The 72,089-nt window shown below is 40.2% G+C and overlaps 1 protein-coding gene across 1 annotated transcript; it reads right to left on the bottom strand.

Annotated features, from left to right (window-relative positions):
* Positions 1-19,354: 19,354 nt before the first annotated feature.
* Positions 19,355-46,424, bottom strand: LOC110202139 (ceramide synthase 4-like). The gene is made up of 10 exons (XM_020978191.1): positions 46,252-46,424; positions 44,773-44,890; positions 43,169-43,287; positions 42,868-42,925; positions 40,291-40,341; positions 27,116-27,208; positions 26,407-26,535; positions 22,573-22,679; positions 22,095-22,251; positions 19,355-19,643 (listed from the first exon to the last, which is right to left on the bottom strand). Exons 1-10 carry the CDS (start codon positions 46,422-46,424, stop codon positions 19,476-19,478), a joined length of 1,173 nt encoding a protein of 390 aa, XP_020833850.1. The 3' UTR covers positions 19,355-19,475.
* Positions 46,425-72,089: the final 25,665 nt, after the last annotated feature.

Genomic DNA, 72,089 nt, shown 5'->3' with positions numbered 1-72,089 from the left:
ATCAGCAGTGGGAAGCTATGATGTTACTCTGTTTTTAATGGTACAATCCAAGGCCTGAGGGATTTTTCCTGGAGCTCTTCTTCCTCAGTCTTTCATTTGGACTTCTTAGAGAGACCAACAATGGCTGCTCCAGACTCAGCTCTGTCTGGGGAAGAAGACTTCTTCCCTCCTTACCTCACCTCCTTCTCTTTGTGGGATCCAGCTTCTCTCCTGGAGCTGTCTTAGGAACTGACAGAGTTACATCATCATCTTGCTCATTCCCCTGTCCTGGCCACTCTCTGACCCTCCCTCCATCTTCTCAGCTTCCTTTTGTATATTGCCTTCCCCCTAGTAGATGGTAAGCTCCTTGAGGGCAGGGGCTGTCTTCCTTTTTCTTATTGGTATCCCCAGTGCTTATCACTGGTAAGCTGCTACGTAGTAGGTGCTTAATGGATGTTTATCATCTCATAGTGACAGTACTCTGAGCAGCCTCCATCTTCTAGAATCTCACATTGATACCACAGTATTCTTTTTAACTTGCTGGGACCAGTAGAGCATCATTCTGAGCTCAGATATTAGCTACAACCTTGCTTAGGTCCTGGGGTTTTGGAGATGCCACCTCCACAAGCATCCCAGACCTTGTAATTTAACAACAACAAAAACAATAACAGCAAAAGTAATATTTCTAAAGCACTTACTGTACTAAGCACTCTACAATTATCTCATTTGATCCTTACAACACTGGGAAATCAGTGCTATTATCATCATCTCCATTTTACAGATAATGAAACTGAGGCAAACAGTGATTAAGTGACTTGCCCAGTGTCAGACAGTAAGTGTCGAAGGACAGATTTAGACTCAGGTCTTCCCGACTCCAGAGCTGGTGCTCTATGCATGGAGACATATCCCTAATTTGGGGGCTCATAGGGAATTTTTCTGCAGTGCTTTGCACAGTGCCTGACCACACATAGTAGGTACTTAACAAGTGCCTACTGACTAAGTGACTTCTCATGTGTCTTCACCAAAAGCAGCATTTCCATCAAAATCTCAATTTCTGTCTCTAGCTGTTGCCTGGTCATGTGGGTGTCATCAGCGATCTTCCTGAAGCCATGGATATCACTTTCTACACACTGTCTCATGGATAGGTCTGCCTCATACTTGGCTCTGAACTTAGTAACAGCCAGACAGGCATTACCAATTTGTAGGATAATTCTGGCATTGCCTACTAAGTCCTCATTTCAGTTATCTTGAAACAGTATCCCTCTGGTCTAAAATTCCTTCCTGTCCATATACTCATGATTTTCTCTTCCAGCATGTGATTCTTTGTCTCCAGGCTGTACATGAGATGGAGGCCAAAATGGAGATGCCATTGAGGTCTAGCATGGTTTCTTTCTTCCCTTGGACATTGAAGTGAAATGAGAGAATAATAGTCAAATATTTCTATAGAGTTGGATCATAGAATTAGAACTGGAAAGGACCTGAGAGTTAATTAGTCCTATACCCTCATTTTTACAGATGAAGAAGATAAGACCAACGAAGATTAAGTGAATCTTAAACATTGCAAATTGCAGGTTCTGCCAAAAGGTGGTGATATTTGTCTTTCAGCAGGAAGAAGAAACTGAGTAGCTTGGAGTAGCCTGGAGATGAGGAAGTTGGGTTGCCCAAGGTAACAACAGGAAGCCAATAGTAGAACTGGGATTTGACTCTCAACCAGTATTCTTCACAATTGTACCAAGGCATTTAGAGTTGGTTTATAAAGTCCTTTCCTCATGAATGAGAGGGTGGCATATGAATGAAATGGAATAAATGAAATGGAATATCATGGCACCATTAGAAATGAAAGAAAGCCATATCTCATAACTTCCCTCCATGCACTCTACATTCCAGCTAAACTGAATGACATTCTGTCCTCTGAACACTATTTCCCTCAATCTTCATTCCATGACTGTATTCCCTATGCCTAGAATGTTGTCCTTCCCTTTTTTTTGCCTGTTGAATTATTATTTTTTTAATCTTTTTAGGCAACTGGGGTTGTGACTTGCCCAGGGTCACCCAGCTAGTAAGCGTCAAGTGTTTGGTCTGAGGCTGGATTTGAACTCAGGTCCTCCTGACTTTAGGGCCATTGCTCTATCCACTGCACCACCTAGCTGCCCCATGTTGAATTATTTTGAACTTTTAAAATCCGACCCCAAAGCCACCTCTCAAGGGAGCCTTCCCTGAACACTCTCTCTCCCTTCTCCTATTGTATGAAATTCCTATTTGGCAGGTACACTTTCTTTTCAATACTTATTTGTATTTATGCACTGTGGATTATAGATGTATATTACAGATACAAGAGGCAGCATGGCATAAGATAGAGGATGGGACAGAGGGCTATCCTTAGCGTCAGAAAGACTTAGGCCCACCCAAGTCCTGTGTCTGACACATACTGGCTATTTAACTCCAGGCAAGTCTTTTAACCTTTCACTGTTCTAGGTAACTTTTTAAAGCTACAAACTGAGGAGATGCTCCTTTGTTAAACGGAGTTTCCAATTCAGGAGTTCCCTGTATGAAGTCACAGGTTCAGTCTTTCCCTATATTGCGGCAATAGTTAATGTCTTATCTGGAGCTTGTAGTTTATATTGGTTATGTCTATAGATATTTACTGTATTATAAATTTAAACTGATAACATTTTAAAGTATTTATTTTAAATTCATTTAAAAATAACAATAATAAACTCATTACACATGAACATAAATAACATTTTAATGAAAAATAACTATTTTTCAAAACAAAAAGAATGAGAGAAAAGAGTGGCACTGTTGGATATTTTTGCAAGTATAAATTGTTATTGCGCTGTCAGGACAAGTGTCAACACAGTTGCTTCAGGATGAACTATGACAGTAAAGAAGCTATTCCTCACCTTGACTATTTCACCATCACATGTTTATTGCCAAGTATTTATGTAAAAGATGTCACTTGATGTTTAACTGGTGCTGTCAGGATAGATACAGACAAGGTGACAAGACCAGTCATTGGTAGATTTAGCCTTTCATCAGGGAAAAGTACAATTCTGCAGATGAGATATTAATCCAGTCTTCATATTTGGGTCTAGATCTTTATTGCACAGGCCATGTAGCTTCTGGAAAACCCCACTGTACACTCATGGGAGAATAAGAGTGAAAAAGACAAATAATATCTTTGTATTATTATTAAAATAGTTTTGACATTGAGGAACCCCCTGACTGGGTCTTTGAGGGCCTTTTGGATAACACCTCAAGAACTGTTGGTATAACAGGAGGGCTGGCCAAAGAAAGCCTAGTCCTTAGAGCAGTCATATGTTCCCCCTTCCTGCTGAGTAGTTATACATAGTATGTGCAGTAGTCTCTGTCTACTGCCAGCACAATATGTGGAACTTGAAGAAGGCAACTTCTGGCTATGAATGACTGAGGGGCTATTACTTGGTGACAAAGAAGCTTCTGATTTGCTGAGAAACTGGAACTGAGTATGAATTCAAAAGGTTTGAACAGATGATCCTTGGTGGCTTTGGAGTGAGGGAAATTGCTATGAGCCACTGGGTGGGTGGGCAGCAGGCCATCTCCTACCCAGCAGCTGTATGTCTGTGAACACATGGTGCTTTTGTTTTTGTTTTTTTTTGTCTTTTTCTCTTTTAAAGGTGGCAACACTTTATTTCTTGGAGGGTCCTGGCTGTGGAAATAGGGACTACTGGAAAGAAATATATGAGGTTAAATGTTTCAAAGCTGTAATTAAAGTGGGTCCAGTACAGATATACCTCAGAATCACATTAAGATAAAGCATGAAGTGACCTAATAAACAATCTGATCTCCTTCATTTTACAGTTGAGAAAACCAATGTCCAGAGAGGAGAGTTAAGAGGAGGAGTGGGTGTAGGGGAAAAGACAATGTGTTTGGATTGGAAAATATTGAATTCAAGATTCCTACAGGATATCCAGGTGGGAATGTCAGCAGAAAGTGCAATTTCAGAGCTAGGAGGAACTCTATCAAGCAGCAACTATCCAGCCTCCTCATTTTACAGATGAGAAAACTGAGGCCCAGAGAGGGGAGGTGACAAGGCCAGCAAGTTAGTGGTAGTGTTGGGACTAGAATACAGGTCTTGAGGAGTTCCAGTCCTCTTTAATATCAGAGATTGGTAGATTTGGGTGATCAGGTTAATCATAATCAGCCCTAGGGAAAAGAACAACACAGAGAGCCTGTTTGGCAAACAACCCATTCTTCTCCCTAACTTCCTATTTTGTAACCACTGAACAGCAAGGACTGCCCATTGGGAAATAGAATGAAGCATATGGGACTCACTCCACCCTTGATTTCCCTAATGGCACCCAAATCTGGGATAGCTCATTTCTTTGGAATCCTGACTGTGGGTCAGAAAAAGGACTCCAAGGTAGGAGTGGGGACAGCCTTTAAAAAAGTTTTTTTTAATTCATTTTAAACTTAAATATAAATTAAGAAATGGGTAAACCATTGGTTAATATGATTAAAAAAGAGAGAAGAAAATCACAGTATCAAAAATGAAAAGGGTGAATATGCCCCTAATGAAGATGAAATTAAAGAAATTATCATGAGTTATTTTGCCCAATTATGTGCTGATAAATTTAACAATTTAAGTGAAATGGAAGAATGTTTACAAAAATAGAAAATGTTCAGGTTAACAAGAGGAAATAAAATGTCTTGATAAACTTATTTTAGAAAAAGAAATTGAACCAGCCATTAATGAAATTCCTAAGGAAAAAGCATCAGGACCAGTTGGATTTACAAGTGAATTCTACCAAATATTTAAAAATCAACTACATCCAATATTAAATAAATTATATGGAATAATAGGCAGAAGGAGTCTTAACCAAACTCCTTTTTATGAAATAAATACGGTGCTGATATCTAAACCAGAGAAAGAAAATGATAGACCAATTTCGTGAATGAATATTGATGCAAAAATCCTAAATAAAGTACTGATTAGGAGACTACAACAATATATCACAAAAATTATACATTGTGACCAAGTGGGATTTATGGGGACAAGCTAGAAGCCTTTCCAATAAGATCAGGAGTGAAGCAAGAATGCCCATTATCACCATTATTATTCAATATTGTACTAGAAATGTTAGAAATAGCAACAAGAGAAGAAAAAGAAATAGAAGGAATTAGAATCGGCAGTCAGGAAATGAAACTATCACTCTTTGTGGCTGATATGATGATATATTTGGAAAATCCTAGAAATTAAACTAAAAATTAGTTGAAACAATGAATGATTTTAGCAAAGTTGGAGAACATAAAATAAACCCACCACAAATCATCAGCATTTCTATATATTACCAACAAAGCTCTGCAAGAAGAGAGAGATTAAAATAACTTAAAATAACCATAGACAATGCAAAACACTTGGGAGTATGCCTGCTAAGACAAACCTAGAAACTATATGAACAAAGTTATAAAATGATTTTTATACAAAGTTATAAAATAATTTTTATACAAATAAGGTCAGATTTAAATAATCACAGAAATATTGTTTATGGGTGGGCTGGGCCAATATAACAAAAATGACAATTTTACATAAACTAATAGGCTTATTCAGTGCAATCCCAGTTAAATTATCAAAAGTTATTTTATTGAGCTAGAAAAACTAATAACAAAATTCATTTGGAAGAGCAAAAAGAATATTGAAGGAATTAATAAAAAAAAAGTAAACAAAGGAGGACCAGGTTTGAAACTGTACTATAAGGGGGTAGTTATTAAAACTATCTGGTTTTGCTAAGAAATAGAATGGTGGATCAGTGGAATAGAGTAAGTATGCAACACACATCAGTAAATGATTATAGTAATCTAGTGTTTGATAAATGCAAAGATCTAAACTTTGGGGACAAGAACTCACTGTTTGATAAAAACTGCTGGGAAAAAAGGATAGCAGTCTGGCAAACACTAAGTATGGAGCAATATCTTACATCGTTTACCAAGATAAGGTCAAAATAATACAAGACCTAGTGTGGTGGATAATTAATAATAACTGAGGAAACAACCCAAGCTATATGATTTACTAGCAAAAAAAAAAAGGCATAATAAAAGGGTCAATGGGCTCCCCAGTCAGTCCAAAGCCTCTGAATACAGAATGAGACAGATTTTTAAGTATTAAAAGCAATTGATCAAATAAGAACAATTAATTAAAAGAAAACAATAGGATACAAACCAGGATACAAAATTAGGTAAGCTGATTTCTAATTGGAGGAAAGATTAGGGGCTTTCCAAGTTGGGAGGAGGAAAGAGTGAGTTCTTGTTGTTTGGGGAAGACAGTGAGTAGGTTTTGGGGTCTTTCTTGTCTTAGAATTGAGACGTGCTGATTAATTGCATCCATTTGCATTTATGAGACAATAAATAGCTTATAGCATCTAGTTTCCCCATCAATGATTTGCAGAAAAACAAGAAGGATAATACAAGTGGTAGCACAAGATGAAATCAGTGTTCATGAGGTAGAATCTAATTGGTCTTCTCAAGACCCACAACAAACCAACTCCATTTTGTAACTGGTTTTCACTCCATTTTGTCAGCACAGAGAGGGCCAGTCTGAAGTGCCAGACACTGTTATCGTTGCCCTGACAACACCCAGTGTCTACATGGCATTGGTAGAGAGGCCGAAAAGAAAAGAGGGGCCAGAGGTTGGAAACCAAAACAGAGAACTCTTCCCATGGATCACAAAATAACAACAAAACCTCCATCCCATTTCCCTATTCAGTACCCTTCCTGGAACTGTCTTCCACCATTATCAAATGAGATAACATTTGTAAAGTGCTTATCACAGTGCCCAGCACCTACTAGGTGCTTAAAAATGCTTGTTCTTCCTTTTCCTCCCTCCTATCTATTATAATAAAATCCAGAGAGGCAATAGTTATAACAAATGATAAAAGAGAAAGAGGAAAAGGTAGTTTAGCAAAAACTAATGAACATAGCCATCATTTCTGACAGTGCATGTGATATTCCACTCCCATAGACCACTATCTCTCTGCAAAGAAAGCAAAAGAGTACATTTTCTTCCTCTTTTTTTGTGACGTGGCTTGATCATTAATCACAAAGTCATCAATTTAATTTCTTTTCTTTCCATTTCCAGGGCAGTCATGTTATATAATACTTTCCTGCTTCTGTTTGTAAGAAAGATTTTAGAGGGTGAGGCTTCCACAGCAGTATAAGAAATTCCAAGATATTGTGGATAGTCCCTCAACCAATCAGAAAGTACTCCAAAAACAACTAGTTCTTAAGAAAGAGCCCTAGAGGCTAAACCAGTTGCAACCAGCCGAGTTCAAGGATGGGCTTTGACCTGGCAAAAGCTTTTCTCCACTGCTTGCTTAATAAGCTTATTGAATATAAACTGACACACCCCAAGGGTGGAGATAGCTGCCATTTTTTTAAACATGGGACCCATGAAGTGGGTGGAGTTAATAGAATGTGGATGAACATGTAATGGGCTGTCCAGGAAGGGTGTAACTCAGATGAACTAGACCGATAGGAGCCCTGATGGGTGGAAGATGAATCTTACTAATGGTTTAAAAGTGATTCTACCACTGAACCAGTGCCCATGTGCTACTAAAGTGTGTCGTGCGAGGCGGAGCCAAGATGGCAGAGTGGAAGAAGTGACTTGCTTGAGCTCTCCCCCCAAACCCCTCCAAATACCTGTAAAAAATGGCTCTAAACAAATTCTAGAGCAGCAGAACCCGCAAAAAGACAGTGAAACAAATTTCCAGCCCAAGACAACCTGGATGGTTGATCAGAAAGGAATATTGTGCAGGGCTGGAAGAGGAGCACAGCTTGACTTGGGCTCACAGGCTGCAACAAACCTGGAGCAGGCCTCAGAGGACTGTATCGGGGGCAGCTGTGGTGGTTTCCAGACTTCTCAACCCACGAATGCTGAAGACAACTTAGAAGGTCAGTGGGAAAAGTCTGTTTCTACAGTGAGAGAGAGAAGCTAGATCCTAGCCTCAAGTCCTGAGTGTGGCCTGGGACGGTGGCTGCTTCCTGAGCTTCTGGCCTAGACTAAGGGGGAATCAGGTGGTTGATCAGAGGGGGATTGCAGGGATCTCTTTGCCAGTGCAGAGGCAGGAATCTCTTGCTTTGCCCGTGCTTGGATCTGGGTCACAGTTCTAGGTGGTGGTCCTGAGGTAAGGAGGAGTGCTGGCGTGGTGGAGCTTGTAGTGGTGGTAGAGAGAAAATCCGCCTCATAGTTCCAAGACAGAAAAGAGTGCTGGTGGTCACTCATAGAGCAGAGAACAGACCAGGAAAGGAGTAAACCCATCATCCCTTATCATATCACCTCGGAAGAACTGAAAATTTACAGGTTCCTAGAAGTATCTGAAAACAGCTGTACTGAAGCTTGGGACAGAACATTCTTCGCATTGGAAGCAGACTCTTTCCTTAACAAAGAGTTTAAAACTCAAATAATTGGCTGTGATCATGAGCAAACCTCACAAAAAGAGTCAGACTATAGTATCTTACTTTGGTGACAAAGAAGATCAAAACATAGACCCAGAAGAAGACAACAAAGTCGAAGTTCCTACATCCAAAGCCTCCAAGAAAAATATAATCAGTCCCAGGCCTTGGAAGAGCTGAAAAGGGATTTTAGAAGCAAGTAAGAGAAGCAGAGAAAAACTGAGAAGAGAAATGAGAGTGATGCAAGAAAATCATGAAAAACAAATCAACGGCTTGCTAAAGGAGACCCAAAAAATACTGAAGAAAATAACACCTTAAAAAATAGCCTAACCCAAATGGCAAAGAGGTCCAAAAAGCACTGAGGAGAGAATGCCCTAAAAAGCAAAATTGGCCAAATGGAAAAGGAAGTCCAAAAGATTACTGAAGAAAATACTTCCTTAAAAATTAGAATAGAGTAATTGGAAGCTAGTGACTTTATGAGAAATCAAGACATGTAAAACAAATCCAAAGAATGAAAAATTAGAAAACTGAAATATCTCATTGGAAAATCAACTGACCTGGAAAATAGATCCAGGAGAGAGAATTTAAAAATTATTGGACTATCTGAAAGCCATGATCAAAAAAGAGTCTAGACATCATCTTTCAAGAAATTATCAAGGAAAACTGCCCTGATATTTTAGAACCAGAGGGCAAAATAGAAATGGAAAGAATCCACTGATCTCCTCCTGAAAGAGATCCCCAAAGGAAAACTCCTAGGAATATTGTAGTCAAATTCCAGAGTTCCCAGGTCAAGGAGAAAATATTACAAGCTGCCAGAAGGAAACAGTTCAAGTATTGTGGAAACACAATTAGGATAACACAAGATTTAGCAGCTTCTACATTAAGGGACTGGAAGGCATGGAATATAATATTCTAGAGGGCAAAGGAGATAGGATTACAGCCAAGAATCACCTACGCAGCAAAAGTGAGTATAATTCTTCAGGGGAAAAAATATTAATTCAGTGAAATAGAGGACTTTCAAGCATTCTTGATGAAAAGACCAGAGCTGAATAGAAAATTTGACTTTCAAATACAAGACTTAAGTGGAACATGAAGAGGTAAACAGGAAAGAGAAATCATAAGGGACTTATTAAGGTTGAATTGTTTACATTCCTGAATGGAAAGATGATATTTATAACTCATGAGACCTTTGTCTGTGGATGTTTTCTGTCTGCCAGAAAAATTTTTGGGTAACTTTTGAGGTCTGAGATTGCAGAAGGAACAGTGGGAAGGAGCTCCCATCTCAGGCTTTCAGCAGGAGATAGAGATTAGAATCAAAAAAGGCAGAGAGAGAATCTCTTAGAAGGTAGTGGAAGGTGCAGCAAGCAGCCTTTACTGGTAAAGATTTGGAGCATGCCACCCAAGATGACTAGGGCCGAGAGAAAAAGAAAAAAAAAGGGCTGAGAAGAATTTGAATTCAGGTTTAATAGGATCCTAAGGCTAGGAGTTTGAATTTCTGTCTTAGTATCCCTCCTGCCAATATATGTAATATAGGGGCAATGTGTTTAGAGTTGGAAAAAAAATAAGGGTTTTTCTGTCTTTTAATATGATAAGATTTCAGTGACTTGTTTAGAATGCATAGTAAAGTTGTAAAAGCAGTTTGGGAAGAATAAGATGGTTCTTATCTCCCTTTGGATTTCAGAACTGCAAAGCAAAGCTGACTAGACTTGGTGAGTGTAATCTGAGTGGGGATAGGGTGTTTTGATGGTTGTTCCAGATAGCTTTAGATGGTAAGTTGAGAAGGTGTGAGGAAGTTTGGGGTCTGTTTTAAGTAAAAGGATTGAAAAATGAAAATTTTGTAGCTTGATTTGAAAACCAATAAAGTCATAGAAGGTTAAAAAAGGCCATCCACCTCTCAGGATAAACCTATAGGAGGACTTTAAGCTGGATGGGAACACCTGACTGTTTAAATTGCTGAAGCCTGAGATTTTCAGGAGAGTGGCTCTATTTGATAAGTCTCTGAGAAGCAGAGGGGACTTTTTCTTTGTTCCCTTAAAGAAGTAGGAGAGAAAAGGAGAGGGAATGAGAGCAGGAACTGTTACCACGCATCTTTTTAAGGGAACATATAAATTTGTGGAGAATATTTCCTTTTACAGGGCCAAGAGTATTGGATTTAAAACAAAAATGTTTTTAAATGTTTATCATTAGCTATTATAAATTCAGATCTGATTGGATTTAAGTTCACTGTTCTATAAAAGGAAAAAAATAATGGTTGTTATGAAAAAAAATGTGTGATTGTAAAATGCTTAATACAATGGCATGTGTTAAAAGTGGAAAAGTACTAAGACTAATAAGAGTGATAATTTCTATATATGATAATCTGGAAATGCAATTGATGTTATCTGAAGTTTACTGCTTGTGTTACAAAAGTTATTACTGTATTTCTAAATTGTATTGTATTTCTAAAACTCTTAGATTATAAAATTTGAGGGACCATTGTGAGGTAGAAATGGTGTTAAGGTAACTCTTGACCTGGAATGGGTCTTTTGGTGATAAAAATGAGATTATTTGAAACTATTAAATGACTAATGAGGTATATTTGGTTATAAGATGATAGCAGATTTTCATTTAAAATCTTGACTATTACAAAAATATATGGTGGTTTAAAGTTATAGTTTTAACATAGTAATGATGAGATTAATGATTCTCTGTGCAAAGTGATTTGGGAGTACATTCATCTAAATTGATAATGGGTTGTTTAAAAGTTTATTACAATTGTGGAAATAATTTTATAATGTATGCCCTGTGGTACAAACATGTTTTATTGTGAAAAACTTATTGATATGTATTGATTTGGAATTAATGAGATACTCTCTCATACATCAGGGCCTCAATTAAAAATTAAAAAATATTTTAACTCAGGCCTCCTTTAGGCTAAAAACTAGGTTTGTCGGGGCATGGGCTGTATGGGCCAGGCTCTTAAGGCAGTGACTAGCTTGTGTGGGAAATCTAGGCCACTATTTGGCTGAGGTCTTGACTGGGAATGTCAGCAAGGTTGTCCGAGGTTATCAGACCAATAAGAGACAATGAAGGGCTAGCATAGATAATAGATAATAAAGAAAAGCCAGTCTATTGGGGTGGGAGTGGCCCCAGGAGACTGTTGGATCTGGTGGAGGGGTTCAGAAAGAAAGAGTTTTTAAAAAACTTTCTGATAATTATTAATTGGATCTGTTTCAAGTTTTAATATACTGATTAAATATTTCTGAATTTTCTTATGTGATATAATCTAGTAAGCAATTGTATTAGTTATGTTGCTGGAAGGGCAATTTCTCTTATAATCTGGAATATTGTTAGATTAAGAAAGAGAAAAAGGAATGAATCGGGACTGTTGGGGTATTCTATATGGTCCTATTTTGTAACATTTCCTTTTAAGTACTGTAATTTAAGAAATAAGAACTTCCAAGTTTTGTCTATGTTTAAAGGGAAGTTTTAGCTGAGATTATCTGGCTCTCACTTATGAAGTTTAAAATTGTTAACTAAGCTATTTGGAGTTATTGTTTAAGTCAAGTACTGGTAGAAGTATTTTGTGTGTGTGTGAAAAAAAAACTTGGTAATTATGTGAAAAAGAGATTTTGTAAAATCTCATAATTCTTATACAGACACCTTTTGACTAGAGAATTTAGGTAACTAGGAATTTTGTGGTAATTAGGAAATTGTAAGCTGTTTTTAAGAGAGGGAGATACTTTTATGAAGAAAATATTTTGATGAAATCTTTGATATTCTTTTAGAGGGCCTACTAAATGTCTATTTGTAAGAAAATTGTGTCCACACCTACAATGAACTTAGAGTTTCATTCCTAGGTTTGTTGTGTCCTTGGATTGGACTTAGCTGGGTGCTTTTAGAGAAACAGTCCCAATGGAAGCAGCATCAGAGGTTTAAGGCTAGTGATTAATACTAAAGCATTTAACTTTCTGTAATAAGCTGTAAGTAGAAAAGATCTTACTATTTTGATCCGAATTCATTCCATGGGCTAGCAAGAGTTTAAATTACTGTTTGAACTTATCATATGTATAGTATTCAAGTCCTGAAAGTGTCTCATTCTTTTAGATTAAGAATGGTTAGAGAGGAATAAATAAGCCTGAGAAATAGAGAGGCAAATTTATTTAGAGTAGAAACTTATGATCTTAATGGAAATTTTATTTTACTCAGGATGTTATTAGGAACCAGAACATGTATAGGAAGTTATGCAAACTACTTAGAGCTCACTTTGGAGGTGTTCCCTAATTAATGTGAAACTATAGTCCCACCCGAAACATTGATAAAGAGAATTTGCTATTTAAGACTTTGGAGACTGTTAATGAGTCTATTATTCTGAGTCTAACTCCAGGTATAGTTAACAAGGAACTGATTGAGCTACTGACCCATGAAGTCAGCAACCTGCAAAGAGGTTTGTGAGCTGCACCTATGAGCTGCAAGAGGGTGTTCTCATGGGAAGGTTGGGAGAATAACTTTTCTGAATGGCTGAGGTAGGAGTCTCCTGACTCAATTTCCCCACTATGACACCTGGCAGACTTTAAGCCTGGCTCAATGCAGTTGGTCATTACATAGCTTCTGCCTGGAACTGACATGAATCTAGGAAAGCATTGTTCTCTTTCTTTAGTTATGTCCTTGCTCTTTCATAGCAAATTCCTATAAGCATAAATATCGAATCTATTAAATCATAGGTTGATGCGGGCACATCTGAGGATATTATAGTAAGATGCAAGTATAGGATTGAGTAATTTGGCTTAGAATTTCAGGATTAAGTATTCCATCTTGACATCTGTTACTAGAATATTCCTGTATAAGCCAGGACCCTTTAGTTTTTCATAATGGTTAAGATGAGGTCCAGAGGTTTGGGGGTGCTAGGATTCCAAGGTCACATCATGAGGGCCCTACCTGAAGGAGTTCAGCCCAGGTCTTTCAGCCAGGGGGGATGTTTGTTAGAGATAAACTATATAAGCCATTTGAGTAATTTAGTATAAGGGTTTTCTGGGGCCTGTAGACAAATGGGGCAAGGGGCAAAGGTCTGGGCTTGGGCCCATACCCCGTCATTAGGGGACAATTAGGTCAGTCAATTGTGGAACTAGGATGTTATTCGGTTACTTAGCTAATACTTAGTTAATGTTAAAGTTGTCTCAGTTTGTTACAAATTAATGTTAAAAGAAGAATAGCCTGTGACTTATCTTGTAAATGTCTTGAAAGAAGCACCCATTTTAATTAAGGATTATTTATTTGTACACGTTTAGAAGTTGGGATTGTTTTAGTATTTGATATGTATTGGTTTTAAATTAATTACTATTTATTGGAGTCTTATTATTTCCTTAGTGGAATCTCATCCTCCTGATGGGGGAATATTAATAAGAATGAATAATGAATTAATAATGCAAGGTATAAAACTAGAGGTAATGCAGACTGTAAGGCTAGGTTCTAATTTTTCTAATTTGAGTTTCTTAAAATATGACAATTGGACTAGGTTCCAATTTTGACCTTGTAATGGTGGAGATATATGAGTCGAGTTAATTTTCATTATTTGTCCTGGTTATTGGCAAGGTAATTTAAAATTGCGTTAAGATCAATCTTGTAGGAGAGTAGACACAAGAAGGAGGATGTCTACAAGGAGAGAGTCTGGTGGACACTGTTTGAATGGCACTTAAACCAGAGGACTTTGCCAGATTATGTCCAGAGTATCAGCTGTATGAGAAAAGACTTCTGAAGCTTTAAATGCACAATTTATTGTTACTTTTGGATCTCTGTATCTGACTTGATAAGGGGACTGCCCCCTTTTTAATTTGTCAGTGTGTCTGTCAATTTCTCCCTTCCTTCTCCCATATTGTTCCCCCAAATCCCCCGATGAAATGTTGCCCAGTAGCACAGTCCCAGACAGAACTGTCACTAAGGCATTGCGAAGTTTAACCACTTTAACTGAGGAGTTAGCAGAAAACTCTGGGATAGATAATTCATTAAAGGAATGGTTAGAATCCTGGTTTGACAAATGGAAAAGGAATGGCTTTATCCATTATTGCTAACCTAATTGTGGCTGAAATATTGTAGGATGTTGTAGAGTTCCATGCATTAGAGGACTGGTACAACAACTGTTAGAGATATCCCTCACTAAGATTATCCCAGTAGAACCCACAGTGGGAGCTCAGATGGCAAGCTCTGGCAATATCAGGATGATGATTGAAAGTACCAATGAGACCTTCCCCAGTGATGGAGAATGGGAAATCATGTTAAAGAGATTAGAGGATAAGGAAATTGGGAATGTGTGGAAGTCAAATCTTTACTAGAAAATAGAAGGAGGGAATTGTAAGAAAGATTTTAGGGGGTGAGGCTTCCACAGCAGGATAAGAAATTCCAAGATATTGTGGATAGTCCCTCAACCAATCAGAAAGTACTCCAAAAACAACTAGTTCTTAAGAAAGAGCCTTAGAGGCTAAACCAGTTGCAAGCAACTGGGTTCAACGATGGGGCTTCAACCAGACAAAGGCTTTTTGAATATGAACTGACACACCCCAAGGGTGGAGGTAGTTGCCATTTTTTAAAACATGGGATCCATGAAGTGTGTGGAGTTAATAGAACATGGAGGAACATGCGATGGACTGTCTAGGAAGGGTGTAACTCAGATGAACTAGACCAATAGGAGCCCTGATGGATGGAGTATGGATCTTACTAATGGTTTAAAAGTTGATTCTACCACTGAGCCAGTGCCCACATGCTACTAAAGTGCGTTGTGCCTGCTTTTCTCTTGAGAAGGGTAATAAATGATTCTTCACTCACTCTGAGCTTAGTTTTGTTTTTAAGTAGAAGGCTTTATTTCTCTAAGGTCTTATTTCTAACACGTTTACTTCATATGACATCAGTTTCCAAGTCATCTGATAATTTCTGTGTTCTTCATTTTTATGATTCCTTATGGGACAGTCTGTAAGCACATATTTCTGGACCCTGCTAAACTCAGACTCAGTCAAAGTCTGGTGGTCCAGGAGAGGAGAGCTCAGGGTCCAATCCCTTATTGTACTAAGGAAGAAATGTATCTAATAGAAATCTTTTTATTGCCACCTGCCTGTTCTTTCCTGCTTCACTGGAGGGCTGGCTCCCAGAGGATAGGGACAGATGTCCTTCCTCTCTTCCCCCCCCCCCCCCAGTTTAGCACATAAGAAAACTCAGTAAATGTTGGCTAGTGATAACTTATACAAAGCAATGGCCAGCTCTCTTCAAGCCCTGATTAGAGTCTGATTGTGTGGGGCTTTAAAAACTAAACAGAGTAATTTCCATTTTATTCTGGGGACAATAGCAAACCACCATATGGATTAAGTAGGAGAGTCACATGATTAAATCTTCCCTTAAGGAAAATTACTTTGGAAACAGTATACAGGATGATTGGAGTGAGGAAAGATTTGAGGCAGAGAAACCAATTAGGAGGTGAGAGGTAATGAGGGCCTGAACTAAATTGGTACCTATGAGTAGACATAAAGGACTGGATGTGAGATAGGAAAATGAAACCTATAAGATTTGGCAGTTGATTGGATATGAGAGGAGAGAGTGGAATTGAGGGAGAGACAGGAAGATTGGTGATGCCTTCTGTAAAAATAAGTGAATTTGGAAGAAGGGAGAAAGCAGGCCCCCTGAACAAGATAAGAGAGATGAACAGAAGGGCAGAGACAGTCTTCTATGAGGAGTTAAACTGTTGACAAGAAGGGCAGCTAGAGACCACAAGATGGGCTTCTGCATAAACTCTGTGGGCAAACCATGACCAGCAAACTTGCAGTACAAGGGTCTCGGTTCCCAAACCTTTCAAGCAGAAATGATAAGCATCTTACAGAATAGGTAATAGGTCCACAACGCACACAAAAGTAATAAAACAAGCAAAATTACAATAGGGTGAATAAAGAAACCAAATATAGTTGCAGCCTTAGGGACGTCAAGTCCTTTGGCATAGTCCATGATCTTCAGGAGTATGGTAAGCAACTCCTGTGTCTCTCAAACATCTGTGCAGGGATTAGGGGGTTTGTGGAGGTATTTCTGAGACCAGCTCCAGGTTCCAGGTCACTTGTGGAGATTCTGTAGGTATGCTAATTGGATTGGCCTTTCAGTAATTAGTTCACATGGCAAAAACCTGTTCAGACCTTATCAATCTAATCCTATTAACAACAGAGTTATAAGAAAGAAATTAGGAACCCCTAATTCACCTGAAGCTTCAAAGAATTTAAGTTTTCACATTGCGCTTTCTCTTTCTATCTTTATGCAGACCCAGTATTTGACATGGACAATGTCATCCACAGGCTGAGGGAAGAGAACCCGACTTGGAAAATGAACCATTCTGTCCCTTAATATTATCAGAGACTTCATAATAGGAAAAAAGACCATTTTAAAATCTTTACGATTATTAATGTAATCTTACATGTAAAATCTTCAATCCAGTTGTAGAATTTATTACTAGAACATACTCAAAACCTATATATACATTAGAAACATTTGGAAGACAATAATTTATACATATCCCAGAGCTTTGATTTCTAACAGTTTAATCTTATTGCTTTTCCAAAATTTACAACTTCAGTAAAATTTTAAAACACTTTGCATCTTTATCCTATTTCTCTTTTTGAGGATAAATATATTATTCTCATAACATCCTGGGGAATGAGATACTTCAAGGAAACAATCTTATACATGAATATACGACTATTAGCAAGGGATGTCAAGCCTAAGAACTCATTTTTCATTTATTTAGTTGATCAGCATATGGAATTGACTACAAATTAAGATTAAAAATAGTAAAGTCTTAGGGGCAGCTAGGTGGCACAGTGGATAGAGCACCAGCCCTGAAGTCAGGAGTACCTGAGTTCAGATCCGGCCTCAGACCAAACACTTGACACTTACTAGCTGTGTGACCCTGGGCAAGTCACTTAACCCCAATTGCCTAAAAAAAAAATAGTTAAAGTCTTTCACCCTTGCATCCTATACAGTAAATCAGGCATTTTAGTATTAATATGTTAATAAATAGATCTAGTATTGCAATGACAAAACTTCCACCATTTGTCTACACTAATAATAAAATTTGCCCTGAAGGGAAAAGGGAGAGCCATGGTTATGACATTATCAAGACTGTCCCTTCAAGGGCATAGACTGATCTTACATTAGCCATAACAGGAGAAACTATCCCTTATTTCTGTTTGATTCCAGGTAAGAATCATAGTCAACAGCAAATCACATAGCAAAATCCCACATTATTCACAGGGTACCAAATCCAGGCTCAGAATTAACCAAATGGAAGATTTCCTGTTCAGAAAGAAAATAGCACAATGGGGAAATTGAGTCAAGAAGATGCTACCTTGCCTAAACAAGATCATTCCCTCACTTTTCCCAGGCACGTTCAGCTGTAGCAGTTCTCAAACCATGCTCCCTTTTGGTAGTACATAGCATTCCCCTTGAATGGTAGACTCATGGCTTAATGTCAATTCAGATAATCATTGTCCGAAATAAAAGCTCAGAACAATGCCAAATTACTGTTCCAAAGAGAGTTTGCTTCAAGTAGCAAAATTTCACTAACATAGCTTAAGTCTAGGACATTATTATTATCTTTCTCATGTTGGAATAATGGTTAACAATGAGTGCATATAGTGACATTTCATTTATCCTCCATTTATAAATTAAGAATATCACACTCTAGAATTTTATACATAGATCAAATACATGATAATTTACTCAAAACCTCAGAAAAATGCTGATTGCAGTAATCCTCCAATCTGTATTGCCTCATTACCCCTAAGGCAAAATGAAATCTTTGAATCTAAGGTCTATTGTTACTAAGTTGATTTACAGATGTAACTTCAAAACATACTGTCCATTAATAGATAAAATTTCATAATTTTCATAAGTGATGGTCAAACATCTCAGATGAAACTCATTCTGTAGTATAAGCAAACTTATAAGTCCCCTCCACTTCAGATGGGAGTGGTCCTAGTTTCTTAAATTTTATTTTAACATTTTATAACATACTGTCAGGGCTGATAGGATCTTATGACCCTGTGTGAATAAAAAGTCCTAAAAACTTCACAGATAAGAACAACTTAAGATGTCTTTGCTACTCCCCCTCTCCAAAGCAAGTTAGTATTATCATCCATTTTAAAGCAAAATGTACCTAATTAAATCTTTACTTCCTTCTCTTTCTGAAGTTCCTTCTTTTTTAATTATTCCCTACAAAAGCAGTTTTTTAAGAGTGCCAGGGTCTTTCTGTTGTTGTTGTTGTTGTTGTTTTTGAGAAATCTGGATTATATGGACATGGTCATGACCAGCAGTCTTGGCTTGAAAGTGTTTCCTCATAGTACCAATAATCCATTTTTTTTTTAAGGCTCCAGTCCTTCAGGCCTGGTTTTTACCATGTTCAGCTGACAAAAATCAAAGGTCCCACATTTATCTGGTCAAATTTGCTTTCCACAATTATCTAAGTGCCAAGTCCAGTCACGTGCTTTGGACATTCTCAGTTGAACATGCAGTTTTATCTTATCCCAGCCTTTAAGAGTTTGAGATTTAGCCTATTCCGGTCCCATATTAACATTAGCATCACCTTGCCTTGTGGCAACCTAAAGTTAAGGAAGACCATCTACTCACCACTGTTCCATTTCCACAATCATGTAGTTCTTTTTCTTCAAGCACAAAAGATAAAGAATCAGTTTTGGGTTCTGGACCTATTTCTCCTTATCCTTCCTGAGTTTAAGGAATTTAATTCTCTAACCATTTCATGGCTAACTGCTGAGAGAGTTCATCTGTGATCAGACAAAAGTCTGAGTGTCAGCTGTGCAGGCAAAGTAGACTTCCTTAGTGACAATCATGCTAGCAAATGACCCATCCTGGCTGGCTCATCAAATTGCTAAAAGGAATTATTTTTTTTTGCTCAGTCTGTATGCTGTAATGGTGAAAACTCAGGAAATAAGACAAAAGGAGTTTAATGTACCATACCAAGGCAGCAGTGTTGGGTGTGGCCTGGACCTGAATTCAAACTGCTTCTCAGGAGACCATTTATCCAGGGATCTTCACTAAGCTCGTCTAGGTTATGCTACAGGGACAGCCTCTGTGAGCTGGCCAGTCCCTCGAACCCCCCGGGCCCGAATATCTGTGGCATCATTGAACTGGAGTCTTCCATTGCTTTGTTGTCTCACTGTCAACTGCTCATCACTCAGGTCTGGCTCCTCTAGGTCACTCCTTACATCACCCTTTACCTGAGAACCATAGGGACAATCAATCAATAAGCGTCTTTTAAACCCCTGCATGCACTAATTACCATACAAAGCAAAGGAGGAACCGAGACTAAAATGCAACAGGCCTTTCTATTGGGAGAAATAGCCTGCACTTATAAAATTATATGTAGAATACATGCAAAGTAAATAGACGAGGAAATTTTGAGATGGAGGGCAGTAGAAGGTGGGGGTAGGGAGGAAATCAGGAAATGCCTAATTTAGGTGATACTTGAGTTGAGTCTTAGAGGGAATAAGGAATTCTAAGAAGTAGACGTGAGGCAGGGATTACATTTTAGGCATGAGGAGACAGCACATGTAAAGACAGAAAAATGGGACATGGACCATCCTGGGTGAGGGATAGCAAGAAGGCCAGTTTGGCCAAACAGAGTTGTGAGTAAAGCAATGGGAGCAATGTATAGTGAGGCTAGAAAAGTAGACAAGGGCTCAATGGTGCAAGGTTTTAAACGATAAATTAAGTCTATACTTTCTTTTGGTGGTACCAGGGAGCTACTAGGTTGGTCACTGTTGCCTGGTCACTGATGCTACCTGCTGTTTCACCCTCTGGACTACCAGACCTTGCATTTGCCCTGGCAATGTGTGAACCCTAAAACCCCCTTTTGCTGATTTCCAGCTTTGAAATATGCGTCAACATTCCATTGCTACAGGAAATGGCATGTTGATAGATTATGACTCCCTTCATAATCCCAATGGATTCCCAAATGAGGTAATGTTTGTAAAGTGCTTTGCAAACCTTAAATCACTACATAAATGCTAGCTATTCTCAAACCAAAACAAACCTCTCTGGCCCACTGCCCTCTATGTATTGTCTGCTCTTTCTTAAGGGTACAGTCTCAATTTTTTTTTACTGGTATTTCTGGAGCTTAGTACAATGTTAAGGCTTTTAATAAGTGTTTTTTCATTCATTCATTCACTGGGGAGGAGAGTTTATTCTTTACTCAGTGAATGAATTTATCACCCAATCTATGTCCTAGTGGCTATTATCAATCAACCAGAGTATTCTCCTTCCTTCTTTCCTCAATGAGTTCTGTGTTTCTTACCCCCACTCAAAACTCCTACTCTCATACTAGGGGACTTCAATATACCTGCTGATACTCCCTTAAACACCTTAACTTTCTAACTCAACTACACAACTCCCATGAACTATCCCTTCTCTCCACCTCAGCCACACATAGAAATGATCATATCCATCAGTTTGCTATCGCTCACAAATATTCCACTTTCATGTACATAAACTCTGAGATTCTTATCTAATCATAATCTTTTATTATTCCATTCTTCTCTCTGCTTTACAATGACCAACCTTATTCTTCTTCACAGTGACCTCCAGTTCCCTCCTCCCCAAACCCCACTCCTTGGTTCCTTATGAGGTTATCACCCCTTGCACTGGCTACACTCTCCTTCTTTGCCTCTCTTGACCCCTTGGTGACTCAGTCCAACTGGATGGTATCGTCTCTATTTTAATCTCTTGCCTCCTTGTCCTAATAGCTATCATACTCTCGCAAACCCTAACCTTGGATTACTCCCAACATCCATCTCCGTTATTCTTATTCATCTGCTGCTGACTGGAGGTCAAGAAGAATCAAAGAGCCATAATAACTGAGCTCCCCTACAAATTTATGGTACACATTATCAACTGGGTTCTCCCTGAAGAAGAGAATCTGTTTACACTTTCCTAATTGATTTGTAGACTACTTAGCACAATGGAAATTTTAAACCTTTTATCCCTTAGGATTCTCATAGTACTCTTCCCTTTACTCTCTCAGCTGAGGACCTACTTCACTGAAACAATTGAAGTCATGCAATGAGAGCTCCCTCATCTCCCCCTCTCTTCTTCTCACATCACTCAGGCATCTTCTCCTTCACCATTCTCTCACATAAAAATGGTGGTCTTCCTCCTTGCCAAGGCAAACTCCTTGATATACACCCTTGATCTCATCTCTTTCCATCTTCTTCGGCATACTGTTCTCTCTATCATCTCCTTTCTCTATGGTCTAACCTGTGGTTTGGGAAAACCACTTCTCAGTACTGTGAGGGATGATGGGTGTGTGAATGGAGAAGGGATTAGAAGGGTGAGATATTGTGGAAGTAGAAGTGATAATATTTGGCACCTGACTGAGTATGTAGGGTGAGACAGAGTGGAAAAGAAGGATGGACAGAGATGAGGTGATAGAAATGAGAGAGAGAGAGAGAGAGAGAGAGAGAGAGAGAGAGAGAGAGAGGGAGATTGAGATTGAGATTGGAAAGACAAGGGCATTGGGTAAGATGTCTTGCTGGTAGTATTTGGGTGCCTATTGGTACTAGGATACTAGGCCTGAGTTTCCATGCTCCACTTCCACCTCCAGTACTCCTCCTCTTTCCTCACCTTCTCCTTTGTTGATGGACAGGAGTTGGGGGGACAAGTTTTGTACTTACCTGGCCCTGTGATAAAAGCTTATAGAACATTTTGAGGATGAGGAAAAACCAGAAGAGATTAAGACTCTGTGCAATCATCAGGAGGGCATTGCAAAAATAATATCCAAAGAAGAATTGGTTGTTGTTCTGGAAAATACAGTAGGAATTGTAGATGACTCTGTAAGAGAGAGAGGAACTGGGGGTCACAATGTGGGAAGGGAGGAGGCAGGCTGCCAGGGCTCAGATGCCTTGGTCATCAGAAACAACTTGCTCTCCCCCCAAAAATGGCAGGGACAGAGTAAAAGCCACAGGGATCCTCAAAGGACCCCTGGCTTGACCTTATCTCATCTTTTTCCCACATAGAAGGACTTGTCAGGCAGGAGGCTCACTCCTCTTTCTAGGAGGCAGCTTTTGGCAGCAAAAGGTCCCTAGGACTCAAACTACTTTCCTCCTCCCTGCCCTCCCCCCACCCCACCCCACCTCCTAGAACCCAGCTTACTTGGTTGGGAAGAAAATGAGTCTGGTAACAAAGAACACCAGGCCAAAGAGGATGAACGTGACGTTCTGAGCTTGCTTCCACTTTGCGTAAGCTATCATCTTAGCAGCCTAGAAGGAGACAACAGAGGGAATTTTGGTAACACACAAACCCAGAGTTCAGAGGGAGCCCCAGAGGGTATCTAGTACAGCCTACACTTGTCCAAGAGCCCCCCTAGACAAGCCATCATTTCACCTGAAGGCCTACAATGATGGGGAGCTCATATCTTACAGATCATACGTTCTACTTCCAGAGAGCTTTGTACCTTAGGAAGCTTTTTCTTATATGCAGCCTAAAGATGCCCCTTGGAGGCTGGGCTGAGTTCCAGGGCATTGACCAGTGAGAAATAGCCCAACCCCATCCTTCTTATTTTGCAAAGGACAGAGCTAGTCACAGGATAAACCCACATGGATGGGTTGTAACATTTGTTGTAGATCTTATCCCCCTTAAATCCACCCTTCTCTGGAACTTCTCCATTTCTCTCAAAGGCACCACATCTCTAATCACTAGATTTGAAACCCTACTGTCGTCTTTTACTCCTCACTTTTGCCACCCCCCACCCCGCTCCATACACATATTCACAATATGTCTCATCTATATCTTTTTATCTCCAGTTACACAGCCACCAGAATTAAGGCTAGTTCCTCTTGCCTGGATTACCGTAAGCAGCCTCCTAATTGGACCCCCTGCCTCAAGTCTCTCTCCACTCCAGTCCCTTCTCCGCTCAGCTGCCAGAGTAATCTTCCTAAGGACAGGTCCACTGTCCATCAATCCACTGCTCAAAAATTCCAGTGGCTCCCTATAATCTCCAGGATCATATATAAATCCCCATGTTTGGCATTCAAAGCCCTTCATGACCTAGCCCCAACTTACCTTTCTAAACTTATTACTCACCTTCTTATACTCTATTCTCTAACCAAGTCTGGCCTATTTCCTGTTCCTCAAACTCATTCAAAAAATATAATTAATATATACAAACAACAATAATAGATAGCATGTATGTTTTGTTATTCTTTAGTTGTTTCAGTCATGTCTGATTCTCATTGACCCCATTTGGGGTTTTCTTGGCAAAGATACTGGAGTATAAGGATGAGGAAACTGAGGCAAACCACCTTAAGTGACTGGTATTTAGCAAGCACTTAATTGATGCTTGTTGATTGATTGATTCATGTCTGGATTAACTCTTACCTCTCCTGTTTTGGTGACTGGGTATTTCTGAATGCAGCCCAAACTGCATGAACTTTTATGGCTGACAGTGTCATCCCCTGAACTCCCATTGTATGTTTTATCCACTAACCCTGCAGGGCTTTTCCAAAGAAAGCATTGTTCAGACACACTTTGCTATTTTCTGCTTGCAAAGTTGATTTCTCCCTGCCCCATCTCAACTGTAGCCCTTTGCTCTGTGCATCCTTTCTCCTAGAGCAAGATCTTTTGAGACCCTGGTGGAATTCAACCTGTTGCTTCCAGCCTCTCTAACTTTCTGCCATGAGCACATTAGCAAAGCCACCATTGATTCTATTAGCCAAGTTATTCAGGGCCTCTGTGACCTGGGTAGGTCTATAGAGCTATGCTCAGCCTACCCAACTTTCCTGCTCTTTCAGCTCTATCCCCTGGCAAGACTTATATATCTTTTTCTCTCACCCTGCCTCCCCATGACTCCTGCCAAGATTTGACTATAGAGGGAAGAATCAAAGAATGCTGACCTGGAAAAGCCCACGCAAAGGTACCACCTGTCCCTATAGGAAGGCTAAGCAAGAGTCCTGATGACTGTACTGCTGTGTGAACCCCTCACAGGTAGAACTGGTGCCTGACAATTTTTTTTTTTTTACCGAGAGACATCGACTATGCCAGAATGATAGAGCAACTCCTGATTAGTCCTCATGACTGAGGTGTTGACTGTCCACAGAATCAGAAAGACAGACTTGGGATGGAACCTTGTTCCCTGAAGTGGGCCATGAAAATATCTGTGTCAACTCTCCTTTGGGACCCTTCACTGTCAGGTTCTTTGCTAACACTTTTGCTCCCTTGGACTTCTAGCAAGGTTGGGGAAAAGATTTCTCTACTATCCATCCCTCTGCAGGGCAGGTCATAGACCAGTGATCCCGAGAAATAGTTATTTCTATCCTTGGTGGTAACCTTATAGGAAAAGAGTTCCAGTGTTCTGAATTCAGATATCAACTTACCAGAAGGAGAAGAGTTTCTCAGAGAAGATAATCATTCCTATAACAGTCCTGTAGCTGAAGAACCAAAGTAATCCATGCCCTAGCTGATTAGGAGATCTGGATCTTGACAATGAAAGCCTGAGGTCAGTGTGAATTATCTGTCCCATCATTCCACAAAGTGCTTGTGCCTTTCAGGAGGAGTAAGATGAATGTAGAGAGCTAATGGTGGTGTTTTATGTTTCTGTATGGTCAATGCTGCTATAATGTGGCTTCTGAAAACAAGAATTTGTTCCAACATGATTGCTATATTAGGGAATTCTTTGAGCAGAACAGGAATTTCAAGTTTGCTTCTACTCAATTTTTTTCTGCAACGAACAGTGAAAGAGCTCAGAAAATGGCACCACTTCACAGTAACTGAGAAACTACAACCCAAGTTCTTGATATCTCCTCTGCTGCTGACCTTCAGGTCTTTGTCAAGGTAAAGTGTCATTGTGTATCTCCTAGTACAGCCAGAGCTAAGAGCAGAGAAAGGCTGGTCTACACCACTTCCTCCTTTGTCCCATTCCCTTCCGCTATGGCTACATGCCAGCTTGTTTGTGCACCTGGGGCCTCGATGGAGTAGTAACCCACAGCCAAGTGCACAGCCTCCATTTGTTGTACTATTTCTGCATTTCTTAACCACTTAATATGTGTAAAACTGTGTATGCTTTTTAAAAATTGGATTCCTACTTTTTTTTTCTGGTGTGTCACTGATAAAATTTTGAGTTTTGTGCCTTTAGCCTCATTATCCTCATAAACTCTGTGTTTTTTTGTTGGAGATTTTGAAAGGCACTGTGTTATTTGGGAATGCTTATGTCACATTGTCGTAGAATGACTGTATTTGCTAATGTACACTTGAGAGTCTTTTGCATCAGGCATTCCCTGTGGTAGGGGACATTAAGAGCTGTCTTACACCTAATACTCATATTGCATAATGAGAACTTTTTTTTAAAAGGGACCCAGTTAGTGTGCCTCCTCCCCTATTCTGGGGAGACACTAGATGTGAACCACAGCTAAGTTTTGTTTTTAGATATTTCCCTGGACTTTTACTCTCCAGTACGGCCAGAGCTGGGACAGCTAGGTGGTGCACTGAATAGACCACAGGGCCTGGAGTTAGGAAGATCTGAGGTCAAATCCAGCCTCAAATACCTACTAGCTGTGTGACCCTGGGCAAGTAACTTAACTTCTATTTGTCTCAGTTCTTCTTCTTCTATGAAATGTGTACACACTAGAGAAGGAAATGGCAAGCAACTCCAGTATCTTTGCCAAGAAAACCCCATGGACAAAGTCTATGGGGTGACATAGAGTCAGACGTCACTGAACAACAACCAACAGCAACAGAGGGACAGAGCTATGGAGACGACAAGTCTCATCTCTCTCTTTTGGGTCATCCCCCTCTCCCCAGGGAGGGCATCAGGTCCACATGAGCCTTGAGTCCCTTCTTCTGCTAGGGCCTCCTGACCCACTGGGAATAATGGAATATAATAATGGTGGGGGAATTTAGGGACAGCTCTGTTCCCTTCTCTGAGGCTGTGACGTCTGCACACATAAGGCTTCCAGGGACTCAGCTATATTCCTCCAGGCTGGACTCACTCACCTCCAGAAGGACATCTGACATATCATGTAACAGCATCACCAGAACACCAATGTATATGAAGTTCGCAGAATAAGAGTAGGAGATCAAACTGACAGCCATAAAATGGTGGATGATATACCCATAGAAGTCCTGGGAAGAGAAGGGTAGCCATGAAGACCTTGCTTACTTCCCAGAGGATGTAGCTCACTTTGCCCATATTCAGGGTTATACTCTGACCCACAGTCTAGGTATATGTTTCCTCCCACCTCTTCTGCCCTGATTATATTGACAGTCTTCTCAGGGAAAGTTCCAGTCTGTCAAGAGGATGAAAAGATTGAGGTGAGGTACAAGGAGAAGATGAATAAGGAGAGTCAAATGGCTGACAGTAAGTATGTTGGAGGGAGAGCTGGTGATTGGGTTGGAAGCTCCAGAGAAAGCACCTTGGCTATTGAATTGAACAGAATGGAATTGGCTCCTTAGCTTCTGGCCTCCTTACTCAGTCTTTAACAGAATCTACCAAGCTCAAGTGGAGTGGACCAGGTCTGCCCTTACGGCTTCTGTAGGACAAGGACTTGTGCTTGGCAGCAACTGGCCTTCAGGGCCAGGACCAAGCACGGCACTTTTCTCATGGGGGCAGACAGTAGAAGCCAGGCTTTTCTTCCCTCTACTCTTCTCCCTTAACTGGGAAGACAAGAGCTTTCCCCAAAACCTGGGCTCCTTCCAGACTCACCTTCCTCTTCACATCGTGGTTCAGAGTGAGCAGCAAAGAGAGGTAGAAGCTGAGCTCCAAGATATACCACCAGTATATGGCAGGCTGCAGAGGCTGAGGGTCAAAGCAGTCACTTGGTCATTGGTGTTGTCCATAGGTAGACACAGAGCTCAACAGGGAAAGAACTGTTTTGGAATTCCAGTAAGATGGGACCAAATACCCTGTCCCATCCTATTCTCCAGCCATGCTAGGCTGTGGTCTATGGTTAGAATACACCTGGGACCAGTCCTCCATAAATCAGGTCATGCCCGGCAATCAAGCAGTCAACAAGCATCTATTAAACTTACCTATATGTGCAGCGCTGGGGAATCAAAGACAAGAAACTTACATTCAATTAGGGGAAACAACATATACACGCACATATTCATACACATACATACATAATACATTCACAATGTGCCACATACATATACATATGCATGTATGTTTATAGTACATATATGTATATATATGTACATATATACATATATACACACACAATAAATAAAAGGTAAAAAAGAATTTGGGGGAAAGAAACTAGCAGTTGGGTAATCAAGGAAAACTTCATAAAGAAAGTGGCATTTGGACTGAATTTTGAAGAACTATAGAGATTTCAAGATGTGGTGGTGGGGAGGTAGTGCATTCCAAGCATGAGGGATGGGCACTGAGATGAGGAAGAATCATGTGTGAAAAGAGTAAGAAGTCCAATTTGGCTGTATCACAGTACACATGAGGAGGGGAGAAGTGTACAATAAAGCTGGAAAGGAGTTGGAGGTAAGGTCATTGGCTTTAAATATGAAATACAGTAGTTCATCTTTGACCTTTGAAGTATAAGGGAAACAATGGACTTTATTGAATTAGGATGTGATGCAGTTAGACCAATCTCTCTGGCAGCTGCATGTAGTAGGATTGGAATGGGGAAGAGACTTGAGGTCAATGAAAAGGCTAATATAATAATCTAGATGAGAGGTGAAGAGGGCCTGTGGCTATTTGAGTGGAGGGAAGGGGACAGAGGTGAAGGGTTTTGGGGAGGTGGAAGCAATAAGATGTAGGAACTGACTGGATATGAGGAAAGGAAAGGGAAGTGTTGAGAATGATGACCACATGAAATTGCAAACCTCATTTGGAAGGATAGAGCTGCTTTCAACAGAAGAGGAAGTTTGGAAAACAAATTGTTTTTTTTTTAAAATTTATTTTCTATTTAATTAATTATTTATTTTGACAAATTGGTTTCAGGGAAGGAGAATGAGTTGGGTTGTAGATATGTTGAGTCTGAGATGCCTGCAAGTCATCCAGCATGAAAAGTCCAAAAGGCAGTTGAGATGTGTGATTAAAGCTCAAGAAAGAGAGATTAGGGCTAAGTATAGCTATCTAGGAGTCATCAGCATAGAGATGATGATTAAATCCAGGCCTTGATGAAGTACACCAATATAATAATCAATAATAACTGACATTCACGCAATCTTTTCAGATTTGCAGAGCACTTTACATATGTTATCTCACTTAAGATTAATAACAGCCCTGGTTGGTAGGTGCTATGATTATCTGCATTTCTCCAGATGGAAACAGGGCTAAATGACTTGCCCAAGGTCACATAGCTAGGAAGTGTCTGAGTCAGGATTTGAACTTAGGTCTTCTTGACTCCCAAGTCCATCATGCTGTGCACTGCATCACTGATCCAGCAAGAGAGAATGTAGAGAGAGAAGAGAAGAGGGCCCAACATAGAACCTTACAGGTAAAGGGTGTGACATGGATGATAAGTGAAGAAAGAAACCTGAGGTGGAAGAACAAGACAGGCAGTATAAAAAACAAGGTAGTTTGATAGTGTAGTGGATAAAGTGTTGAACTTGGAGTTAGGAAGCCCTGGGTTCTAATCCTGCCTCAGCCCTTTGCAAATTTTGAAATATTGCATGAATGTTATTATTAAGAAAGTAATGTCACAAAAAAACCAGGAAGGAGAGCGCATCCAGGAAGAGAGGATGGTCAGCAATTTCAAATATTTCAGTCAAGAAAGGTGCAGATTTAAAAAAAAAGACCATTAGATTTGGCAATTTAGGGGCCACTGCTTACTTTGGACAGAGCTGAGTAATGATGTCAGATGCCAGACTGCAAATGACTGGAGAGAGTTACAAGTAGATTGAGGGGATGGTAGGGTCTAGGCACAGTTTCTCAATAAAGAAATGGACTTGCATATGTTTGTAGGGCGTGAGGAAAAAACCAGTAGGTAGAGAGAGAGTGTAGATTAGAGAAGGGATAATTAGGTGATAGTATTGAAGGAAAAAGGGATGAGATCAAGGGAACTTGTAGAAGGATTGGCCCTGCTGAGAAGGGCCATCTCTTTATTAGAGACTTATATAGAGGAGAGAATGGGGAATGATATGAAGGGGTTTTAAGATATGGACAAGGGAAGAAGAGGGAGCTCATGGGGATTGGCCTCTTTCCTCGGTAAATTGTGAGACAAAGCCCTCCTTTAAGTCAGGGTATGTAGAAGGGGTGACCTGGGCAGCTCAAAGAGAGAAGAAAATAATTGGGACAGTTGTTGTGGAGAATGCCCAAAACTATTGATTGCAAGGAGATTGCAGTGAGGGCATAATTGAAGTTACAGAACGTAACAATTAGCTTTTTTTTTTTTTCCTGAAAAGGTTACCAAACTGGAAAGTTAGGAAAATGCTATAGACAGTTGACCCAAAGGTTGGACAAGCATTTGACAAAATCTCTCAGGATATTCTTGTAGAAAAGAGAAGAGATGAACTTCTTTGGTTAGGTGGATTCAGAGATGGTTGAACGGCTAGAATTTTAGGAGTCATCATTTAATAATAGTTTCACATGGACTTGGAAGAAGCCTCCAGTGAGATATCCCAGGATTAATGGTTGGTCCTGTGCTGTCCAACATAACTTTTTTTTTTTTATCAATGAGTTGGATAAAGGCACAGATGACAGGCTAATAAAATTTCAGATGACACCAAGCTAGGACATAGCCAGCCAACTTGATGACAATTAGGATCCAGAGAAATCTTGACAGTCTAGGATGTCTAGATAAAACGAATAAGGTGAAATTTATGAAGTGTAAATATAGGAGGCAGAGCCAAGATGGTGGAAAAAAGGCAGGAACTTGCACGAGCTCTCCCAAGTTCTCCTCCAAACAACTTTAAACCATGCCTCAAAATGAATTCTGGAAAGGCAGAATCCACAAAAGGATAGAGTGAAACAATTTTCCAGCCCAAGACAATTTAGAAAGACTAAAGGAAAGGCTGTCTTATTTGGGTATAAGGGGAGCACAGCCCAGTGTAGGCAGTGTCCAGGCAAGCCAGTGGGAGGCCCCTAGCCCCACTACAGATCAGCAACTGAGGTCCTGTGTCCCCAGAACAGCAGATCAATGACAAAATGGGCTAGCCGTGAGGCTAGCATGTGAGGTGCCAGGCCTGGAGGTCCTAGTGCAACAGGTGAGCTGTCACAGCCTGGGAGGTCCCAATGCATCAGGCCAGTGGCCAGGCCCCTGGTATTCACATAAGAAGCTTGGGTTAGTCCCTTACACCCTAGGGGCAGAGCTCAACTTGAGCAAAAAAAAAAAAAAAAAACCCCAACCATAGACATCTACTATGCTGACAGGAAGATCAAAACACAAACTCAGGAGAGGACAGCAACATCAAAATGCCGACATGTGAAACCTCAAAGAGAAATGGGAATTGATCTCAGGCCCCAGAAGAACTCTTGGAAGAGCTCCAAAAAGGCGTCAAAAGTCAGTGGTAGAAGAAAAGTGGGGAAAAGAAACGAGAGTTATGCAAGAGAGTCATGAAAAAAGAGTCAACAGCTGGCACAGGAAGAGGCACAAAAACTCACTGAAGATAATGACTCCTTACAAAGTAGAATTGTCCAAATGGAAAAGGACGTACAAATTCCTTAAAATAATTTCTTAAAAAACTAGAATGGAGCAAATGGAAGCTAATGACTCTGTGGGAAAGCAAGACATGATAAAACAAGACCAAAAGAATGAAAAAATAGAAGACAATGGGAAATATCTTGGAAAAACAACTGACCTGGAAAGCAGATTCAGGAGAGGTCATTTTAAAGTTATGGGACTACCTGAAAGCCACAATCAAAAAAACGACCCTAGACATCCTCTTTCAAGAAATTATCAAGGAAAACTGGCCTGATATTCTAGAACCACAGGGTAAAATAGCAATTGAAAGAATCCACTGATCACCTCCTGAAAGAGATCCTAAAATGAAAATTCCCAAGAACATTATAGCCAAATCCAGAGTTCCCAGGTGAAGGAGAAAATACTGTAAGCAGTCAGAAAAAAATAATGCAAGTATTGTGGAACCACAATCAGGATAGCACAAGATTCAGCAGCTTCTACATTAAAGGATCAGATGACTTGGGATTTGATATTGCAGAGGGCAAACGACCTAGGATTAAAACTAATAATCCACCTGCCCAGCAAAACTGAGTATAATCTTTCAGGGGGAAAAATGGATAATCTTTTTTTTTTTTTTAGGCAATTGGGGTTAAGTGACTTGCCCAGGGTCATACGGCTAGTAAGTGTCAAGTGCTTGGTCTGAGGTCAGATTTGAACTCAGGTCCTCCTGACTTCAGGGCCAGCGCTCTATCCACTGTGCCACCTAGCTGCCCCCCCAAAATGGATAATCAATGAAATAGAGGACTTTCTCTTTCTTTCTTTCTTTCTTTCTTTCTTTCTTTCTTTCTTTCTCTTTTTTCTTTCTTTCTTTCTTTCTTTCTTTCTTTCTTTTTCTTTCTTTCTTTCTTTCTTTCTTTCTTTCTTTCTTTCTTTCTTTCTTTCTTTTTCTTTCTTTCCCAAGTTACTTTCCTCTTTCTTTAATTTCTTTTTTTTAGTTTTCAATATTCACTTCCACAAGATTTTCAGTTCCAAACTTTACCCCCATCTCATCCCTCCCCCACCCCAAGATGGCATGCATTCTTAATACCCCTTCCCCTAATCTGCCCTCCCTTCTATCTCCCCCTACTTCTCTTATCTCTATGTTAATATCACAGAACCAAAGTCAGGATTACACAGGACCTTGCAGCTTCTACATTAAAAGACTATAGGGGGGCAGGTAGGTGGCACTGTAGATAGAACTCTGGCCTTGGAGTCAGGAGGACCTGAGTTCAAATCCAGCCTCAGATACTTGACAATTACTAGCTGTGTGACCCTGAGCAAGTCATTTAACCCTGATTACCTCAAGGAAAACTACCCTAAACATATATTCACCACATGGTAAAGCATCCAAATTTTTAAAGGAGAAGTTAAATGAGTTATAAGAGGAAATAGTAAAACTATACTAGAGGGGGACCTCAACTTCCCACTCTCAGAGCTAGATAAATCTAACCACAAAATAAACAAGCAAGATGTTAAATAAGTGAACAGAATTTTAGAAAAGTTAGATATGATAGCTCTCTGGAGAAAACTGAATGGGGAAAGGATTATATTTTTTTCTCAGCAGTACATGGCTCCTACACAAAAATTGACCACATATTAGGGCATAAAAACCTCACAATCAAATGCAAAAAGGCAGAAATATTAAATGCATTCTTTTCAGATCATGATGCAAGAAAAATTACATGTAATGAAAGGCTATGGAAAGATAAAAATTACTTGGAAACTAAATAATCTAATCCTAAAGAATGAGTGGGTCAAAGAACAAATCATAGAAACAATCAATAATTTCATTAAAGACAATGACAACAGTAAAAGAACATACCAAAATTTATGGAATGCAACCAAAGTAGTACTTAGGTGAAAATTTATATTTTTAAACTCTTACATCAATAAAATAGAGAAAGAGCAAATCAATGAATTGGTATGCAACTAAAAGAAAACTTAGAAAAAGAACAAGTTAAAATCCCCAATTAAACACCAGATTGGAAATCCTGAAAATCAAGCGAGATTAATAAAAATGAAAGAAAAACTATTGAGCTAATAAATAAAACTAGGAGTGGATTTATGAAAAAAACCCAATAAAATAGATAAACCATTGGGAAATTTAATTTTGAAAAAAAGGAAAACCAAATTACCAGGATAAAAAATGAAAAGGGTGAATTCACCACCAATGAAGAGGAAATTAAAGTAATAATTAGGAACTACTGTGTCCAATTGTATCCCAATAATTTTATGACACCAGTATGGTGCTGGTACATCATGAAGAGCTAAAAAAGAGAAATAAAACTATGGATACATTTCCCCAATTAATATGGATGCAAAAATTTTAAATAAGATATTATCAAGGAGATAAAAGCAATATATCACAAAGATCACACAGCATGACCAGGTGGGATATGTACCAGGAATGATGGGCTGGTTCAATATTAGGAAAATTTTCAACATAATCGACCATATCAATAACAAAACCAACAGAAACTGTATGCTTATCTCAGTAGGTGCAGAAAAAGCTTTTGAAAAATACAGTACCCATTCCTTTAAAAATACTGGAGAGCATAGGAATAAATGAAGTCTTCATTAAAACCATTAGCAGTATCTATCTAAAACCATTAGCAAGCATTACGTATAATGAGGATAAGCTAGAAGCCTTCCCAATAAGATCAGGGGGAAAGGAAAAAGGCTCATTATCACCACCATTATTCAATATTATACTAGAAATGCTAGCTATAGCAATAAGAAGAAAAAGAAATCAAATGAATTAAAACAGACAATGATGAAACAAAACCATCACTCTGCAGATGATATGATGGTGTATTTAAAGAATCCTAGAGATCAACTAAAAAACTACTTGAAATAATTAACAACTTTAATGAAGTTGGAGGATATAAAATAAACCCACATAAACCATCAGCATTTCAATATATTACCAACAAAGTCCAACAGCGAGAGATAGAAAGAGAAATTCCATTTAAAATAACTGTAGACAATATAAAATACTTGGGAGACTACTTAACTAATACAAACCCAAGAACCATATGAACACAATTACAAAACACTTTTCATATAAATAAAGTCATATCTGAACAATTGGAAAAATATCAATTGCTCATGGGTAGGTTGAGCCAATATAATAAAAATGTCAATTCTACCTAAATTAATTTACTCATGCAGTGCCATATCAAACTACCAAAAATTATTTTATAGAGTTAAAAAAATAACAACAAAATTCATCAGGAAGAACAAAAGGTCAAGAATATCAAGGGAATTAACTAAAACAAATGTGAAGGAAGGTGACCTAGCCCTACCAGATCTCAAACTGTATTATAAAGTGGTAATTATCAAAACTATCTGGTATTGGAGTGGTGGATCAGTGGAAGAAAATAACTATACAAGATGCAGTAGTAAATGACTATAGTAATCTAGTGTTTCATAAACCCAAGGACCCCAGCTTTTGGGACAGCAAAAGCTGCTGGGAAAACCATAAAGCAGTTTGGCAGAAACTAGGTAGAGAGCAATGTCTTAGACAGTATATCAAGATAAGATCAAAATAGGTACATGTTTTAAACATAAAAGGTGATACCATAAGAAAATTAGGAGAGCAAGGAATAGTTTAGCTCTCAGAATTATGGAGAAGGGAAGAATTTATGATCAGAAAAAAGCTAGAGAACACTATGAAATACAAAAAGGATAATTTTGATTACATTAAATTTAAAAGGTTTTGTGTAAACTAAACCAATGCAACCAAGGTTAGAAGGAAAACAGAAAGAAGGGAAACAATTTTTACAGCAAGTGTTTCTGATAGAGGCCTCATTTCTCAATTATACAGAGAACTGAGTCAAATTTATAAGAATAAAAGTCATTGCCCAATTGATAAATGGTCAAAGTATATAAAGAGTCAGTTTTCAGATGAAGAAATTAAAGCCTTTGGGGGTGGAGCCAAGATGGCAGAGTAAAAGCAGGGACTTGCTTGAGTTCTCCCTGAAACCCCTCCAAATACCTGTAAAGAATGGCTCTAAACAAATTCTAGAGCAGTAGAACCCACGAAAAGACAGAGTGAAACAAATTTCCAGCCCAAGACAACCTGGATGGTTGATTGGAGAGGTCTGTTGCGCCAGGCTGGGAGAGGAGAGCGCAGTTCAGCATGGGCCACACCACCAACAAAGACCTGGGCCTCAGCGAACCTGGAGCAGGCCCCAGGGGACTGAATCATGAGAAGCTATGGTGGTCTCCAGACTTTTCAACCCACAAACACTAAAGACAACTTAGAAGGTCAGTAGCAAAGGTCTGTTGGACCATGGTGAGAGACAAGCTTGGTCCCAGCCCCAGTCCCAGCGCAACCCTGGGATGGTGGCTGCTTCCAGAGTTCTTGGTCCACAGATAGAGGGGGAATCAAGTGGCTGATCAGAGGGGGATTGCAGGGATCTCTTTGCTGGTGCTGAGGCAGGATTCTCTTGCTTTGCTCATGCTTGGATCTGGGTCACAGTTCTGGGTGGTGGTTCTGGGGAAAACAGGAGTGCTGGCGTGGTGGAGCTTGTAGTGGCAGTGAAAAGGGAATCCTCCTCACAGTTCCAAGACAGAAAAGAGTATTTGTGTTCACTCATAGACCAGAGTACAGGCCAGGAAAGGAGTGAACACCTTGCATTTGATCATACCACCTTGGAAGAACTGAAAATTTACAGGTCCCTAGAAGTATCTCTGAAAACAAATGCACAACTTCCCCCCCCCCCGCCCCAAGCTTGGGACAATACATTCTCCACACTGGAAGCTGACCCCTACCTTAGCAAAGAGTTTAAAACTCAAGTAATTGGCTGGGAACATGAGCAAACTGCAAAAAAAGGCAGACTATGTTATCTTACTTTGGCGACAAAGAAGATCAAAACGTAGAACCAGAAGAAGACAACAAAGTCAAAGCTTCTATATCCAAAGCCTCCAAGAAAAATATGAATTGGTCCCAGGCCATGGAAGAGCTCAAAAAGGATTTTGAGAAGCAAGTAAGAGAAGTAGAGGAAAAATGGGAAGAGAAATGAGAGTGATGCAAGAAAATCATGAAAAACAAGTCAACAGCTTGCTAAAGGAGACCCAAAAAATACTGAAGAAAATGGCACCTTAAAAAAATAGCCTAACCCAAATGGCAAAAGAGGTCCAAAAAGCCAATGAGGAGAAGAATGCCTTAAAACGCAGAACTGGTCAAATGGAAAAGGAAGTCCAAACGCTCACTGAAGAAAATACTTCCTTAAAAATTAGAATGGAGCAAATGCAAGCTAGTGACTTTATGAGAAATCAAGACATTGTAAAACAAAACCAAAAGAATGAAAAAAATAGAAGACAATGTGAAATATCTCATTGGAAAATCAACTGACCTGGAAAATAGGTTCAGGAGACATCATTTTAAAATTATTGGACTATCTGAAAGTCATGATCAGAAAAAGAGCCTAGACATCATCTTTCAAGAAATTATTAAGGAAAACTGCCCTGATATTCTAGAATCAGAGGGTCAAATAGTAATCAAAAGAATCCACTGATCACCTCCTGAAAGAGATCCCCAAAAGAAAACCCCTCTGGAATATTATAGCCAAATTCCAGAGTTCCCAGGTCAAGGAGAAAATATTGCAAGCAGCCAGAAAGACACAATTCAAGTGTTTTGGAAACACAATCAGGATAACACAAAATTTAGCAGCTTCTATGTTAAGGGACCAGAGGGCCTGCAATATAATATTCCAGAGGGCAAAGGAGATAGGATTATAGCCAAGAATCACCTAACCAGAAAAACAGTATAATCCTTCAAGGGGAAAAATTGGACATTCAATGAAATAGAGGACTTTCAAGCATTCTTGATGAAAAGACCAGAGCTGAATAGAAAATTTGACTTTCAAATACAAGACTCAAGAAAAGCATGAAGAGGTAAACAGCAAAGACAAATCACAAGGGACTTATTAAGGTTGAACTGTTTACATTTCTGCATGGAAAGATGATATTTGTAACTCATGAGACCTTCATCAGTATTAGAGTAGTTGGAGGGGAAAAAAATTATATGCATATATATGAGTATAAGATAGATAGATAGATAGATAGATAGATAGATAGATAGATAGAGGCACAGGGTGAGTTGAAGATGAAGGGGTGATATCTGGAGAATAAAATTAAGGGGTGAGAAAGGATTATATTGGGAGAAGGAAAAAAGGAGAGGTAGAATGTGGTAAATTATCTCACAGAAAACAGACAAGAAAAGGCTTTTACAGTGGAAGGGAAGTGGAGGAAGGTGAGAGAGAATGAGTGAATCTTATTCTCATCAGATTTGGCTTAAGGAAGAAATACCATACACCCTCAATTAGGTATGGAAATCTATCTTACCCTACAAGAAAATAAGGGGGAAGGTGATAAGAGATGGGTGGAATGATAGAAGGGAGGGCAGATTGGGGGAGGGTCTAATCAGAAGCAAATGCTTCTGAGGAGGGACAGGGTCAAAAGAAAGAATAGAATAAATGGGAGGTGGAATAGGATGAAGGGAAATATAGTTAGTTTTCTACAACATGACTACTATGGAAGTGTTTTGCATGACTACACATGTATAATCTGTATTGAGTTGTTTGCCTTCTCAATAGAGGGTGAATGGGGAGAGAGAAAGGGAGAGAATTTGGAGCCCCAAGTTTTAAAAACAAATGTTAAAAATTGTTTTCACATGCAACTGGGAAATAAGATATACAGGCAATGGAATATAGAAATCTATCCTGCCCTACAGGAAAATAGAAGGGGAAGGTGATAAGAGAAGCTGGCGGGGGGAGAGATGGAAGGGAGGGCAGATTAGGGGAAGGGGTATACAGAATGTATGCCCTCTTGGGGTGGGGGAAGGGGTGAGATGGGGAGAAAATTTGGAACTCAAAATCTTGTGCAAACAATATTGGAAACTAAAAATAAATTAATTAAAAAAAGAAATCAAAGCTATCTATAGTCACATGAAAAAAATGCTCTAAATCACTATTGATTTGAGAAATGCAAAGTAAAACAACTCTGAGGAGCCACCTCACCTCTATCATATTGGCTAATACGACAGAAAGGAAAATAACAAATGTTGGAAGGGGTGTGGGAAAATTGGGAACCAATGTGCTGTTGGTGGAGTTGTGAACTGATCCAATCATTCTGGAAAGCAATTTAGAAATACTTTGAAAGGGCAATAAAACCATGCAAATCCTTTGATTCAGCAATATCCAAAAGAGATTTAAAAAAAAGGGAAAGGACCTACTTGTAGAAAAATATTTATAGCAGTTCTTTTTGTAGTGGCAAATAATTGGAACTTGAGGGGATGCCCATCAACTGGGGAATGGAAGAGTAAATTGTGGTATATGATTGTAAGGGATTATGACTTTGTTTTAAGAAATGATGAACAGGCAGATTTCGAAAGATCCTGGAAACACATCTAAACTGATGAAAAGTGAAGTAAACAGAACTGGGAGAACATTCTACATAGTAACAGCAACACTGTATGATGATTAACTGTGAATGACGTAGCTATTCTCTGTAATAGAATGACCTAAAACAATTCCAAAAGATTCATGATGAAAAGTGCTAACCACCTTCAGAGAAAGAACTGATGGAATCTGAATGCAGATTTAAGCATACTATTTTTCACTTTCTGCACTTTTCCATGTTTTGGCCCTGTGGTTTCTTTTAAAACATGTCTAATGTGGCAATATGCTTGCAAGTTTGAAAATGTATAATTTATATCAAATTGCTTACTATCTCATGGAGGGAGAGGTGAGGAAGGGACAGAGAAAATTTGGAACTCAAAAATTTTTAAGAATGACTGTTAAAAATTGTCTTTATATGAAACTAGGGAAAAATAAATATTATTTTAAAATGGTAAACATAAAATCTTAAGTGTTAAAGTGTAAAAGTTCGAAAAATCAAATTCATAAATACAATATGGGGTAAAGGTTGTTAGTTATCAATGGATCTGAAAAATATCTGGTGGTTTTAGTGGGCTGCAAGCTGAATATGAGTCAGTAATGTAATGAGACAACCAAAAGAATTAATTCAATATTAGTCTAAATTATGAGAGGAATAATATTCAACACTAAGTCCTTTTGCAAATAATTACAGAGCAATTTGTTGAAGGAGACAGGAGGGGACGAAACCAGAGGACTTGGTAGAGGGGTTGGTTTTAGTGAGAAGAATAATCTTTTCATTAGAGACATAGAGAAGAGGAAAAGGGGAATGTTGTTTAGGCATTTTGAGATATGGCCAAGGGAAAAAGAAGGAGGTCGTGGCAAATGGCTTCTTTTCTCAATAAAATATGGGATGAGGTCTTCAGCTGAATCAGGATGTGTGAATGGGGTGGTGTTGGCAGCTCAATGAGAGATGAAAAGAACATTTGTAGAGAGTGCCAAAGACAATCAATTGCGGGAAGGGAAGGAATTATAATGAGTCTGATTTGGCCACAGTGTTGAGTTTTGGGTGCCGTATTTTAAAAAAAGACTTCTAAAAACTGGAGAAGGTTGTAAAGGAGAGTACTCAGGACGGTTATGGGCCTTGGGGTCACACTGATTATGATCAAGATTTATTAAAATAATTGAGTATATTTAGCTTGGAGAAAAGAAAATAAATGGAGGACATGGTTAATGTCTGTAAATACTTGGAGGGCCATCATGTGGAAGACAACTCCAGAGAGAAGAACTGGGTTCAGTGGAAGGAAGCTACAGATGGCCAGATTTTGGTTTGATGTAAGAACAAACTTCTTAACAAAGAGAGTTTCCTAAAGTAGACTGGGCTGCCTTGGAAGCTTTACCCTCCCTAGAGAACTTCAAGTAGAGGTGGGGTGAAGAATTTTGTTCAGTTATGACAGCTTTCTGGTCCTCTTCAGTGTTGAGATTCTGTGATTCTGAAGGTAGGGGGTTTGCAATAAGCATAGGAAGAGGGAGAGAGCATGCAACACATACAGTCATTTCTGGCCGCTACGGAGTGCAGTGGATGGTGTACTGGACCTGGAGTCAGGAAGACCTATGTTCAAATATAGCTTGAGAACTTACTAGCTGTGTGACCTTGGGCAAGTCACTTAACCTCTGTCTGTCTCAGTCTCCTCATCTATAAAATGAGGATAATCATAGCACCTCCCACAGAGTTGTTGTGAGAATCAAATGATATAATATTTGGGAAGTGCTTTGCAAATCTTAAAGTGCTTTATAAATACTAGCTTTCATCATCATCATCATTCCCAGGGCTTGTTTCTGTGGACAAATCTGGCCCTTGTCCAGGCACAGCTCACCTGCTTAGGGTATCCCTTCCACAATGTCTCTGGTTGGCCAAACCAAGATGCCTAGAAGAAACAAGGGACATGTTCTAGACACTGCTTTCAGAATCACTAGTCCCCACAAACAACAGTTCCTCCCCATAGCCTTGAGCCTTCCCCTAGGGAACTCTAAGTATTCAGCAGGAATGATTGCATTACCACCTTATGTCATCTCCTATCCTTATCCTGACCTCCTCCTCCCCAGGTTCTGGACAAGTCAGAATCAAACTTATGAGGTTTAACCCCTGGTTAGATGAAAGGCTTGACCCTTTGTTCCTTTCTACATCCCTCCAGATTGTTAGCATCTGGTCCTTCTGTTAGCTCTGGAATAGCTAGGGAGTATGGGCTGGGTTAGAGAGGTCTGTCAAACTATGAAGCTTCCAAATGATTGAAGCATTTAACTAGTCTTCCTTTCTCAAAAAAAAAAAAGATTTAAAAGTTTTAGCAGTGTAATATTGTAGCCTAAATAGCTGATTGGACATTAGGCTGCCTTGAGAGGGGCATAGCTTCCAGGACTAGGGAGGAGTAATCGAGCTGTATTCTGTTCTCATCAGACCTCATTTGGAAGATTAGGTATAGTTCTTTGCACCATGGTTTAAGAAGGAAATAGATAAGCTGGGGAGTGTCCAGAGGAGGGCAACCAGTAACGAGAAATAGGTGAATTTGTCTAGAATATGGTGTCTAGGGGCAGCGAGGTGGTGCAGTGGATAGTGCTCCGGCCTTGGAGTCACAAGGACCTGAGTTCAAATATGGATTCAGGCACTTGACACTTACTAGCTGTGTGACCCTGGGCCAGTCACTTAACTCTGATAGCCAAACACCAAAAAGCCCCCCCCCAAATAGAATATGGTGTCTAGAATATGGTGGGTGCTTATATATAAGCCTCAAAAGATAGATTAAAGCCAAACTGTGGAGGGCTTTACAGGCCAAAGAGAACAGTTTGTATTTTATGTTAGAGGCAATAGGGAATCCTTTAAGTTTCTTTATAAAAATTTTTTTTTAAATTAAAAAAAATTCTTGAGGAGGGAAGTGACATGGTCAGATAAGAGCTTTAGGAAAGTCTGTGAGGAGGATGGACTGTTAGAAGGGAGACAATGGGGGCTACAGAACCAATTATTTCCATAGTGGGGAGCAGAGGTGCTGAGGCCCTGAAATAGGGGGGCTCTGGTGGGAGTGGAGAGGTGATGGTTTCTAGAGATGTTATGGAAATAGAATCAGCAAGACTTGGCCATTGATCGGATGGGAAGGGCTTTGAATTCATGTCACATGAGGATCCACTAGAGAAACTGAGCAAGTTTAGCCTGGAGAAGACTCAAGGGGAACATGATGACTGTCTCCAAGTTAGCTTGACCCCAGAAGGCAGAACCAGCAGTAATAGGTGGAAGTTAGAAAGAGGCTAATTTTGGCTTGATCTCAAGAAAAAACTTCTTAATAATGAGACCTGTCCCAAAGTAGAAGGGCTACTCTGGGAGGTGATGTGTCCCCGCTACGGGGAGGTCTTCAAGCCAAAGCTGAATGATGGCCATTTGTCAGGTATGTTATAGCGTAGACTCCTTTCCTATATGAATTGGACAAGATGTCTGCTGAGGTCCTTTCTGATTCTCAATTCCTGGGATTCTATGATTCACTCCTTTCTCCTCCCCTCCCCCACCAACCCTGGACTTGCTCCCTCTGAAACTCTCATTTCTATGATTGAGGGCACTATTTCTGATTCAGTTCTTATCTTACTCATGATGCCTATTGGTCAGAGTGACCAGTCTAGCTACATCGCCCTTAGATGGCTGCAACGTGGGGTGATATAAGAGGATGAAGGACATGATTTGGGGTTGATGGGGGGGAATGGATTGGGATCAAGGTAGGGGTGTAGTGGCAATGAAATAGATAAGAAAAGGGAACAGAATGAGAGAGAAAGAGAGTGAGGATAAAGTGAGTGTGGGGAGCCTATGAAGGCAGAGAATGGAGGAGCAGAATCAAGAAGAGAAGAATCAAGGGAATGGGAGTGGAAAGGATTGGGGGACAAAGAAGAGATAGGATAAGGGATGGAGCGGGGAAAGTGATGAAGGAAATGAGAGGTGGAGAGGACAAAAATTCACAAAGGGTAAAGGAAGAGAGATGATGACTATGGGGACATGGGAAGGGACATGAAAAAGGGACAAAGTGGGGGCAGCTAAGTGGTGCAGTGGATACAGCACTGGCCCTGAAGTCAGGATGACCTGAGTTCAAATCCTGCCTCAGACCAAATACTTGACACTTACTAGCTGTGTGACCCTGGGCAAGTCACTTAATCCCAACTGCATGAAAGAAAGAAAGAAGAAAGAAAGAAGAAAGAAAGAAAGAGGGGCAAAGCAAGAAGGGACAAAGTGAACAATGTGGGAACAGAGAACAAAGAGGACAAAGAGAGAAAAAATGAGGGGATAGAAGGAATTGGAGGAAGATGGAAGAGGATGAATGAGCAGAAAAAGGCGGAAGGACAAAGACAACGGGAATGGAGAGGATGAGGAGTAAAATGAGGAGAGATAGTCACGCAGTAGGGATGGGACAGGACATACTCACATTGTAGAAGATGAGCAAGCCTCCAAAAGAAGAACAGGAGTAAAATAAAAATCTTGAACTGAAAATACAGAACAGGAGTGGAGATGAATGGATAAGGTTGTCTTGCTGGGGATGGAGGGGGTGGGTGGAAAGATGAACTAATTGTGGGGCACCTGCTTTTCAAGTCAGGCCTATTGACCTAAATCTGGATGCCTTGAAGCTAGTCTTCCATTGGGTCCCCCCAACTCACCAGGATTCAGAGAATTTCTTGCTCAGTAATGGTGCCTTGGAGCTAGTCTTCCATTGGGTCTCCCCAACTCACCAGGATTCAGAGAATTTCTTGCTCAGTAATGGTCGCTCTTGGTTTCTCCGGTGTCGAAACCAGCGCTCGGCTTGCCTCACAGAGAGGCTGCACTGGCTGGCCAGGTGACTCAGCTCATCCTGGACACCAGAGGAGAAGATTAGGGGTAGGATGGACAAAGGGAGGACCTTAGCTTCCCGTGACTGCCCTCTCCCCTAAGCTCACATAGTATCCCTAATCAGGGAGCGCCCATTCTTCTCCCCAGGGGCCTAGTGGCTTCCAAGAGCATGGCTCGTTCTTGAGCCTAGTCTCCAAGGGCAGGGTCCAAGGGGCTGCCTCCTTCCCTAGGACACCCCTTCCTGTCTCAGACTGGGACACAACTCCCTCAATAAAAGCATTACCTAGGCCACACCCTGGCCCTGCCATAGCCATGATGCCCTTTGGGGAAAAGGAGGTCCGCACTGGGGAAGAGTCTCTGAAACCAACATGTCAGGCACTATGGAGAGATGAAAACTAACCATGTCCCACCTTAACTGAGCTTACATTCTGTTGGGGGAGATATGATGTGTACATGTAAATAAATACAAAATAGACTTAAATAAATACAAAGTAATTTCAGGAGAATGTTAATAATTGGGAAAATCGGGATAAGTTTCTTGAAGGAGGTAGAGGCCTTAAAGGGAGCCGGAGTTTCCACAATGGAGAAGTGAGAGCATTCCTGGGGAAGGAGAATATGGCAGACATAGGAGCCAGCCTGTATAATTGCATGGGTGTGAGGGATGGAATGTCAGATACAAATAACAGTGAGTAGGTGAATTTGCCGAGAGCAGAGTGTGTGGGGTAGTGATGTGGAATAAGTCTCAAAAGGCAGACTGGGGTCCAATTGCAAATGGCTTTACAGGTCAAAAAGAACTGTTTGTATTTAACTTGGAGTCAATAGAGAGACATTCAGAGGAGCAGAGAGGTGGCACGGTCAGACATGACTTATTGGAGGCTGTGTGGAGCAAGGACAGTGAAGGCAATGGAACACATTAGGGAAGGCATTGCAATAGTGGGGGGTGGGGGGCAGAGATGGTGAGGACCTGAATTCAAATGGCTGTGGGAGAAGTGGAGAGAAGGGGATGGCTTCAGGAAATGTTACGGAAACAGAATCAACAAGGCTTGGCGACTGATTGAATATGGAGATGAGGTATTGGGGATGACTCTCAGGGAGAAAACCATGTCTACAGAACATAGAATGGGAAAGCTGGTGTTGACCTTAGAGATCATCCCCTCATTTTACAGGTGAGAAAACTAAGGCTCCAAAAACAAGTCAAGTGACTTGACTAAAGTCGCAAAGCAAGTCAGCAGTGGAGGTGGGATTAGAACCCAGTTCTGGTGAGCTCTTAATCTTCTCTGAGGTTAGAGGTTGGTAGAACTTGATGCTCAGAGTAAGAATCACCCTCTCTAGAAGAAACAGGAACACAGAGAGCAGGTATCTGAGTGAGCCCTAGGTACATAGCACCTCCCATCTCCCCCACTTCTTATTCAAGAGCCACTGAACATCAGAAACTGCCCTGTTGAAGGGTCTGGAGACTTAAACCTCCCAGGATCCTTAATGGCATCCAAACCTGTGGCCTGCTTACCTTTTTGGGATTCTTACTCTGGGTCCAGAAAAATGACTCCAGGATGCGGTTGGGAGTAGCCTTGATCCTGACGGGATCACGTACACCCAGCGCTCTACTTAAGGGCAGCCCTATGATCCTGTGAGAGGAGACAGGAGAAGCTGAGTGCACAGGAACTCTCCCATTTATGGCCCTTTGGGAGCTCTCTGACAGATCTTGCCCACCAACTGACCTATCACAGCCCACTTGGCATACCCTGGGGAGATGGAGCATGGGAGGAGGATGTACGAAGAGGAAGGGGTGCCTGTGGGGCACATATAGGACGCTTAACCTTCCCTTATGGGAAAGTCTTTTGGACTGTCAGGGAAGGGGGCTGGAAGATCCCTTTAAGTGGATCAGATGGGCTTCTCAAGATGCTGGGCCACAGTCAAAGAGCAAATATTCTCCCCCCCTGAAATTCATGAAGTATCTGGTAAGCCCTAATTTTTTTTTAAATATAAATTTATTTATTTTTAGTTTTCAACATTCACTTCCACAAGTTTTTGAGTTCCATGTTTTTACCCCATCTTCCCCCTCCCCCCACCCCAAAATGTCATGCATTCTGACTATCCCTTCCCCTATTCTGTCCTCTCTTCTATCTCTCTCCCCTTCTCTTATCCCCTTCCCCTTCTATTTTTCTGTAAGGCAGGATAGACTTCTGCACCCCATTTCCTATATTATTTCCCAGCAGCATGTGAAAACATTTTTTTAAACATATGTTTTTAAAACTTTAGGTTTCAATTTTTCTCTCTTCCTCCCTCCCCACCCACCCTCATTGAAAAGGCAGGCAACTCAATATAAGTTGTACATGTGCAGTTATGCAAAACACGTCCATAATAGACATGTGAAAAACTAACTCTATTTCCCTTAATCCTATCCTGCCCCCCATTTATTCTATTCTTTCTTTTGACCCTGTCCCTCCTCAGAAATATTTACTTCTGATTAACCCCTTTCCCAATCTGCCCTCCTTTCTATCATCCCCCTGCTCTCTTGTCCCCTTTTCCCCCTATTTTCCTGTAGGGTAAGACAGATTTCCATACCCAATTGAATGTGTATGTTATTCCCTCCATAAGCCAAATCCTATGAGAATAAGATTCACTCATTCCCACTCACCTTCCCCCGATTCCCCTTCCACTGTAAGAGACTTTTCTTTTCTGTTTTTTTTTTTTTATGAGATAATTTACCCCATTCTCTGGTAAGCCCTTATTGTGTTACCAAGCCCAGTGCCCAGAGCTAGTGGGAGATAACAGACTTTAAGATATCATCCTTACCCTTAATAAGTTTATGGTAATACAGGAGAATAAGGCACCCATATAGGTATCTATACATTGGATTTTTATCAAAGATATTTGATGGAAAGATTTTTTTTCATAGTAAAGGTTTTCTAAAAGTAAAAGGCATCAAAAAAATTTTAATTATTTTTTAAAGGGGGTAAGGGGAAATCCTCCACAGCTGACTCACCTCTCAGTGCCATATCTAACGACTAGTAAGACAAATGTCAGGGGAATGGCTGCCAGCAGGTCTTTGGGATGAGGGTATGTGATGCCATCTGAATCTTCCAAATCAGCCCAAGTGTACCCGGGAGGGAGCCAGTATTCAGTCTTCCAAAATGACTTGTACAAGGTGGCCAGCATCCTGAGGGTAATTCACCAAATGTCTCAAGTGGGATTGGCAGGACAAACCATAGTTAATGGAGTCAGTGCACCCAGATCATCAATTTTTAGAAATAGAGAATGTCATAAGTATGCGACCTTAACGAAGTCTAACCACTTCATCTTACAGAGAAACTGAGGCCTCAAAATAGGAGGAGATCATATGGTGAGACAGTGACAGAGCTGAGCCTAGAACTCAGGTTTTCTGATTCCATATCCAGGGCTATGTCCACTGCATTTGCCACCCAGAGGTCCTGGGAGCTGGGCAGTTCTCATTTAACATGCTGGCTGCTGCCTGAATCTCCCTTGGCATAAGAGAGCCTGGTATCCTAATCTGTCCAGCACCTTCCTTAAACAGATTAGCTCAGCCCAGTCTGATGTGACCATGGGTTGTCAAAGTGGTAGAGGTTCCCGAGGAGGGAAACAGATCCTAGAACCAAAGAACTGGCAGGGCCCATAGGACCCAGAATGCCAGAAGTGAAAGGTCCTTGGTGAATATCAAAACTGAGAAGGTCCTTAGAACAAAAAAGAGAATGACAGAGTGAAGGGCAACCACTGATTTCAAGCAAGAAGAGTGATCTCTCCATCACTGAAAGTATTCAAGGAGAGGCTGAGTGATGACCCCTGTTGGTGACAATGTAGCAAAGGATTCTTGCTTCAGGTGAGAGTTGAACTAGACCCTGTCCCAGGGCCTGTCCAGCTCTGTAACTCTAAGCTTCCTCTAGAGCTTCATGTGATCCCTTCCCCTTCACCAATGACCCCTCTGCAGGCTGCTAGTGAGGAGTGCTTGGGACATAGGCTCTGTGGCCTCACCTCCCTGAGTTCAGGAAGACTCAAAGGTACCTCCTTCCCCTGAATGTCCTTCTTCCCCCAAATGGCAGTGGCTGGTGAGATCAAGGAAGGCTTTTGTGGCTACCCAAATGAGAAGACAGGCCATCATCCTATTTCCAGAGAAAGACTCTGATTCTCCTTACTGAGTATGGGGTCCTTCCCTATATACCATGTCCCTTGTCTACCCTGGGCCAGAAGCATCACCCAAAATAGAGTGTAAACTCCTTAGGGGGCAAGAGCTGGTTTATTTTTTTCTTTGTCTAGTCCAGTTGCCACTAACTCCTAGCTCAGGACCTGGCATCTCATTGTCACTGACTGAGAGTCTCAGACTTGAAACGGGTCCCTAAGACTATCTAGTCCAACCGTGCATGAACAAACAATTAATGGAGAAGACCCCCCCTCCATCTGTTCCCAAAAGGGGCCTGAGCCAGGTTTCCCTTTGAAGACCTCCAATGAATGTGAACCTTTTACCTCCTGTGGGAGCTACTTTTCTATACCTCTTATTTTTAAGAACTTTTTAGTCAAGGAAACAATCCCAAAGATTAGGAAAAGTGGAAATTGTTTGAAGGAAGCATTTATTAAGCATCTACTATATACTAGGTATTAAGCTACGCATAGGCTGCTAAGTGGAGCCACAGAGCATAGAACACAGGGTCTGGAGTCAGGAAGACTCATCTTCCCGAGTTCAAATCCAGCCTCATACACTTACTAGCTGTGTGACCCTGGACAAGTCACTTCACTCTGTTTGCCGCAGTTTCCTCATCTGTTACATGGGCTGGAGAAGGAAATGGCAAACCATTCTAGTATCTCTGCCAAGAAAACCCCAAATGGGCTCATGGAGAGTCAGACACAACTGAAATGGCTGAACAACAACAATGTGCTAAACACTGACAAATATCCTGTTTGATGCTCACGATACCCCTGGGAGGCAAGTGCTATTATCATCCCCATTTTACACTTGGGGACTCATTAATGGGTTTGGAATGAGAGGTCCTACATTCAACTATTGGCTCTGCCAATGACTACTTTTGACACTTTAGGCAAGTCACTTAACCTGTGTGTGCCTCAGTTTCCTCTCCTGTAAAATGAGACTAACTGGCTTCTAGAATCTTACCTTCTACAGGAAGCCTTCCCCAACCCCTTTTAATTCCAGTGCTTTCCTTCTTTTAATTATTTCCACTTATTCTGTCTATTGTTTGCTTTGCAGATGTTTGTTTGCATGTTGTATCCCCTCCCGCTCGTTAGACTATAAGCTTCTTGAGGGCAGGGACTGACTTTTGCCTTTTTGTATCCCCTAGCACTTAGCACAGTGCCTGGCCCTTAATTAATGCGTATTGTATTGAATCTAAGACCCCTTCCAATTCTAAATCTATGATTCTATATGTCCTTGTTGTCTCTCCCCTTGCCCCTAACCAAAAGAACGTAAGCTCGTAGAGGGGAGGTTGGGTTTAATGTCTTGTCTTTTTACCCCCGAAACTCAACAGAGTCCCCCTGAGTGTTTCTGCCCTTTAGGAGCTTACAATCAGGTGATCTCCTTTGAGGGGATGCTTCTAGAGGGCTGCCCTAACCTTAGGGGCGTGGTCTAATGGAGGGACAGAGTGACGAAGAGACAAGACCGGAAGTCCCAGCGGGGGAGGAGAAATAAACCTGGGGCAATTTTTACAAGTGATGAAATAGGTTGGGGCCACGTGGGACCTCTTAGCATTCTTCTCCTCCTCCATCTCTTTTGGGACAATGCTTAAAGAGGGCCCTTCCTATGCAGGGGGCGGGGCCTGATGGAGGGTGGAGCCTTGGGAGGGGTGGGACCTGCTGGACCTGTTAGACTGCTGGAGGTGAGCCAGGCATAGGTGGTTGGAGAGTCGATCTCAAAGCTTGGGGAACTGCAGGTTTGAGTTCTACCTCTGACCCATTCTGGCTGTGTAAGCCTGGGCAAATCACTTAACCTCTCCATGTCCCAGGCAGCTGAGACTATATAATGTGCCAATGCGCATCAGTGGCAGGAGTTTCCTTACCTGGGAGGTCCCAGTACTAATGAAATTAGAGGTCTAGTCTCTCTCCCTTGGTTTATTCTGTATGTACTTCTATTTCCCCTGATACAATGGAAGCTTCTTGCATAGCAAGGTTTGCTCTATTTTGTGTGGAGGCTACACCTATGATTTTGTTAGTCTAGGGACTTCCTGTACCAATGAGTGTCAAATTTAGCAACTTGAGAGGCCAGGTGACTTTCCTCACACAAAACTTTAAACAAACCATAAATACTTGATGAATAATTGATTATTTCAAATTGCTTTCCAGAATGGTTGGACTCTCAGCTCCACCAACAATGTATTAGTGTACCCTTCCTTCCATGACCCCTTTACCATTGCTCATTCCCATATTTTATCATCTTTGCCAGTTTAACTGGCACGAGATATAATCCCAGAATCTGTTTGATTTGCATTCCTCCTATGTTCGCCATCTGGAGCATATGGTTGTTAGTAGTTGAAGAATTAGACCTAAGTCTCTTTTCTCTAAGTTCTTTTTCTTCCATCTTTTATTTTCTTCTTTTTCTTATCATACTACATTGTTTCTCTGATTCAACCAGAAACAACATTGTTCCAACCCTCAAGGTCTGTCTAATTGGCTTCAGTCCAGGCTTTGCCTCCTGACTTTCAGAGGTCTCCTTCCCACCATCCCTGACCCCTCCAGGCTCATTGCAAAGAGAAATGCATTTGTAGACAGAGGACCTGGCTTAATTCTGGGCTCTGCTGATTCCTAGCTATGACTTTTGACTAATTACTGTCCCTTTTCTGAACCTCAGTCTCTATCTCTATAAAAAGAATGATCTCTAGTCTCTAAGGCTCCTCCTAGCTTTCACTTTTATGGCCAGTGACACCCCACCCTTCTTTTCCATCAATCTCTCCCTCCTCCAAGAAGTGCTACCTGATTCTCTATCCCCCCACCCTGCAGCTCTTGAGGCAGCCCAGCATGGGAGATAGAAATGGAAATGGATAAGCTGGAGTGACCAGAGAAGGGCAACGAGGAGGGGGATGGGCCTGAAATTTATACCATATGATGATTCATTGAAACAAAGGGGATGTCTAGCCTTGAGGACACATGGGATGTGTGTTAGGGGTAGGGGAGGAAAAGGACAGGGTGGGAGGACAGCTGGGGTTACCATCGGGAAGATGCTGCCTTAGACATTAGCTGTGTGGCCCTGGACAACCTTATTTAACCTCTCTGTGCCTCAGTTTCCTCTTCTGTAAAATGAGAGATAATAATGGGAGATATTTCATAGAGTAATCATTAGCTAATATTTTGAAAATCTTAAAAGAAGCCCTGTCATATTCACTGTTATCTATGGCCTCAGTTTATCTTCTGCTGCTTCTAGATCCTGATTTTCATCCAAGTTTTTGTTTGGGCAGCCTGGGGCCAAGATCCCACTCTAGGAGGGTTCGGTTAATTGATCTGGGAAAGAGAGGGAAGGAAACAAGCAATTGTTAAGCACCTACTGTATACCAGGCCTTGTGCTAAGTGTTTTACAAATATATCTGTTGACCTCAAGTCAGCTTCTTTCACACCAAATCCTAACAACCGAACTTGGGCAAGAGCTCTCCTCCCTGATACACAAAACCTCTTCCCCTAGGAACATCTTGTAGTATCTAAGACCAATAATAATAAGTGTTTTAAGGTGTGCAAAGTGCTTTACAAATATTAACTCACAACAACCCTGGGAAGTAGGTATTATTATTACTTCCATTTTAGAGATGAGGAAATTGAAGTGTTGCAAAATCAATTAGCCTGCCCCAGGATCTCATAGCTAGCTTAGTGTCTGAGGCCACATTTGAACTCAGATTTTCCTGAATGCAAGTCCTTTGCTCTATCTAGTTTACGGACTAACTACCTCTATTAGCAATCTATAACAATCAGCAAGCATTTATTAAAGACCTACTATATTCCTGGCATTGTGCGATTCCTTCTCTCTTAACTAGCCTTCACCTTTTCCTGGGGAGCAGATATTTCAGCTGGTTCTCCCAGGAGGAATCACTAGGAACTGGGGAGTTGTGTCTTGGGATATACTGAGCTAAGCAAAAATAACTCCTGTCAGGGGACCACTCTGAGGCTTCCTTGGTCTGTACTTAGCAAGATTATTTACCAGCCCCAGGGAACTTCCTTAGCTGTAGGAGTGGAATGGAGGAGATAGAGAAAGAGAAAGAGAGAGAGAGAGAGAGACAGAGACAGACAGACAGAGGCAGACAAAGACAGAGAGAGAAAGAGACAGAGACAAAGAGACACAGAGAGAGACACAGAGAGAGATAGAGCGAGAGACAGAGAGACAGACACACAGAGAGAGACAGACACAGAGAGACACAGAGACAGAGAGACACAGAGAGAGACAGAGAGAGAGAGAGAGAGGGAAAGAGGGAGGGAGAGACAGACAGAGACAGACAGTGACAGAGACAGAAAGAGACAGAGACAGACAGACAGGCACAGAGACAGAGAGAGAAAGAGAGAGACAGAGACAAAGACACACACACACACACACACACACACACACACACACAGAGAGAGAGAGAGAGAGAGAGAGAGAGAGAGAGAGAGAGAGAGAGAGAGAGAGATGGGGAAGTGGCATCACTGAGCTGCCACAGGATTAGGGCAGACAGAGAGAATGAAAGGAAGTAGGGGACCCTGCCAGCCACTGTGCTAAGCACTGGGGATACAAAGAAAGGCAAAAGACAGTCCCTGCTTTCATGGAGCTCCCAGTCTAACGTCTGCAAACAATTATTTACAAATGAGATATAAACAGGATCAGTTGGCTATCCTGTCAGAGGAAAGGCGCTAGAATTAAGGAGGCTTAAGAAAAGTTTCTTGCCCAAAGGGGAAGTTCGCTGAGACTTAAAGGAAGGCAGGGAAGCCCAGAGGTAGAGTTGAGAGGGAATTCCAGTCAAGGGGGACCTGGTGAAAATGCCTGGAGCTGGAAGACAGAATGTCTTATTCGAGGAAGAGCAAGAAGACTAGAGTCTCTGGGTCCTGTAGTAAGGTGAAAGAAGACTAGAAAGGTGGGATGGGGGGAGGTTCTGAAGGGCTTTAAAAGCTAAACAGAGAATTTTAGATTTGATCCTGGAGGTGAGAGGGAGCCAGTGGAGTTTTGAACAGGGTGAAGGAGAAGCTTGTGACATGGTCAGATCTGGGCTTTAGGAAGATCAATTGGACAGCTGAGGGAAGATAAACTGGAATAGAGAGAGACTTGAGGCAAGACTGACCAGAAGCATGGAATAGTCTAGGCACGAGGTGATGATGGTGTGCACCAGGTTCATTGTAGTGTCCGAGGGGAGAAGGGGGCATATTCTAGGGGTAGAAAGGACAGGATTTGATGAGTGCTTGGATATGAAATGTGAGAGACAGTAGGGAGGCGAGGATGGCACCTAAGTAACTGAGCCTGGGTGACTGAGAGGTTGGTGGTGCCCTCAACAGTAGAAGAGAAGTTTGGAAGAGGGAATGGTTTGGGGTGAAAGACGATGACACATTAGCAGAAAGCCTCTCTTGGGTGGATAGGAATGCATCACAGACAAAGCAGACTTTTAAAGGCTCTAACTATCCCTTCTCCTTTTGCAGGACTAGTCTGAATAAGAAAGATCTGGGCAAAGGGACAGGAGGGGTTGAGCTGGGGAGGAGGGGTGCATGCAGGAGGGACCACTTACCTGCAGCACAGGCAGACAGACAGATGTTGGGACAGAGGCTTCCCGAGGCTCACCTGGTTCTGCTGCTGCAAGGTTTTTGTGTGTCTGACACCAAGCCTTATGGTTGCAAGCTAACCTTCTGTTCTTTTAGCAGCAAGCCCATAAATTACCAAACTGTTGCTTCCCGCCCAGAGGAGGAGGGAAAGGCTAGGGTGGGGCTTGGGCATGAGATGGGAGGGAACAGGTGGAGGATGATGTCGAGCTCCCTGGGATGGGAGTCAGTCAATCCTTCAATAAGCATTTATTAAGTGCCTACTATGTGCCAGCTAAATGTGCCATGCCCTAGGAACACAAAGAAAGGCAAAAATAGTCCCTGCCCTCAAGGAGATCTCAATCTAATGGGATGGGATGGGGTACATATACATCACTATGTGCAAACAAGGTATAGACAGAATAAATTGCAGATAATTATCAGAGTGAGGAGAGATGACTAGGAGACCCTGGAGGGGTTTGGGGACTCCAGGACTATAGGGTCTGGGAAGAGGATGGCAGAGAAGGGCATGGACCAATGGGGGAGGAAGGGTAGCACTTGATTTGGGGGTGAATGCCTGCAGTATACAGGAGAATATTCGATAATTGTCGTAGAATGGCATCAAAAATTAGTTTGATTTTTAAATTTAATTTTTGCCATTGTTTGCATTAAATTTGATTTTGACTTCTGCATATGCAAAAGATGCCCTCTGAGTGTCATAGCTTCCATCACTAATAGGCCAGTGGGAGATTAATACATCCCATGGTCTATCCTTCAGGTCTAGTTTTCGGTAACTGTAGTGCCTAGCAAAGTACTACCCAGTAGGGTCTCAACAAATGTTCACACTGTCTTTCAAAAAGATGATCACATTTTCTTCTTATAGACTGGTAATATGAAACCAAAGCTGATACTTTAAGTGCTTCCTTCAGCTCCCAAGCAGAGTCACAATAATGATGTCATTATGGGGCTTTCCAGACAGTGAAAGAGAATCTGTATTCATGAAGGCAGTTTTCATTTTAAGGTAAATTAGTTTTGGTAATCTCTGGAATTTTAATAAAGCCTTAACGATTTTGGCTGATAAAGAATTTTTAAAATAATAACAATAATATTGTTTTACTTTCTCTCTTTAACCCCCTCCTCCCCCTAATTGTTCTCTCACCTTCAGTCAAAGAACCTTCTTTCCATTGGGGGATGGAGGGTGCTTTGTGAAAAGTAAAACACTATAGAAAGCGAGGCTATTAAAAAAAATTTCTCATGCTTCTTACCCTGAATTCCCAAGTTTATAGCCATCTCCAATTTTATTCAAGTAAAAGAGAGGAAAATTACACACAGAAGAGACAACAATAGCAGGGCGGTGTACTCAGCACCCATATGCCCTAGTTGAGGAGACAAAGGCCTGAGGCATCTTTCCTACTCAAGAGCCTAATTAAGCTCTAGCGCTTAATTGGGGATCAGCATTATTTTGGTTTGATGGTTCTTTTTGAATGGCACTCCAGTAGATCAAAAGAGATTTCTCTTCTTTTCATGCTTCATCTCATCTCATGGACTAGAGTGGGGCCGTCTCCAGTCATCCTGATCTGTATCTCGCCATTGGATTCAGATGACTCTGGAGGAGAGAGTGAGGCTGGCGACTTGACACAGTCCTCTCTCACTTAAATCCAATTCACTTGCAAGTCAGAACATCACCTGCTGATGTCTTGGTCCTCTTCAAGAATGAAGGCTAAATAACAACTGTGGACTAGAAGCAGTGACAGAATATCAGTACATGCTACAAAGTCCACATAGGGATGGAATCAGCAGAGTGCGCTTTGCCTGCTCATAAGGACTGGGCTAATTGACCATTACCATTATATTTAAATAGTAATTTCGAAATGATTGTCGATGCATAGAGGATGGTTTGCTCTTGGTTGCCAGCCTATGAGTCAATACAAAGAGAAAAATTTAGTTTACATTCCCATGGTAGAAGAAATGCCTTCTTGGTAACAATAGTTTTGCATTTCTGCTACTTCTTGCTGCTTCATTCAACGGAACTAGGCATTGTCTAAATGATAAGTTTAACTTTGTGAATCAATATTTCAAAGCTGAATGAGCCCTTTTTCAAAAGGTTGACCTTTTCAATGACCAAAAAACTAAACTCTCTATTTATATTTGTTGTTTAGTCGCGTCCAACTCTTTGTGACCCCATTTGGGATTTTTTTTAGCAAAGATACTGGAGTGGTTTGCCATTTCCTTCTCCAGGTTATTTTACAGATGAGGAAACTGAGGAAAACAGGGTTAAGTGACTTGCCCAGGGTCACAGAGCTAGTAAGTGTCTGAGGCTGTATTTGAACTCAACTCTTCCTCTTCCTGACTCCAGGGCTGGTGAGTGCTCTCTCTCTCTCTCTCTCTCTCTCTCTCTCTCTCTCTCTCTCTCTCTCTCCTCTAAAAGAGGCTTGGTTTGATAAATATATCAAAGGGGTTTAGTATATATATGATATGTTGTACAAACACATGTGTATTTGATTCTCATTTGTGGTAGTTATATTCCATAAAGTCTCCAAGAACACTGAATTACAAGTATCAAACCAATATTCCAAGAGAAATACAGGATTAGGTTTCTTGGAGCCTCTGGTCACAACATTACTTCAGTGCTTTCTGGAGCAGCCTTGGGTACAGATCAGTGGATTCCCTTGTCCTTTTTCTGGATGGACCATATTATTGACTCACTAATATTAAACTCATGGCTACCAGTACTATCATTCAGGCCTGAATGAAGCTTACCTAACATGTGTTTTTTCCCAAGGAACATCACAGACTTCTTGTGCTTAGGGACACTGGACAGTACTTCAGCACTACACTTGGGACCATTTTAAATAGCAAAATCACCAACAAAAAAACACCAAAATGCCAAAGGAGCTGTAAACAGATCATGAATAGGATACTCGTTTACAGCATTTGAACTGAAAGAAGGCAAATGTCACCTTGCTTTGCCTCAGTTGAGAATTTGTGCATAAGGCAACTCAAATTTTTCACTGCCCTGCGCATATCTGTAAATGACCATGAAATCACTACAAATATTGATTTTGGGGTTACAAATAAATTTTAGCAAGTACATGAGTTCCCAAATATAGAATCCAAGAACGTAAGTATTGAATGTATGTATATATATATGTATATGTATATGTGTATGTATATATATATATATACACATACACATATACACACACACACACACACACACACACACAAACACACCTGTACACATACATTTGTTTTCAGACTTTATCAAATAAATTCCCTGAGTCATAGGAGCAAAGGATTATTTGGAAAAACAATTTCTTAACTTGACTTTTATTAACACTGGACAATATGATATTGTCACTGTGCTTTCCATGGAAATTTATTTTATTGCATGCTTTAAAATGGCAGTTTGTGTTTGTCTTCTCAACAGAATGAAAGCTCTTGTCACCAACAGGAAGGATCAGGCCAGGGACTAGGCCTGTGATTTCACTGGCATAGAGAACTCCCCTGTGAAGGGGCTCTCTACCCAGGCATTTTGACCTTTTTTTTTTTTCACCTTATAGTCCTCTAGGCAAGTTAAAGAGTTGTATAGAGCAAGGGTGTCATGTGAGCCAGCTGCCCATGTGGGATGGCTCAAACCAGATTAAAATGTAATTGGGAAATATTTAACAAAATAAATAAAAATACTATAAAATACAGATAACATTACATTTCAAAACCAAGGGCCTGCAGGGATCCTTATGTATGGATTAGTGGTGCCCATTTTTATCTGAGTTTGACACCCCTGGCCTAGGGTACTGAAAAGCTAAGTGATTTGTGAGATATGTGGGCTATACAGCCAGTATTTGTCAAAGGTGGGACTTGAGCCTGGGTCTTCCTGTCTCTGAGTCTACCTCGCTATATGTGCTACATGAATGATTGATAAGAGTGAAAAGACATTCTGTGTGGAGGTTATGCATTCAATTCTTTTTTCCTGTTCAAAGTGGCTGTATTTCAGCCTCAAATAGTTACCCACAGTCCCTTTCCTGCTTATTACTGTTATATGTTTGAAGCTGTGCATAATTGCAAATAATTGTGAAAAGCTAATTCATTTTAGATGGCCACGAAGTTCACTTATTAGAACCTTGCTCTGATTTCTTTTCATTGTTAAGAGCTTTATTTAGCTATGATAGATCTCTGTCTTTAAAAATATTGTGCACAAAAACCAAATTACATGATTGTGTTTGTTGTCTTGATTAGAGTTGAAAAGTATGGATGAAATTGTTATGTAGAAAATGTATTGAATTCTGATTATTATATAACCAAGTTATCAAAATGTGACCTGCAGTCCACTACATCATTAAGAAGATAATCCACTAGGAAACCAAAAGGAAAATTGTCTTCTCTGACTAAGTGCATCCATGTAGTGAAACTAAAGCCTTTTGCTCTTATGATGAATGTTGTCCCTGCATTGGTCAACTGGGATTATATTCTTAGTGGCCTAGAGATAAAATAAATTCATATTTATCTCAGTTCTTCTAAAACAAGTTCAGAAAGCTCTGATCTGTTAAAATCAATGGCATTATACAATAATATATGAAATATGTGCCTTTATTATTGAGTAATGTTGCAGCTATACTCATGACCAACCCAGAATAATTGGTTTAGGCATAATATCATGATTTTATTAAATATATTAGAAAAGATGTAACAACTTTATTGAGATGTTGAGCTGGATCTTGGCTTGTTTCTGCCTTAAACTCATCACCTAGCAGAACTTTTATGGGTAGATTCTGAGGGAGAAAGAAGACTTTCAAGTTTATAGTTCCAGAGTTGTGAATTACTTTAATTACATGGGTTTTCCTCATTCATGCCTCCCTGACAAATTTTCACAAAGATGTGCTCACTTTCCTCCATAGATATGAAATGAATTAGTAGTAGAATGTGATCCAGGTCTATGCATGGACTTCAGTGTATTTATTATTTCTGAATTTATTTTTAGTATGTAATTACTTGTTATTATTTACTATTTCTTTTTGTTATTGTTTTCTTTTGCTGTTTCTTTTGTTATTATTTCTTTTGCCTTATTGCTAAGTAAATGTTTATGTTTAAAACAGGAAGTGTCATAATTGTGAGTGGCTGGTTTGAGTACATGGAAACAAATAGGTTGGGGCACAAGATCTAGAGGGGTAAGAGGAGTATATATATCCCCACAATTGGCTTGCCCCAAGGACCTTGACAGAGTTTGAATGTAATCATGGGGACGTAAGCCTTCTTTGGAAACTAAGCCTTTTTTGAACTATGAGAATAGCTTAGAGTGACCAAATTAGCCCAAAGAGTGAGTAGGTGTCCAAAGGGTTCCATGAGAGGTGTGAGATCTTATAGTGTGTGTGGCAGCTAGCCATACACCTATTACACAAGTATCTTTAATGTGAGTGATATAAAGCACCCATTTGAAGAGCCTTGATGACTATCAAATCCAATTAACCTCTTAATTGCTTGAATTTATTGTTGGATTAAGCATATGACCAAAGTGGAAGGATTTTGCTGAATTTTTGGACAATAACTGAACAAACATGTAATACCTTTGTATATAGTGAAATTAAAAAAAATTTAACTTCTAAAGATATTAAGGTTAAAGACTTTCTCAGGCCTAGAATTTCCATTCTAGATGATCAAAGAATAAGGCCTCCAGAAAGCTTGCTGGAAAAGTCTTATCAGGTACTCCCAGACCACTAGCCCTGGTGCTGAATGTCAAGATCCTCAATTATGAATCCTCAGGCCTTATATTAAAAGAAGTTTCTTTCCCTCCCGAAGTTAGGATGAGAATAGAAGGGCAGATTGCCTATGCAGATAACTTTTTCCCAAACAGAGAAAGGCAGGAACAACACAGTCACTATAGCCTTGGAAACTGCTAATCTTAACTCTTAGTACTTTGTAAAGGTTCATAATGCTTTGGAATGTATTCTACATGAAAAGTAGCCTGAGGGATACCAGGAGGGAGAAAGTGGGTAAGGAAGGAGCTGGAAGCCAGAGCTTTCCAAAAGATTGTGTGAACTCCAACAAGCTCAAAAGATGGATATTTTATAAATGTCATATTGTTTAAAAGTGTAGAGTTGCTGGTATTTGTGGTAGCTCTAAGGAAAAGTGTGCATTAATTTAATTGCAAACACTGAAACCTATTATGTAATGATTCATAGTACATACAGTTAATGAAGATAATGAAGCTATGGTACCCGCTCACAGCCCCGCTCCCACCTCCACAAATGATAGACTCACAATACAGAATGCGAACACATTTTTAGACATGTCAAATGAAGAAATTTGTTTTCCTTAATTACGTATATTTGTTATAGTGATTTGTTTTTATTTTTAATGTTTTTATTGATGCATTTAGTTTTTTTAAACATCTCCATAGTTTTCTTAAGTATCTGTCTTCCTTCTCCTCCCAGACAACCATCCCATATAATAAATAGTATTTGTTAAGACAAAAAGAAAAAAAGAAGAGGAAAAAAATTCAGTATAACTGATCCATACATTGAAAAAGTCTGAAAGTGATGTGTAATGCACAACCCTTGTGGATTGCTGCCTCTGAAGAGATGGGCTTGTCTTCCCATAGCTTTTCTTTTGAGCCATGCTTACTTTTCGTAGTTTTACTGTATTCACTTTTTCTTCTTTTTTTTTTTCCAGTGGGGGTGGTAACAGGAAGAGAGGGGCAAGGAGTAAAGTTCCTCCCTCAACCTTCTCCAAAAATAAAAAATTCAAAAAGAACAGAAAGAAGGCCAGAAGGAAGCGCGAAAAAGCGGGATAACTTTGAAAGAGTAGCTTTATATGTTGACTTTATTACATACTTGAAAAGCAAACTGTACATAATAAAGATTTAGAGTTTCATGTACAATTTCCTTTTTTTTTCTTAACAGGCAGATAGGCAATCAGGTAGTGCAGTATATAGATTACTGGGTCTGGAGTCAGGAAGACTGGAGCTGTATGACCCTGGACAAGTCTACCTTAGTTTCCTCAACTTGTAAAATGGGAATAATAATAGCACCTACTTCACAGGTTGTTGTAAAGATCAAATGATATTTGTAAAGCACTGAACACAGTGCTTGGCACATAGCGGGTACTTAATGCATGCTTATTCCCTCCCTCCAGTTCTATAATGTACATGCAAATGCTTATACTATTTGGTATTAAGTTCACAATTAAAATAAAGGAAAACAATTTTCAGAAGAAAAAAAACTGCATGAGCTGGAGCTTCTTTGATGATACATTCAATGGGTAGATGTTGTGGGAGGATTGTTAAATTCTTTTTCTCCCACTGACTCATGCACAAACTTTTATTACTCCATGACCTTAGAGTTCATCTCTCTTGCAATTCCATCCACTGGATATGAATCAGGTACTCTATTTCTTCTCAACTTTGTTTTTGCTGTCTGGGAAGAAGTGTCAATTGTTTTTAGAAGAATCCACCCACCACCTCTCTCTCTCTTAAACATCTGCTAGGCTATTGCCACTAAATTTTGACTTCTCCCCTAGCTAGCTCTAATGAGTACCATCTTCTCATATGTGGCCAGAGTATTTACACTTTAGTTTTAGTGTCTGACCTTTCAGTGAATAACCTGAATTAATTTCCTTAAGTACTGACTTATTTGATTCCCTTGCTGTCTAAGCACTCTTAAAAGTCTTCATCATCACAATTCCAAAGCAGAGATTCTGTGGTGCTCAACTTTCCTTATAGTCCAACTCTCACAGCTATACACTACTATTGGGTAAACCATAACTTGGATCGTATGGACCTTTGCTGGCAAGGTGATGTCTCTGCTTTTTAGTATGCTGTCCAGATTTGCCATAGCTTTCCTTCAGTGGAGCAAGCAGCTTATAATTTCATGGCTGTAGTCATTATCTACAGTGATCTTTAAGCCCAAGCATATAAAATCTGACATTATTTCTATTTCTTTTCCCTCTATTTGCCAGGAAGTAATGGGTCCAGTTGTCATGATCTTAGTTTTTTAAATATATATATTAAGCTTCAAGCCAGCTTTTTACACTTTCCTCTTTCATCCTCATCAAGAGGCTTCTTAATTCCTCTTCACTCTCTGCCTTCAGAGTGGTATCATCTGCATATCTGAGATTTTTAATATTTCTCGCAGCAACCTTAATTCTGGCTATTGATTCAACCAATCTGGCCTTTTACATAATGTACTCTGGATATAAGTTAAATAAAATAAGGTGAAAATATACAGCCTTGTTGTACTCCTTTCCCAATCTTAAACCAGTTAATTGTTCCATGTTCAGTTCCAGCTGTTGCTTCTTGGCTTGCATATGGGTTCCTCAGGAGACAAGTAAGATGATCTGGTCACCCCATCTCTGAGGACTTGCCACATTTTGTTGTGATCTGCACAGTCAGAGGTTTTAGTGTAATCAATGAAGCAAAAGTAGATGTTTTTCTAGAACTCCCTTGCTTTCTCCCTAATCCAGTGAAAGTTGGCAATGAGTCGCTAGTTCTTCTTCCTCTTTAAAAACTAGCTTGTATGTTGGCCGTAGTTTAATTCTGAGCTTTAAGCACAAATTATTGTTGTTACTTTCCTGTATACTACCTACTCTTCAAATACCAAGGAAGACACTAGCCTCTTTGCAGTTCTTTCAGATAACATTCAATCTCCTGACTGTAGGCATTTTCACTGCTTGCTCCTCATGCCTTCAAGGCCCTCCCACCTCTTCTCTGACTCCTGGTTTCCTTGGTTTCCTAGAAATTTCAACTTAAGTCCTACCTTTGGCAAGAAGGCTTTCCTATTCCCCTTAATTTTATCACATTCCCCAGAGATCATCTACAATTATATATACATGTGTACACACACACACACACACACACACACACACACACACACACACATATAATGTCTAAGGCCACATCTGAACTCATGAAGATGAGTCTTTGTGACTTCAGGCCCAGTGCTCTATCCACTTGTAACCTAGTTGCCCAATATGCACGTATGTAATTATTTGTGTGTTGTCACTTCCATTAGACAGTAGGCTCCTTGAGAACAGGGATTGTCTTTTGTTGTTTTTGGGGGATGTCCTCAGCACTTAGCATAGTGGCTGGCACATAGCAGATGCTTAATGCATTTTTGTTCACTTGATTGCATTTAGGAATAAGAAGGGGCTAAAGAAATTTTATGTGAAATCTTATGAAGTTGGCAGAACTAGTGTTCTCAGAACTGTTAAAATTAATTATCTGAAATAAAAAGGAAATAAGGTACAAAGTTACCTAGTATTTATGATTTAATCTACAAAGCTAGAATTTTCATATCAAACCAGGTCCTCTTACTCCTCAGATGTCAGACACAAAGAGTAATTTACAGAGCTGATTTTTATACATAATTCAATTGGACAAGGCTGGCCATCTGACTAGTTTGCTTCTGCCAGGCTTTCTTGGCTCAAATTCATACTATTGGCAACAACTTGCTGTCAAAGGGAGATTACCCCAAAAGTCCTCGTTCTACAGGTGATGTCTTTTGTTACCAGAAAGCTTGCTTTCAAGAGGGAACTTATGATTTGTGGTTAGCAGTCAAACCCTTCCCTCCCACCATTTTCCAGTGGACATTACTCAACTTAGACTCTAGCTCAAGGAAAAGGAAAAAGAGAACTTAATCTTTAGATAATCTTTCTTTCTCCAGCTGCCAGAAAGGGGAACTTAGCCTTTAAAAAGAGCCTTATAATCCTATGATTATTTTATTTCTACAAAGATAAATTATTCTACTCTAAATTATCTGCTACTAAATGATAAAGTCTTCTCAATCTGTCTATTCACTAAATCTATAGGTAACCTAGACTTAAGAGATTATCTATGTTAGTATGGGTTAGCTGTTAGGGTTAGCTTTTTTTTTTTTCTTTTAGGCAATTGGGGTTAAGTGACTTGCCCAGTATCACACAGCTAGTAAGTGTCAAGTGTTTGGTCTGAGGCCAGATTTGGAACTCAGTTTGTCCTGACTTCAGGACTGGTGCTCTATCCACTGCACCACGTAGCTGCAAGGGTTAGCTTTTCTAAAGAGGGGAGTTTAGTCCTATAATCAAACAAAAATTAAATCAAAGTAATCAATACTAACTGATTTCCTTTTCAGAATCCTCAAGGTAACTTGTGTCTGGGACTATTTGGGTTCCCTTAGATGTTGCTTTTGAAGAGCTTGAAGAGCACAGCCTTCAGACAAGACTGTCTCTCCCCATTCACTTGCATACCTGAAGTTACTTCTCATCAGGGCTGCTGAATGGTCTAATTTTGCTTCAATCCCCTCTCTTGCTCAGTGCCAGTTCCCAGGAATCTAGACACTGAGGTGAATGCCAAATGGGTCTTTGAAGCCCACTCTCTCCCTCCCTGCTTCTGACTTCACTTAAGCTCATTTGTTTCTCAGTCTGCAAGCATTTGGGACAGCATGCTAGGCATTGTATTAAGCATTGGGACACAAAGAAAGGCAAAAGCACTGTCCCTGTCTTCAAGGAGCTTACATTCTAATGGGGAAGATGACATGTAAATTAGTAGGTATATGCAAAGTACATACAGAGAAGTAATCTTGGGGTGGGGTGGAGAGGTGTGAAGACTAGGAAAGACCAAAGTAGTAGACTGAGGACTGGACCTGGAGTAAAGAAGAACTGAGTTCAAATGCCACTTCAGACACTCATTAGCTATGTGACCTTGGGCATTTAGTGATTTACCCTCTGTCTGTCTCAATTTCCTCACCTGTAGAATGGGTATCATAACAGTACCTACCTCCCAAGGTTGTTGTGAGGATAAAATGAGATAATATTTCTAAGTGCTTTGCACAGTGCTTGGTATACCATAAATGCTTAATAATTGCTTGTTCCCCCCCCCCTTTTTTAGATTGACCACAGGAATTTATTAATCTTACATTGTGAAGGTTGTCCCCCACATATAGCATGGGCAATTATTGTATGGCTCAAAGAGAGGCACAATAGACATCTCTAACCTCTTCTCCCTCAACCTTCTTCTTTATTTCCTTTCAGAAAGGGAAGCAGGAGGTTGGAAACAGAAGCTTGGCCATTCTGCTCTCCTCAGAGAGAATGATTACCAGACTAAAATTATGTCAGTCTGCTCTCTTAAATATTATTAGTCTAGGATATGATTTTTTAGGTTTAATCTAACTTCCAATGGCTATTTCATTAATTATTCAAGCTTTATATGTAAGGCTTAATTACCTTCCCACCAAATATCAGTTCCACAATGAACATACATAGTAGGTAGGTGAGAAACCCATTTATCCAAGTTGATAGCTAAGAGGAAGAAAAAGAGAGGGAGAGAGAGAGAGAGAGAGAGAGCGCGCAAGCAGAGAAATCAGTGTGCATAAGAAAATATATAACAGATAATTCTGAGTGAAGGAGTACTCCCATTGGGAGTTCAACCAAAAGAGAGAGAAAATCCTAAATCCCACAGAAGGCCAAGTTCTCTGAAGTCTCTAGCATAGTAAGCCAGGGATAAAGACATGATGGAGACTGCAGAGAGAGAATTCCATGCATGGAGGGCAGTCAGTGAAAATGCCTGAAGTTGGGAGATGGAGTGTTTTGTTACCTATAGATTTAGTGAATAGATAGATTGAGAAGACTTTATCATTTAGTAGCAGATAATTTAGAGTAGAATAATTTATCTTTGTAGAAATAAAATAATCATAGGATTATAAGGCTCTTTTTAAAGGCTAAGTTCCCTTTTCTGGCAGCTGGAAGCCAATGTTACTGAATTGTAGAGTATGTGGTAGGGAGTAATATATAAGAAGACTGGAAAGGAGGAAGGAAACAGGTTATGAAGGAATTTATTTTTTCCACTTTAAAATTTAATCTTTATTGTTAACACTTATATCATCTTTTTACAAATTCAATTTTACTTTATTTTCAGTTCCAAATTCTCTCCTTTCCTCTCCCCACTCCTTACTCATTGAGAAGATAAGAAAAACAATAATTTTAAAATGATCTCTCCTGGATTTATTTTCCAGGTCAGTTGTTTTTCCAATGAGATATTTTACATTGTCTTTTATTTTTTCATTCTTTTGGTTTTGTTTTGTTGCCTCTTAATTTCTTATAAAGTCATTAGCTTCCACTTGCTCCATTCTAATTTTTAAAGAATTATTTTCTTCAGTGAGCCTTTGCACCCCCTTCTCCATTTGTCCAGTTCTGCTTTTTAAGGCACTCCCCTCATTGGCTTTTTGGACTTCGTTTAGTATTTGGACTAGTCTATTTTTTAAAGGTGTTATTTTCTTCAGCATTTTTTTTGTGTCTCCTTTAGCAAGCTGTTGACTTGTTTTTCATGATTTTCTTGCATCACTCTCATTTCTCTTCCCAATTTTTCCACTACCTCTCTTACCTGATTTTCAAAATCCTTTTTGAACTCTCTCATGGCCTGAGACTAATTCATATATTTCTTGGAGGCTTTGGATGTAGGAGCTTTGACTTTGCAATCTTCTGAGTGTGTGTTTTGATTTTCCTTGTCACCATAGTAATTTCTATAGTCAGAGTTTTTTTCTGTTGTTTGTTCATTTTCCCAGCCTATATTTGACTTTGAACTGTTAAAGTAGGGCTCTGCTTCTATGGTGGAAGGAGCTCTGTCCTAAGCTTTAGGGGTTTTGTGCAGCTGTTTTCAGAAATACTTCTAGGGACCTATAAGTTTTCAGTTCTTCCAAGGTGGTAGGATGAAAGGAGAGGTGTTTACTCCTCATCTGGCCTGTGCTGTGGTCTGTGAGTCACCACAAGCACTCTTTTCTGCCCTGAAACTGTGCAGAGGATTCTCCCTCCACTGTGGCTGCAAGCTCTGCTTTTCTAGTGCTCCTTCTTGCCATGGGACTGCCACCAAAGGCTGTGACCTGGATCCAAGTATGGGCAAAGCAACAGAGTCCTGCCTCAATGCTAGTGAAAGACCCCTGTAATCTTCTAATTGTTCAACCCCCTTACCATCTGTGGGCTGAGAACTCTGGAAGCAGCCACTGCTCTTCATTCATTCATTCATTCATTCATTTATCTATTCATTCATTCATTTATCTATTCATTCATTCATTCATTTGTTTATTTATTTAAATATGAATTTATATATTTTTAGCTTTCAACATTCACTTCCACAAGTTTTGGAGTATCAAATTTTCACTCCATCTCATCCCTCCTCCCACCCCAAGATGGCATGTATTCTGAATATCCTTTCCTCTAGTCTGTCCTCTCTTCTATCTCTCCCCCATTCTCTTATCCCTTGCCCCTTCTATTTTCCTGTAGGGCAGGATAGACTTCTGTACCCCATTTCCTGTATTTCTTATTTCCCAGGAGCATGTGAAAACCTTTTTTTTAAACATATGTTTTTAAAACTTCAGGTTTCAAATTTTCTCTCTTCCTCCCTCCCCACCCACCCTCATTGAAAAGGCAAGCAACTCAATATAGGTTGTACACATGCGGTTATGCCAAACACTTCCACAGTAGACATGTTCTGAAAAACTAACTCTATTTCCCTTAATCCTATCCCCCCTCCCATTTATTCTATTCTTTCTATTGACCCTGTCCTTCCTCAGAAGTATTTACTTCTGATTAACCCCTTTCCCAATCTGCCCTCCTCTCTATCATCCACCTGCTCTCTTGTCCCCTTCCCCCCCATTTTCCTGTAGGGTAAGACAGATTTCCATACCCCATTGAATGTGGATGTTATTCCCTCCTTAAGCCAAATCCTATGAGAATAAGATCCACTCATTCCCTCTCACCTTCCTCCATTTCCCCTCCACTGTAAGAGCCTTTTCTTTTCTGTTTTTTTTTTGTGAGATAATTTACCCCATCCTACCTCTCCCTTTCTCCTTCTCTTAGTATAATCCTCTCTCACCCCTTAATTTTATTCACCAGGTATCACCCCTTCATCTTCAACCCACCCTGTGCCCTCTATCTATCTATCTATCTATCTATCTATCTATCTATCTATCTATCTATCTATCTATACATACATACATACACATAATTTTTTCCCTCCAACTACCCTAATACTGACAAAGGTCTCATGAGTTATAAATATCATCTTTCCATGCAGGAAGGTGAACAGTTCAATCTTAATAAGTCTCTTATGATTTCTCTTTCCTGTTTACCTCTTCATGTTCCACTTGAGTCCTGTATTTGAAAGTTAAATTTTGTATTCAGCTCTGGTCTTTTCATCAGGAATGCTTGAAAGTCTTCTATTTCACTGAATGACCATTTTTCCCTCTGAAGGATTATACTCAGTTTTGCTGCGTAGGTGATTCTTGGTTGTAATCCTATCTCCTTTGCCCTCCAGAATATTATATTCCATGCCTTCAGGTCCCTTAATATAGAAGCTGCTAAATCTTGTGTTATCCTGATTGTGTTTCCACAATACTTGAATTGTTTCCTTCTGGCAGCTTGTAATATTTTCTCCTTGACCTGGGAACTCTGGAATTTGGCTACAATATTCCTTGGAGTTTTCCTTTGGGGATCTCTTTCAGGAGATCTGTGGATTCTTTCAATTTCTATTTTGCCCTTTGGTTCTAAAATATCAGGGCAGTTTTCCTTGATAATTTCTTGAAAGATGATGTCTGTGCTCTTTTTTTTGATCATGGCTTTCAGATAGTCCAATAACTTTTAAATTCTGTCTCCTGGATCTATTTTCCAGGTCAGTTGTTCTTCCAATGAGATATTTCACATTGTTTTCTAACTTTTCATTCTTTTGGATTTGTTTTATGTTGAGTGCCAGCTCTAAAGAGTCCAATCTGGGTTCAAGATCCAGGACAGAGTTTGACTCTTGCCCAGGCTTAACCCACAAGACTCAATCATTTAGGGATCAGGGCTCTCCAAATCTCCCCCTGCAAGGGAGGCTCCTGAGACATTTCTTCTCACTCTTTGAACCTTAGTTTTACACATTCACTCCTCTATGCAGGTGGCACCAAGGCACCTGGGAAAACCTCGGAAAATACAACCCAATCTAGGAACCCTGATAACGAGGAAATGTATGTTGTCACATCCTCAGCAGATGTTTTGGGGAGTGTCTCATGGGGAGGACTCTTTGAAGTTAGGATAGATTTTCTCTATATATCCTGTCCCCTCAGATGAATAAACTGAGTCAGTCTTTACTGCTCCGCCTGGCCCACGTCTCAGATTTATTTCGCGCCTTCCTGTTCAGCGCACTATCTGATTGCTGGTGACAGTTTTATAGTGTCTTGATTTCTCATGAAGTCAGTAGCTTCCAATTGCTCTATTCTAATTTTTAAGGAAGTATTTTCTTCGGTAATCTTTTGGACTTCCTTTTCCATTTGGCCAATTTTGCTTTTTAGGGCATTCTTCCCCTCATTGACTTTTCGGACCTCTTTTGCCATTTGGGTTAGGCTATTTTTTAAGGTGTTATTTTCTTCAGTATTTTTTTGGGTCTCCTTTAGCAAGCTGTTGATGTGTTTTTCATGATCTTCTTGCATCACTTTCATTTCCCTTCCCAGTTTTTCCCCCACTTCTACTACTTGCTTCTCAAAATCCCTTTTGAGCTCTTCCAAGACGTGGTACTGATTCATATTTTTCTTGGAGGCTTTGGATGTAGGAGCTTTGACTTTGTTGTCTTCTGGTTGTATGTTTTGGTCTTCTTTGTCACCAAAGTAAGATAATATAGTCTGACTCCTTTTGTGAGGTTTGCTCATGATCCCAGCCAACTACTTGAGTTTAAACTCTTTATTAAGGTAAGAGTCTGCTTCCAATGTGGAGAATGTACTGTCCCAAGCTTCAGGAGTTTGTATAGCTGTTTTCAGAGATACTTGTAAGGACCTGTAAATTTTCAGTTCTTCCAAGGTGGTATGATGAGGGTCGAGGTGTTTACTCTTTTCCTGGCCTGTGCTCTGGTCTATGAGTGACTGACCACAAGCGGTCTTTTCTGTTTTGGAACTGTGAGGAGGGTTTCCTATGCACAGCCACCATAAGCTCCACCACACTAGTGCTCCTCCTCACCCCAGGACTGCCACCCAGAACTGTGACCCAGATCCAAGCAGGGGCAAAGCAAGAGATTCCTGCCTCAGCACTGGCAAAGAGATCTCTGCAATCCCCCTCTGATCAGCCACTGGATTCCCCCTCAGTCTGTGGCCTGGGAGCTCAGGGGGCAGACACTGCCCCAGGGCAGCTCCATGCAGAGTGCTGGGGAAATGGCCCTGAGACCTAGCTCCTCTCTCACTGCAGAAAGAGATTTTTCCCACTGACCTTCTAAAATCTTTGGCGTTCATGGGTTGAGAAGTCTGGAATCCACCACAGTGCCCATGATTCAGTCCTCTGAGGCCTGCTCCAGGTTCACTGCAGCCTGCGCGCCTACTCTGCACTGTGTTCCTCTCCCTGACCGGCACGATATGCCTTTCTGATCAACCATCCAGGTTGTCTTGGGCTGGGAATTTGTTTTGCGCTGTCTTTTTGTGGGTTCTTTGGCTTTAGAATTTTTTTAGAGCCATTTTTAAATGAATATTTGGAAGGGTTTGGGGGAGAGCTCGAGCAAGTCACTGCTTTCACTCTGCCATCTTGACTCTGCCCCTCCTATATAAACATTTGGACATGCTCCAAGAGAGTGGAACCTGGTGTGGAGTAGGGCCTCTGAGGTAAGGAGACAGCATATTTAATATTTTAATATCTTGAGCCATATGCCATTTCATGCCCTAGAATTGAACTCAAATGTAAACTATTAAAAGATTAATCAAAACTGCTTTCGCAGCTGTTAAGGTTGATTTATACATGTAATGCTGAGGAGCTCTTTGGAACCTCAGCATCATCTAGTAACCAGATGAGATAATGTAGCTTGTTAGCAAACCATTTATCAGACCAAAGCTGGTAGTTGAATAGAGTGCCATCTGATGGTCATTTGTGATATTGCATAGAAACCTGGAAGATAAAATCTATGAAGCTGAACGTGGTCAAAGAGGAGATAAAAAGACTAAATATTGACATCTTGGGTGTCAGTGAACTTAAATGGATCGGAATGAGTGCATTTAATTCAGGTGATCAACATGGGCAATAATCCCTTAAAAGAAATGAAGTATCCCTCATAGTCAATAAAAGGATGAGTAAAACAGTAATGGGATATAATTTCAAAAATGACAGAATGATATCTGTTTGAATACAAGGCAAAATGTTCAACATCACAGTAATACAAATCTGTGCTGCAACTACTGATGCTTAAGAGGCCAAAGCTGATAAATTCAATGAAGACTTACAACATTTTTTAGAAATAACCTCCTGCCCCAAGTCATATTCATCATAGGAGATTGGAATACTAAAGTAAGAAATAAAAATAATTGGAATAACAAGCAAGTTTGGCTTAGGAGTACACACTGAAGCAGGGCTAATAGAGTTTTGTCAAGATAACTTTCCAGTCATAGCAAACACTTTTCCAACCACCCAAAAAGTAACTCTACCCATGGACTTCACCAGATCATCAATAAAGAAATCAGATTAATTATATACTTTGCAGCCAAAGGTGGAGAAGCTCTATGTGGTCAGTGATAACAAGACCTAGAGCTGAATGTGGCTCAGATCAGGAGCTTCTTATTGCAAAATTCAGACTTAATTTGAAGAAAATAGAGAAAACCACCATACCATATAGGTATGACTTAAATGTCATTCTTTATAAATATGAAGTGGAGGTGATGAATAGAGTTAAGGGATTAAACTGGTAGATAGAGTGTCCAAAGAACTACGGATAGAGGTTTGCAATATTGCACAGGAGGCAGCAACAAAAAACATCCCAAAGAAAAAGGAGAACAAGAAAACAAAATTGCTGTCTGACAAGGCTTTACAAAATAGCCAAGAAAGAAGAAAAGCAAAAGGTAAAGGATAGAGGGAAAGATATACTCAACTGGATGGAGAATTCCAGAGAGTAGCAAAGAGAGATAAGAAGTTTTTCTTAAATGAACAATGCAGAGAAATAGAAGAAAACAACACAATGGGAAAGACAAGAAATCTCTTCAAGAAAATTAGAGATAACAAAGGAATGGCTCATACAAAAATGGTCTTGCTATAAGACAAAAATGGTAGGGACTTAGAAGAAGAGATTAAGAAGAAGTGGAAAATGTTGGAGGAGATGTGGGAAAATTTGGACACTAGTTCATTGTTGGTGGAATTGTGAAATGATCTAACCATTTTGGAGAATAATTTGGAATTATGCCCAAAGAATTATTAACCTACCTATACTCTTTGACCCAGCAATACCACACTTGGTCTGTTTCTGAAGATGATTAAAGAAAAAGGAAAAGAACCTATATATTCTAAAATGTTTATAACAGCTCCCTTTGTGTTGGCAAAAAATTGGAAATTGTAGGAATACCTAGCAATTTGGGAATGGCTGAACAAGTTGTGGTATATGATTAGTGATGGAATGCTACTGTGCTATAAGAAGTAATGAACTCAATGATTTTAGAAAAATATGGAAAGTCTTGCATGAAAAAATGAAGTGCAAAATGAGTAGAACAAAGAGAAAATTGTATACAGTAATAGCAATATTGTTTTAAAAATAAAATAAAATAATAAAAAAAGAAGAGGTGGGAAGAATACATAAAAAACTGTATGAGAAAAATCTTAACATCACCAATAACCACATTGTGGTTACTGATCTAGAGCCAGATATCCTGGAGAATGGTTAAGTGGGCCTTAGAAAGAATTGCTAACAATAAGGTAGTAGAGGTGATGGAATTCTAGCTGAGCTATTTAAAATCCTAAAAGATGATGCTGTTAAAGTGCTGCACTAAATATGCCAGTAAATCTGGAGAACTCAGCAGTGACCACAGGATTGGAAAACATCAGTTTACATCCTAATCCTAAAGAAAGGCAATGCCAAGAAATGTTTGAATTACCAGACGATTGTGTTCATTTCACATGCCAACAGGATTAGACCATTTTGCCAGCTGGGCTTCAGCAATATGTGGGCCAAGAATTACCAGAAAAGCAAGTTTTCAAAGAGGCAAAGAAACTAGAGGCCAAATTGCCAGTATTTACTGGATAACATAGAAAGCAAAGGAGTTTCAGGAAAAAAAAATCTACCTCTGTTTCACTGACTACATTAAAGCCTCTGATTGTGTGGACCACAACAAAATGTGGCCAGTCTTTAAAGAGATAGGAGTACCACAGCATCTTACTAGTCTCCTGAGGAATCTA

Source organism: Phascolarctos cinereus, unplaced genomic scaffold (genome assembly GCF_003287225.1).
Source record: "Phascolarctos cinereus isolate Bilbo 61053 unplaced genomic scaffold, phaCin_HiC Scaffold_4;HRSCAF=312, whole genome shotgun sequence".
Classification (NCBI taxonomy): domain Eukaryota; kingdom Metazoa; phylum Chordata; class Mammalia; order Diprotodontia; family Phascolarctidae; genus Phascolarctos; species Phascolarctos cinereus.
Note: the sequence above shows the minus strand (reverse complement) of the source record. Positions and strands in the feature narration are given on the sequence as shown.

Bases quoted from the DNA above. Each gene is read 5' to 3' on its own strand.
- LOC110202139 (XM_020978191.1), bottom strand. From the start codon at position 46,424: ATGCTGGCCACCTTGTACAAGTCATTTTGGAAGACTGAATACTGGCTC. The intron at 27,209-40,290 runs GTGAGCTGTGCC...TTTGACCCTCAG, and splicing joins GGAAGGGATACCCTAAGCAG to CCTCTGCAGCCTGCCATATA. The intron at 26,536-27,115 runs GTGAGTCTGGAA...TTCTCTTCCCAG, and splicing joins ACCACGATGTGAAGAGGAAG to GACTTCTATGGGTATATCAT.